Source organism: Eublepharis macularius, chromosome 18 (genome assembly GCF_028583425.1).
Source record: "Eublepharis macularius isolate TG4126 chromosome 18, MPM_Emac_v1.0, whole genome shotgun sequence".
NCBI classification, from domain to species: Eukaryota; Metazoa; Chordata; class Lepidosauria; order Squamata; family Eublepharidae; genus Eublepharis; species Eublepharis macularius.
In genome coordinates this window covers 28,853,544-28,925,632 of record NC_072807.1, presented here as the reverse complement: position 1 = coordinate 28,925,632, position 72,089 = coordinate 28,853,544, and positions in this window count along the sequence as shown.

The following is a 72,089-nucleotide window of genomic DNA, read 5'->3' as shown; positions in this document are numbered from 1 at the left end:
CACTGGGCAAACTCACATTTAAAGACAAAAAGGGGTTCCTTCCAATGATATCCAATGATAGCCAACTGAGGTGTCCCATTTTTCTCAAGGAAGTGATATATGTCCTCCAAAGGTATACTGTTTAATGCCCCTCTGAAGTATTTTGCTTGTCTTAGCTCGTAAGCTTCCTTGATGTTTTACTCAAGCAGAGCCCCTACGTGCGCACATGCATACACACACACAAAAATTGTCCCAGTTTGTGCTTGAGGTGAGTTTGGGTGGCAAGGATGTGTGAATTCTTTCCCCAGAGTAATTGCAGCAGTTTTATTATCATTTTCCTGGGAGCCCCTACATGGAAACTAGGAACGCACAATTGACAGCTCCTGTTGGCTCAACTCAGAATGAGCTCAGTATTTATGAGCTTGCTCAGAGAAGTCTGGGCTGAAATGGTCACCTTTTCTAACAATTTTCTGGAAGTTCATATTATAACACCCTGTCCTCACAGTATCCCTCAGCATTTCATCTATTTTACATCCCAATCACGAGCACTAAATATAGTTCGCACAGAGCTGTGTTAAAACCGCCAAAGGATATTTTAAAGCTCCAGTGTACAGCAGACAAGCTTAAAGAGACACCAGAGACCTAGAGAAAAAGGGAAAGAGGTAGTTTGCATGCTGGTCAAACCAAGTACAGAGAAGCTTCCCAAACCCAAACCCAAACCCAAACCCAAACCCAAACCCAAACCCAAACCCAAACCCAAACCCAAACCCAAACCCAAACCCAAACCCAAACCAAACTGTCAATTAACAAAAATGTTTTGTTTGTATTTATTAGGACAGTTTTGTCTCTCTTCTCTTGCCATCAACACTAGCCAAAGGTAGCAAACCAATAAGCCATTTCACATCAGTACCATACATCTTCCACAGACATCTAGACCCCAGAAGATCTTAAATCCCATCAATGGTCCACTCAGTTCGGGCTGGAATTGTTGCATGAATACGTGAAGCTGCATACTGGATCAACCCTCGGTCTAGCAAAATCTGTTTGGTCTGCTGTATTTTTGCTGCTATAGCTCTGTGAAGTAGATTAGGCTGAAACAGAATGACTAACTCACTGGGTGACCTCCCATGGCAGAGCTGGAATTTAAACCTGTGTTGCGTAGATCTAGTTGCAACGCTAACCATTGCACCATGCAGCCTGTCCAAAAAAACCCAAGCATGTTCCTCTCTGTAACATGTCAGTGTCATTCAAGAAATGCCAAGGAACTTTCTCAGCTAATGAAAGTGTGATCTTATACAGTACACATTTATGTGAACAAAATATGACGTCCACTGTGGAACTTCTGAGCCACTTGCCTAGATCCAGGTTGTGTAGCAAGAAACAATTGTAAGTAAATCTTGACTCAGAACGACTCCAAATTCTAATACCTGAAACACCTAACAAAACATGGAGCATATTTCTGAATCTTATATTTGTGTAAAAGGGAAAATGGGGACAACAGAGGCAAGCAGGGCTTTTTTTCAGCTGGAACGCAGTGGAACGGAGTTCCGGCACCTCTCAAAAGTGGTCACATGGCCGGTGGCCCCACCCCCTGATCTCCAGACAGAGGGGAGTTTAGACTGCCCTCCGCGCTGCTCAGCGACGTGGAGGGCAATCTAAACTCCCCTCTGTCTGGAGATCAGGGGGTGGGGCCACCGGCCATGTGATCATTTTTGCCGAGGGCGACTTAAACTTTAAAAAACTCCCCCCTTGTTCCAGCTGACCCAAAGTGACGTCACTGTGCGATCCTGAGTTCCACCACTGAGTTCCACCACCTCTTTCCCCAGAAAAAATGCCCTGGAGGCAAGTATCATAAAATAGGATCTGTCCCTAGTTATAGAGGCACTTGGGTTATATGCAGATTGGAGATGGTTACTGCCTCCCCTCGTTGCTGTAGGCAATCCCTGAATCATGGATGGCCCAGATCTATCTTTCTTTTGTGGACTATTGAGTGAACAATCTTTAAATCTCCTCTGGCCCAGCTTAGCCTCCCCTCTTCTTCCTTCAGCCGTTGGTGCCTGCTCTCTCCCCCATAAGCAGTGATGCCCTTTGGGAAGGCACAAGGTTGTTAATTAAGACTTGTTGTTTCTGAAGCTAACACTCAACCAACTTTAAATCAATTAGCAAATGTTTGCAAAGCACTTTAAATCTAGGAAGATGGGGGCTATAGAGCTACGGCATGCTGTTGTTTGAGTTTTAGGGTTTCTTTAATTAACTTTAGGAAAAACTGACAGAATCTGAAGATGCCTGGAGAATGGGAGCATCTCATTAGCACATTCTCTGTTGATCACACTTGGCAACAATAGGAATAGCAGTACTGGAAGAAACACGTTTGGGTATAAATATTATTCCATGGTGGTAAGCAGGGCGAGAGGTGTTTGGGTCTGGAGGGGCGGGGGAGAAGATTCTTCAAGATCTCAACAGTCATTTTGGTTTATGGAAAGAAGGTGGAACCCCATGGCAAGGGGGACTGGCTTACCAGTAGAGCATCTGTTTGGCATGCAGAAGGCCCCAGGTTCAATCTCTGGCATTTTCAGTAAAACAGTTAAGGTAAGGTAATCTAGTTGGACTTTAAGATGCTATTGGACCTGGATCTTTCTCTTCAATTGCAGACCAACGTGGCTACCCACCTGAAACTAAGGTTAACGTAGTAGGTGATGGGAAAGACCACTACTGGAGACCTTGGAAAGTCACTGCAGGCAAGAGTAGACAAGACTGATCTTGAGAGACCAAAGGTCTGACTCAATATTATCCATGTGTTCGAAAGGGGCTGTGGGTCAAGGGTACAGCATCTCCTTTGCAGGCAGAAGGATATGGTAGTTGATCATGTGGAAAGCCAAGGGCCGTCTGAATATACAAGACTAACCAGGTCTGACTCTGTACATGACAGCTTCAAACTTATTCTGCCTCCACCACTCTCCCTCTCAATCTCTTCTTTTATCTCCCCCCCCCCTTTTTTGTTTTTCTTTTCTTTCCCTCCTGCCTTCCCTAGCTCCAAATGTTTCCCTCCCATCTCATCTCCTCCAAGTGCCATTTTGGGGTCCCTGTAACAACCAAAATTGCCCTATGAACTCCAAAGGGTTTCTTGACATTTATGCATGTACATATATCAGCCCTTGAGGGGGATTTAAAAAAAAACCTCATTTTTTTATCACATCACATTTTTGTACAAACTAGAGGTTGCAGGCTGTCACTTATAGCTGAAGCTGGTTCTGTTTTGCAGATTATTTCATCGGCATACAGCCTGCCCTTGGCTGTAAAAAGAGTTTGTGGTCTTAATTCCAAGGCTGCTGTATTCTCTCTCTCTCTCTCTCTCACACACACACCACCAGGCCACTTGGTTCTGTAATAACCCATCAGTATTTTTCTCCTGCTTTTGTGACCAGCGTACAGAATTTGGGGGGTTTGCAATATCGCCCAATTTGAACAAAACATTCCTTTTCTGATTTGTGACTGGATTTCTGAAATGTGCAGCTGTCTTGGCTTCTTTTGAACTAGACCAGCTTCTCTTGAAACAGATAGGCGGCTCTTAAGGAAAAAGCCGAGATGCAAGAAACTGTGCTGAGAAGCTGAAAGGCTTGGCTGTGTTCTTTATTAGCCTTCCTAAATAATCAAAAGAGCTTGTTTTTATAAAATATTTATTTGTCAGGTTTCAGCCTGGGGCACCTTTTTATGGGCAAGTTTCAAAGCCCTCGTGATACAGCAACAGACTCCCTTAGCAAGACTACGCCGGAAACAGGAGTGCTGCTATTTATTAGAAAACAGTTTGAGGACAATCACAAAATGTATCACTCGCACACCCTGCGCAGGCAGAAAGAAGCAAAAAAGAAGAAAAACAGAGCACACCAATGCCTTCAGTCCACATTGAAGTATTATTCAGCTGTCTTAGACGCTCCTATCTGGGATCTTCCCTAGAGATACTTGAACACCTGCTGGTTTGGTTCACGTCTTGTTTGCTGGTTGTGAACAAGGGCCTGATTTTTTCGACAATCAGTTCAATAGTTCATTGATCTGTTTGTCATTGTTCGACAGGCTGCTTCACTATATTCCTTTACCATATTCTTTCCGGGCCGTGTAGGTCAGAGCAATCGGCTTTTCGCAAATGCACATTCTCACACAGTCCAGTTGAGCTCTCCCACCAGCACCCCGACCCCATCCACCAAGCAGGTAATTGTTTAAATAGACAATTAGATCACTCACAAAATCATAGAAACCAGTTATCAGTAAATTCTGTATTTCAATCAAATCCTGTCCTTTGGGGTTCATCTAAATAGTCCTGAGTGATTCTAATGATAATGTCCATGAATTAGCAACAGCTTTGAACATGCACATTATTGCTAAAAACCCAACGTAAACCAGCTGCGCAGGTGTTTTTGACTGCTTAGCACAAATAGAACAGATCAGGTGATCAACTTACATCTGATTGACCCAACCTTTGTACCCACTCAGATCCTGAGAAGATTGCAGTTTTATTAGCCGACTCTGATGCTAACATATCCTACAAAATGGCTTTATATGCCCTGGCTGCAAAAAAAAAAAAAGGGGGGGGCGGCTAATGCTGTGCTTAAGGAATAACATTAACATTGAAAACTGGGGATTTTTACTGTTTTTATTGTTTTAACTTGTATACTTTTATTGTCCTATATGAATTTGACAACTGGAAATGGTTTGATGGTTGTATCTAGTTTTAAGTTTTAATGCTTTGACCATGTCACATCAATTTTATTCAAGCTTGTGTTTCTGTTTTGTTTGTTGTTTGTGACTTGTAAGGGCCCATGGCAGAATACAATAAACTTTTCTACTTTCTACTTCTTTCTCCATCTGATTGACACCTTCAAACCTAAGTTTGGCAGCTGAACACATTCGTGGTGAATTCACAAGAGTCCCTGTTCTTCCCTCTTCTGGCTTCACCTCCATGCCATATAAAAGTCTCTGACTCCCCACCCTTTCTGTTCCTTACTCCTGGAACCCCCTCCTGAAAACATTTACATGCCTCCTCAAAACTCACCTTTCCCAAGAAGCGTTTGGCACAGGAACTTTGTGTTCATTCTGTATCCTGTAGGGATACTCAAAGAAGTCCTCCATGCTAAATTTCTTTACCAAATCTGATCTGTCTGCTCACTGTCATGACACACTGAATTTAATTGCTGTTTTTATTTGTTCCTTCCTCTCCCCATCGGTACAATGGTAGTGTACTTATTTACCGAACAGGCTTTGATTGTCTCACTGGATGTGGTGTCAGGATACACCCCGCAGATTGTACCGTCTGGGTAACCACAGCCAATTTCTCCATACACATGCAGAATGTGTAAATACATTTGAGAAGGAGACTGAAAGCACAACCACTCACACACACACACACAACTTCAGAGAATTATGTATCAATGCAGTGTTCATTCAGCCCATCCGCTGTCTAAAAGATCCGATTCTGAAGATAGATAGCCTGACCTTTAAAGAGGCTCCTCAGTTATGGAGGGAGAAAGTCATTCAGCAAAACACACACAGCACTTAATTTTTCCTTAAAAAATCATAAAACTGACAGTAATATGCTGGCAATACAGCTACAAAGTGTAGTTTCTGGGCAACTAAGTTCACGGACTTAGAAGGGCGTAACTCTGTTTAGGATTGGATTGTAGACATCACATTCTCTTTAGCCGCCTTTAGCATTTAAGCCCTATGAATCTCACTGCATTAGAGAATACTCATTCACATATCCTGAACAGCAACTGAGCTGAAATACATGTAACTGCCCTGAGGTTGCCCTATCAGTTCCCACCCCTGCCTTCCCTTGTAGCCATTCCATCCCCTGTGATGAATTTTATCCTGTAAGTTCCTTGGGGCAAAAGTCAGTTTAGTTCCTTTGTAAAGCATCAGTCATAATGGTGGCATACACAGGCACTAAAGGACATCTGACATTTTGCTTAGATACTTAGCCTAGACTCTTCCTCTAGTGCAATTTATAAAAGGTAGGTCCAGCTGCCATGATACTCCTTATCATCATTTTTTGCCATCCAATGGGGTTTGCTGCAACGTTGAAGCAAAGTTGAAATTCTCCAAAGGTGCAAACTAGAGGTGGGCACGAACTGAAATACAAACCAAAGTTCGTCACGAACTGGGCTGGTTTGTGGTTCGCAAACTGATGGTTGGTCAGAGCTCATTTCTAACGAACTGCCACGAACTTTAGGCTGGTTCATTTGGTTCATTTTTCAGTTCGTCACTGCAGACAGCCTGGCGCTGATCAATCAGTTTCCTAGGCAATGAGGGGGGGAGGGCTTTCTGTAGACCTTCTGCTGCCCCAGAATTGATGTTTTCATGACTGGAAGTGACGTTTTCATGAACCAAATGAACTGGTTCACAAACTGGGGCAAATTCGTGAAAATTTGTGGTTCATGAAATGCGATGAACCACAAACCATACGATTAGGAATTTTCCCGATTCATGCCCACCTTTAGCGCAAACCATTACAGAAGGATAACTAAGAGTTTCAGTGATGGTCATGAAATTCTTTGGGAGGGGTGGTGTCTGAACATTCCTTGAAGTAGATATAAAGCATTACAATAAATGCTTTATAAATGCTTTATAAATATTGACAGTCTTGATGCAGAAATCATGAAATACGAGAAGATGTTGCATATCACTTGCGGTCAAAAAAGGAGAATCCCCGCAATAAATACTTTGTAGGGAATAGAAGAGTAATTCAATAGTTACAATTTGTAATTATGGATCTGTAAGTGTTTATATAAAGTACAAGTGCAAAATATCAAATTCACAATGATCCACCATCAACTTCCTATTACAATTCATGACATCCAGTAGCAATGTAAATACATTATTATTATTTATTTTATTCAATTTATACCCCACCCTCCCCACAGATGAGCTCAGGGCGGCTAACAACATAACATCCGTTCCCAACTTCTGTTTCCAACAGAAAGGTTCCAGTCTAACAATTAACAAGATAAGTCCACGCAACGTTCAAGTCTTCTTCTAATGGATAATTGCTATGATACGCCTTTGTTTTGTACCACTTATGGCCTGCAACAGTGGACGAGTGTGTGCTTTCTAAAGCAGCGTTGAAAGTTCAGTGGGACCTGTATATTCTCTTCCAAATGGTGAGGCACAGTGGTATTTACTCTGTGGCTCACGGAGTGCCATATTTGCACTTACCATTAACCAAACATGCCACACTTACTTCCATTCCTGGCATGAGACCTGTAGCTCAGGGAACCTTGCAACTCACCTGTGCTTCTGGTGATGGCTGTTTCAAGGTGGGAATCACCTGTCAACCACAAGCCCCAAAGACCTTGCCCTTTCCTGAAACATGGGGTAGGTATTGTATTGGAGAATAGCGCTCAGAAAAGCCACAGATGGCATGTCAAAGAGCCAACCAATGAATGAGTACGACTAGCGTAGCATGTGGAGTCATAGCGGATGACCTGCTTCTGGATGTGATTGTACCTCCAGATGTTTACGCATTTCTGATCTGTACCTGGGATTTCCATAACCATTCCAACCAGAAAATCTGTGCATCCAAGTTGTATCAAATCAAAAGACTCTACTTTCAAACAAGACTTTCCACCACCCAAATCCATCGGAATGATTGTAGAAATTAATATAGACCTTTTTTCTAAAGTTTGTGTGTTGGTGTGGAGAATGGGGGGAAATGAAGCTATCTGTTTCTAGCATCGAATGGTTTCTTTTTGTCTCTTAAGTTCACTGAAGGAGTTGAGGAAGTATTTTAAAGCCCTTGCACATGTCATGCAATAGGATTGCTGCCAAGATTTGATTAAAAATATAAGCATCGTTCTGCTTGTATAGATTTCACACCAAGTTTAAATAAAAAAACCCTCAACAACTGGAAATAATTAAAGAAGAAAACGTATATTGATCATTTTTCTGCCTTTTCTTTTCAGCCTATGTAATTTGAACATTGGCGGTAGCTTACTGTGTATAATCAGCATCTCTGTTTCTCTATATAATCAACTAATTTCCTCCTTTGAAATAAGCCATACAACTACTTAGTAAACAACATAATGAATGAAAGCTGGGCTATAATATTTTCCGAAGCACTGGGCAAATCTCGAGAACAAAAAAAGCAAGACTTTTTAAGCTTTGTCATAGCAAAATCTTACATATGCAGAGGGAGAGAGTCTAGACCAGCAGCACTTTAAAGACTAACATTCATTACTGCAGAAACTTTTGTGACCGTCTGATCCTTTGCTTACGCCAGGAGTTGCTCAGGCTATCTTCTGAGTCAACAGCAAAGCTTGTCTGAGAGCCAATCTACAAGGGACGCCTGACACAGGTTGGACACTGGTCAGCTTCCCTCAAGTTTTGATGGGAAGTGTAGGCGTCCTGGTTTTACAGCTTGGCTCTCCGTTACAGCGGCAAGACCAGGATGCCTACATTTCCCATCAAAACTTGAGGGAAGCTGACCAGTGTCCAACCTGTGTCAGGCGTCCCTTGTAGCTTGGCTCTGAGAGAGAGAGAGATGGTGCGGAGCGGTAGGTAGGATTACTGCATGTTAGATGCTTCAGCCTAATTAGATGGGCAAGTTAACCAAGCAAGGGCTGATCAGACTAATTACCTGGGCCAGGAACTCTCTCAGTGTCGACGATCATCATCTAAACCCACACACCGACTGGCAAAGGAGAATGGAGATGATGAACAGTATCTCTTGACACATGTTTGACAGGCAGGCAAGGAAAAGAAAGGTGTGGCTGGAATAGTGCTCCAAGAAATGAGCCGAGATGGTTCCGCCCAAATTCTGGCAAACCCATCAAGGAACCCTTGCTGGGAAACCGAACTGTTAATAAACTGCTGTCCACCTGTTTTAAAATGAACAAATGGTTGCTAACCCCGTATTGTCGTCCGGCATCTTCATTTGAGGAGTGTGACAGAAAGCAGAATGCAGATTTATTTGGGCCTTTGTTCTGATCCACTTGGACTCTTCTTCTGTCCTCGACCCCCCTCTCCCCTTTCCAACAATTGATTCACTCCAGGGAAAAGAAAAGAGGAACAAAGATATTGGGGGTGGATCCAACCCTCCTCCAAATAGCCTTTCTCCAACTCTCTTCCTTTGGAGGAAGAGGAATTCAAGTTGGAGGAAGGCTCTTTAGATTGGAAGATGGCTTCAAAGTTGAGCCAAAAGGAAAAGTGGGGTATAAATATTTAAATACATAAGTAAGCTTTGCTGAATGGAATGGTAGGATAGGGGTAAGATCCACACCAGTCACAGTGCTATCCTAAGCAGAGTTACATGTTTCTAAATCCACTGGAGTTAATGGCCTTAGAAGGGTTTAATTCCACTTAGGGTAGCATGTAAATGAGTCTTTTTCATCCGTATCCCCCTTCAATTCCTTGCAAGTTGTCATCTGTGTTGTGGAAGTTCTAAAGTCCCTTGATGCTTTACTGTGAAATTAAACTGCATTTTTCTAAGCAATTTATATAATCTGCTCCTAATGTGTCCTTTTCTCCTGGACAATTTAGTGAGATAAAAGATCTGCATATGGGAAGACATCAGCAACATGGCACTGTTAGATGAAAGGTGATTATAACTGCAGAGGGCTGACTCAAAATAAACATGAACACACACACGAAAAGACAGTTGTGTATTTCTCTAACAGTAGCGAAGATAGATTTTTACTGTCTTCCAAGGTCAAAGGTTTATCACTAAAGTAATGTTAATGGCTGGAAAGAGTGCTTCCTCAGGAAGGCGAGGGTATTATTAACACATAAACTAACAAGGAGGAAGTTGTTTAGTTCCTGAAAAGGGTTGCAAACAAGGTCTTTGCTCCTTGTATTTCATCTTAGGAAAGGCATTAGATTAAGGGGCAGATTGGCCGCTAAGGTCACTGAGAACCAAGCTACAAGTGATGCCTTACTCAGGTTGGACACTTGTCAGCTTCCCTCAAGTTTTGATGGGAAATGTAGGCATCCTGGTTTTACAGCTTGGCTCTCCATTACAGCTGCAAGACCAGGATGCCTACATTTCCCATCAAAACTTGAGGGAAGCTGACAAGTGTCCAACCTGTGTCAGGCGTCACTTGTAGCTTGGTTCTGAGAAAAGATCTGATGGCCTAGGAAGGTACCCCCTGTCAGGCTACCAAAACTTCATGGCAGCCCCATGTGAGGAGGGTAGAAACTGCTGCTACTACCAGTTGTCAGCCCTTACTTCGTGCAAGGGGGTGGGACCCACTGCTGCCATCATAAGCCAACAACCTTCACCTCATACAAGGTGGGTGTGTGGAGGGGTGCTAGCCAGGCAGGATTGACAGTGAGTCTGCTCCTTCCCCCCTCCTTCCCTCTCTCCTCCCTCCCTCTTTCCTGTATCCATTTTGGCCTTCCAGTCTGCCCCTGCATACAGTAGTCTGTATAAAGCAGCTTTCCTAAAGCCTAAGCCACCTCTGCAGCAGGGAAGGAAAAATTCGTGTGCTGGCTCCGCCTCTTGCATTCAAGCCCCGCCCACGTGTTTGTTGTTATAATACGGACACAGTGGCGGGCTCACAGTCTGATGAATGTGTGTAGGCAGGGGTAGAGCTGTTGTGCTCCGTTGCATGCCCTGGTCCACTCATTCCTGTAGCATAGTGGTTAAGTGACTGGGGCTATGAATCAGCACTCTGCTGGTTCAACTCCCACTACTGCCATGAACTCTGCAGGTGGCCTTGGGGAGCCACTCTTCTCAGCCCCAGCTCCCAAGCTGTATTGTGGGGATAATAATAATAATACTGACTTTGTTCGCTACTCTGAGTGTTCACCACCACTCTGTGTGTGGCATTGCCCGGAAGAGCAGCATTTAAACACACTGTTGTTATTATTGTTTCTTTCTTCCCGTCTACACACATCGGCTGATTCCGCACACGTTGGATAATGCACTTTCCATGCACTTTATCAATCGTTTGAGGTGGATTTTTTGTTCCACACACGAAAAAATCCGTTCCAAAGGATCTATAAAGAGGATTGGAAGTGCATTATCCAACGTGTGCGGAACCACTCAGTAACTTATTCCCAGCTGGGTCACCTGTATATAATGTACTTAGGAAGGCAGAATATAAGTGCTTTCGGGGTGCTGCTACTTTTGGTGACCATATTAGTTTCTTTTTCTGGTTTTGTGTATTGGTGTGATCATTGGCGTACCTCCTTTTTTATCACTGCTATTGACCATTCTTTTGTTCCTTTTATGCCATTTATATTTAATGCCTGTAGACAGAAATGACTCAAAATAATGCAGAAAGAAAATGCATTGGTTTTCACGCCAGTTTCTTTTGTCTTTCTGCTGATTTTTCCCATTCTAGTGAAAGACTCTCAGATTTGTTTCAGTCAGGTGTGATGCAGATTTGAACCCAGACCCTGGAACCTTCAAGGCTGTTTTCAGGGAGAAAGCCGCCAGCCTTATCTCCTCTGTCCCACAGCGCCCTCCTGAAGATGGTCAACAGAAGAAATACACCATAATTGCTGGGATCCAATCATAATTGCCAGGAGCAGCTGACTGCAGTGTCCAATAAGATCTAGCCTGTAGGTATAAAATGGCTGCCTCTAGGATGGGCCCTTCAGTCTGAGCTGCTTGTCTGTGTTGTGGGGGTTGTGCTAATTCTTGTGTTTCTGGTTCCTGCCTGTTTAATTTCAGGCTTTGCCTTCTACCACCTTGTGCATTCCTAACTTTTGGGCCATGATGTGATAAAAACAATGTAAACCACTTTATGTCCACACTGGGGAGAGAGGTGGAGTATCAATGAAGTAAACAAACCAACAAGCTGACCTTTTGGAATTCAGTCTCCTCCATAGGAAACCCTCTTACAATATGGAGCTTGTTTGCCGTTGAGTCTTCATTGCATTCAACTTGCGGTTATTGAACCTTGCTACGGAACTTCCCTCATCTTCCTAAAGCCTGGAGCTAGGGTGGCCAGCCTGGAGAGCTCCCGGAATTACAACTGGTCTCCAGGCCACAGAGACCAGTTCACCTGGAGAAAATGGTTGCTTTGGGGGGGGGTGGACTCTATGGAATTTTACCATGCCAAGGTCCTTTCCCTCCCCGAACTCTGCTTTCTCCAGGCTTCACCCCTCAGATCTCCAGAAATTCCCCAACCTGGAGCTGGCAGCCCTACCTGGAGGCACACCCTTGCTTTCCCACTGCAGAAACGGATTAATTGCAGGCTCTAAATACCAGCCAATGCCTTCATCTCTTTCCAAAAGACGGGTGGAAATTTCCGAATCTCTAGAGTTTCATCTCCCCTTCCTGCACCAAACCCAGTGAGTTAAACGTGGCTTCTGCCGGCGTCCTCAATCTATATTTGAGTTTCTGTTTCTAATTTTCAAACAGTGACAATTTCTACTGGAAAACCATAATTCTAATCATGCCGCACAACCCCAGTGTTTGCCGACGCTGTCAAAAAGGCAGCCCGTTATAATTATTTTCTCAATCACTCTTCATGAATGAAACACTCCAGGCAACACTAAAAGTAAACTTAATCACCAGAAACAATATAAATTCAAAAAGCAGATCCTATTAGACTGCCATTTTTAAAGCTGATTTCCCAATAGTTCTATTTTCCAGCACAAATTTTCAAACCGTGCTTTTGCAGAGAGCTCTCGGAGAGCACCGGCATTTTATATGAAGCGGAAAATAAAATGATATACTTTGGGAAGGTGATTATAAGCCACTTCCAAATGAAGTTCTCATCAGTCTGTGGGACATGAATGGTTTAGAAAGGTGAGAGCGGTGCGTAAACAGGTTAGCTTAAGAAAACTTTACCCATGAAGCATACAGATGAAATATTGATAGGGTGAAAAGACATCCAGGGCAGCAGAGGAAGTCAGAGGTTTGTATCTAGGTTGCCTTAACGCACGCCAAGCTGCAAAAATAGTCTCCCTCCCCCCACTTTTCCACTTTCCAATGTCAAAATGAATCAGTGCCACTCACTCCTATAGGGAAAATGCTTTGCTCTAGAGGACCCTGGTGGTGGTAGAGTGCCCTCAAGTCATAGCTGACTTATGGCGACCCCCCCCCTTGCTGGGGTTTTCAAGGCAAGAGACTCTCAGAGGTGTTCTGCCATTGCCTGCCTCTGCAACCCTGGTCTTTGTTGGAGGTCTCCCATCCAATTACTAACCAGGGCTGACCCTTAGAGGACCCTTCTGAGATAGGAAAACTTGCCTTCATGCTCTAATCCTGGGTGAACCAATGTTTACAGACAGAAATGGTGGCGTATGGTCTTCAGTCTTTTCAGACCTGGGACTAACTTTTAAATGAGAATTTAACGGTGAAAGTTTATGACAGGCAAGCATACCATTTCTGACAGCCGCTACCTTTCGTGAGACCAAAAACATCAGTGTGTGTGTGTGTGTGTGTGTGTGCATGTTGTATTTGTTATCTTGTGTCTAACGTGCATGCGTATAAATGCCTGCTCATAATCAGTAAGGCTCCTATGCAGTACGTAGCCTGCCATTTCACACTCCGCAGCAGCAGAGGTTTATTTTGAGTTGCATTAGTATAACAGTGCAATCCAGTCTAAGCCCATTGACTTCCAGTGAAAGAGCAAACATTGCCTTGCCTTTTCATGTACATAGACTAATTTCGACAGAAATACAGCATACCGTAGGCAGAGTAAAGTCTCCAGCAAGATGGCAGCAGGAGGGAGGAGTTTGCCTTCCTCTTCCTGCAGGTACAATTGGGTGTGGCCAGAGACACGAGCCCTTGGGCAAGAGCCAAAGGGCTCCTGGCTGTTGCCAATGGTACCTGTAGATGAATCAGCAATTGATTCCTGATGTACTCAAACTGTATTTTTGTTTATTTTGGTTTTTCTATACTGTATGTGCATTATAGGCCACTTTGCACCCCCTTGGGGGTAAAGTGAGATATAAAGAAGTGGAACAACAACAACAGCAACAGCAACAACAACACAGCCTTTGATGTGAAAATACAGCCGTTACAAGCTTGTCTCTGTCCTCATCTGCAAAATGCTGGCAAATATGAAGTTGTCTTTCAAGGAAACGTAGCTACCGTTAGCTGTTCATCACACTGAGAAATTTCCGAGAACACACACACACAAATACACACACACACACACACACACACACAATAGATAGCAAGAGAGAGAGCTAGTATACTTTGATGTGGGTGGAATCCTCATGAACCCAAATTCCTTCTTTGCAAGAGGTGCTGAATAAATTCTTTCTTTGCTGTGTTCACGACCAGAAGGAATGTTAGGATGTGCAGCTTTGCAATTCATACAATTCAGAGTACATCGTGTACCCGAGTCAACAACGGCTCAGATGCTGAGTTTAGCACTCCCCCTCCCCTCTTTTCATGATTTCCTTAGGACCTTTGCCAACGCGTTGATGAATATGTCAAACAAAATATTCTGAATGAAATAGTGCCCCTTGGAGTGTGAAATGCATCAGTACAAATTACAGAGAGTAGCAGAAGTTACAGCAGAAAAAGCCCAAATTACTTGTCTTTAATGGCTTTTCTCTCTTTTGGGGGTGTCGTACTGTAAAAGCTGGAGTCGGAGCCGGTGTCCAGCGTCTCCATGTGCATTCTCAATAGAGCCAGATGCGGCTGAAGATGGGCCATCAGTCTAAGTCAGCACGGTTTCTCTAAGGTTCTTCTATGTATGTTTCAGTCCTCAGTGTTGTTACGGAGATACTCCCACCTTAAAACAGGGACGTGGAAATCAAAAGTCTCTTTGACTGTTTTAAAGCAATGCATTAACCAGTAAGCCAGTTTGGTGTAGTGGTTAAGAGCAGCAGGACTCTAATATGGAGAGCCGGGTTTGATCCCCCACTCCTCCACTTGAAGCCCGCTGGGTGACCTGGGGTCAGTCACAGCTCTCTCAGAGCTCTCTCAGCCCCACCCACCTCACAGGGTGATTATTGTTGTGGGGATAATAATGACATACTTTGTAAACCACTCTGAGTGGGTGTTAAGTCATCCTGAAGGGCGGTATATAAATCAAATGTTGTTGTTGTTGTTATCATCATCATCATCATCATCATCATCATCATCATCATCATCATTAAACTACAAGGCTGTGTGAAAAATCACCAGTGTCTCCGATGATCGTTCAGTACAGGTACCAATCTTCTGATTGGAAAGAGGTCAGAATTTATGTATTCCAGGACTTGCGGAAAACCTTGTATTCCAGCCAATGATCACTCAGTGCCATCTTTTAAGAACTGTATTTAAAATTGGTCTAGTTACTCTTGAACAGATTAAATAAACCAGAACCACAATTATACAGCAAGTATTAGCATCTGCAAATAAGTTTACAAATAAAAAACTGTACATGTCATCCCTTCTCCTACCTAGTCTTCATTTAAAAATAAAATAAAATGTAATTACAAAAATTCTTACCAACTTGGATTTGAGAGATTTGGGGGAAGGGGAGGGGAGGGGGTGGCTATCTTATATAGACATGATTGTGTGAGAAACTTAAATGACTTCCTTAAACCAGGGGTGGCGCCATGGTTTCTGGCACCTGCAGCTGCCCCTATGTGCGTCCACACAGAGTGCACGCACGTGCCCCCCGGACACTGTGTGTGATGTAATCACACAGCAAGCTGGCCCCATTGCCCGGTGGGCAGCTGGGATGGCGTGCACAGGCTGCCTGCGCTCCCAGTCGGGCATGGCGGGTGATTGGGGAGTTTCCTTATGCCGCCCTGGACACCTGCCGCACCTGGCTCACAGCTACTGCGCCCAGCTGGGGGCGTGTTTTGGCAGCGGTGGTGCGGGGCGTGGCAGGGCGTGGCAGGGCAGGGCAGGGCGGGAGGGTTGGCAGGCTGCAGCAGCTGCAGGCCAGGCACACCAGCTCTGCAGCACGTGCCCCCGCCCCTCGTGCCCCCTCCAGCACCCCCTTCGGCACCTCAGCGCTCGAGGCGGGGGCTGGACCTGCCTCAATAGGTGCTCTGGCCCTGCCTTAAACCATCTAATTCATTTTCTCTAAAGGTAAAAACCTCTGGTTGTTCTGATTTTGTCCTATTTGTTCTGGGATGTATTCTGGACATAAAGCCATTGATTCATAAGTGATCTTTCTCAAGGCTGAAGCTGTAGGTTTGCCGCAACAGTGGGAAAAAAACCAATTGGAGATTTCAACAAACCCCCCAAAAGCAAACTCTCAGGCCCACTGTGTCAAAACATCCTAAACAGTGATTTAAAGTTAAAATCCACAACAGTGCTGTGGTTTCAGCTGACATCAGATGATAGGACAGTTCTCTATGTGGTGATTGATCTGTCATGGCTCATTCTCATGTGAAGAAAACCACTTAATGGAATGGAACATGCCTGTGCGAGCCAAATCACCGGTTCTATTTCCACAAAGGAGAAGTGAAATTTTGATGGCAAGGATGAGATTATTTTTTTTAAAAAAAAAAACCACTAATGGAGCATAAGCCTGTGTCACCTTTTCATAGATGTCATTCAAGAACAGATTAAGGTGGTTGTGTTTCAGTGAATGCTGAGGTTTGGTTAATTTAATTTCTGGCTGGGCACCCATGCTGTTCTATTTGATGGCTATCTAATTGTAGGAAAAGAGGAAGACCTAAAATGAGATGGCTTGACTCAGCAAAAGAAGCCACGTCCTCCAGTTTGCAGGATCTGAGCAAGTCTGTTAATGATAGGATATTTTGGAGGCCTTTCCTTCATAGGGTCGCCATAGGTCAGAGGCAACTTGATGGCACATAGCAAACACACAGCTAATTGTTATTTTTAGATATCATTTCTTTAATTTTTGCCCTGCTCTTCTTCCAAGGTAGCATATATGTTCTTCCTCCTCTTCCATATTGTCCTACAACAACTTTGCAAGGTAGATTAGGCAGAGAGAGATTGACTGAGCCTTACAGCTAAATTGGGAATCAAACCTGGCTTTCTCCAACCCTGATCTGACCCTCTAACCTCCACACCACACCAACTTTGTATTAGACTTTGTATTCTATGGTTTTATATTATTGTAAGGAGCCTGGAGGACCTCTTAGTTCAAAGATGGCAGAATGAAAATATTTTTTAAGAAGTAAGTAAGTTTGCAGAGCCGAACTTGCCAGGCTCTTTTCATTCTTTATGTCTGGCAGGCAGTTTGGATTTAATCTTGATTGCAACTTGCACTTAAGTGTTCCATTGCTCCAGCTTAGCTTGCACAAACGTAATTGAAAAACTAACCTTGCGTCCTAACACATACATATTTGCCAACAGCTGATCGAGAATTTGGGACGTGATCTGTAATACAACCAACGTTTGGATTTCACGCTGTGATGAATGAATGGGTATCGTCAACAAAGAATTCGTTTCGAGTACTGCAGAGGAATACAGAAACCTTTCCCATGTCTTCCCTAAGGCCAAGACAGAAAGATATATATAACAACCCCCCGCCCCAAAAATTGTCTGACATTTGCACACTTAAAACGTTGCCCATGATTGTTATAGAACGAGAGAAGCTCTGCTTTATCTTTGGCTATAGTGTTGCAAGGATAGCATAATGCACAGGGTGCCAAACCAGAAGATATTTATTATGTATTATGGGGAGGGGCCATGGATCATTGGTAGAACATCTGCTTGGAATGCAGACGGTTCCAGGTTCAATCCCCAGCATCTCCCATAAGGATCAGAGAGCAGGTGATGTGAAAGACCTCAGCCTGAGACCCTGAAGAGCCATTGTCAGTCGGAGTAGACAACTGACTTTGATGGACCAGTGGTCTGATTCATTATAAGTCAGTTTCATCTATAAAATCCAAGGACCATCTATGAAATCCAAGGAAATTTAGAACATGTGAAGGACAAGCCACTGCTGCACATTCACCTGCAGCTCAGTTTGCAGCCCGCGAGGGGTGGAGGGGTGCAGGAAAAGACAGACACCGTCATGTGGGCCTGGCAGCTCATTTCCAGGCAGAGCAGACAGACACAGCTTCCGTCCAGTCTGCCGGTGGAGGGCGAGGTTGTGGAGCCAGCCGGGCCCTGCAATTGGTTCCTTAACTGGTTTCCCACCCATTCCACCCTCGTTCTAGGGACTATTGCAGAGTTTGTCTTGGCTCTGGGTTCGTGAATCTCTACTTTATTCCCATTGTCCTACCTCTGTCACAACCTTGGAAAGGCGGTTTTGTCATTGGGCACGGGTCCTTTTCTGGGGAAACAGGACCACGAGGCCAGTTTCCCCGTATTTGGAAATTCTCTTAAAGAACCTTGGGGTGAGGCATTGTAGGGATAAGCTCAGGATGGGGCTGTTGGGGCATACACACTCCGAGGTGGCAGGGAGATCCATGTAAGGGTGTGTGCCCATGTGGAATCCCACAGCCAGTCATCCCGCAATGCCCTCCTTCAGCTGGTGCCCTGAAGGAGTGTGGGGGTCATTGACCAGCAAGCGGGTCAGTCGATGCATGGATCCACACCCTATGTATGCCAAGGCTTCCTAAGCTGTAACCAATAAAGCTGTGGACTTTTTAAACCCAGCAAGTTGTCTGTGTCTTCTGTTGCCTTGCCCCTGCCCCTCCTTCTCCGTTGATGCTGGTTGCTTCCCCTCTTTAACTTGGGGCTCAGCTCCCCCTGAATACCTTGGTTGAATTGTAGCAAAACTGACCACAATCGGTGGCTGCTGAGTCATAGTATCACGACTGGAAGGAAAGTGGCACCAAGCACCAAGCAACTGTCACCAAGCCAGCATCACCAAGAAGCTCCAGAAAGACGCAACATCAGCTTCACAGCAAAGCGTCCTCCAAGCAGTAGCTGCAGATAATTAACTAAAAAGAAAAAAAAGAGTCTGCCCGAGGAGACAGAAATTTACTTTTAATGTGATATAGGGAAATATAGCAAGTTTCCCTGGAGAGCGTGAACTCAGTGTTGCAAAAGCTTCAATGCACAAACTATGTAGAAAGCATAATCATATACAGCCAGAAGGAAAATGTCTGTGTTTAACATACACAATAGGACAATATGCCTAATGAAGATACTCCAGCATATACCAGATTAAAGAGAGATCTGCTTTATGGAGTTTTTAGGTGTCACATTTATCCCTATGGCAAATGGAGTCTGCATTCCTCCTATGTTTTTAGAAAAAAAGAGAGATGCAAGTATATATTTATATGTATCCCACCCAAATCTGAGAGTTCAAATGGCTCCATAACATAAAAGGCCCCCTGTGAACCAGCAGAAAGGCAATTATTGTCCCCCCTCCCTGTCATTCCCTGCAATTGGCATTCAAAGGTACATTGCCTTTGAACAGGGAGGTTCCATAACAGGTAATAGACATAGACAGACAGAATTTCCATGAATGCATTTGGTACCCTATAAGAGTCATCTAAGCTGGCAGCTGTCATTGCATCCTATTGATCCCATTGGTGGTAGAAAGTGCTGTCAAGTCACAGCCTGCTTATGCAACCTCTGCTGAGGTTTTCAAGGCAAGAGACTAACAGCGGTGGCTTGCCATTGCCTGCTTCTACATAGCAACTCTGGTCCTATAAGGCTCTTATATATGTATTTCATAGTTTACGTTTCATCCACAGAACTCAAGGCAAAATGTCAGACTCTCAGGCAATCTTCCATCCAGGCACTGACCAGCCCCAGCTCTTATTAGCTTCAGCATGGTTGCAGGTAACCATATCAGGTGCCTTCAGCCTTTGAACCACATATTATACATCATAAAGGTACTTATGGCATGCTATGAGGGCTCTGACATGTTTTCCAAGTAATAGTTGTACACATTCCTGACAGAGGGTGGTATAATGATGGACAATTGATCAACACTCCCCCAAGATATCCCACAAGAGGTTTGTCTTCAGTAGTGTCCAAAATGCACATAAGGCACCATGATTGCATTAAAGACACTGCCACTGATACATTCACTTTCCTTTCCATCTGGCCTGTGTCCTGAAAACTTGGCTTCCAAGTACTGGTCTGTGATTGGAAACTGAACATGGAAGCAAGTTGCAAGTTATGTTGACACCAGATGGAAGTCATGTTGACTCCAGATGAAAGTCATGTTGACTCCAGATGAAAGTCACGTTGACACCAGAAGAAAGTCATGTTGATACCAGATGAAAGTTATGTTGATTAGGACTTTCTTGAGACTTGATAGGGATTGGAACTCCCATTCATTCTCATTCAGGCCACACAAACTTATGGCCTGAAGCATGTTTTGGCATCTAGGTTGCAGCTAACTATTGGCTCTACCTACTAAGAACCTTGTGGCCTTCTCTTTCCATTTTGGACCTTAGAGTCTTGCTTGATGTATAATAACGTCACAGCAGGAGACAAAAATGCCCAGATTGAATGGCTCAATTTTGTTTTATGTTGTTAATTTGGCAGAGCTAGTTTATCCTAGGAATTCAACTTTCCAAATTTGTCATTGCTTTAAAATTGCAATCTGGCATCTGGTGCATGAGAGAGCTTCTGGGAGAAGAACAGAGTGGTGTAAGCTCTGCTGCTTTTCTGGCATTCAAACCCTGGGGAGGCTTATTTGCAACGAGAGCATTTTTAAAAAATGCACAGGAACTCTCCGTTCTTACCATTAACTTCTGAAATGTTACTGCACATTAATTTTTACAGTTTCTGTACAGAAGCACTCTCTGGAGTCTTGGGTGCCAGACATTTTTGTCCATAGCTTAGTACAAGTTGCTACTGCCCAGAATCATATTAAAAGGTATGCTAGGCTGCTCCTTTGCTGACAAAATAGCCAATAGAAATGCTTTTTGGACTCCTGCAAGAGCATGAACAGCTGGGAAATGCGACCCTTTGCAAACAGAAATTGCATTTTGGCAGATGCCTTCTGGCACAGAATGCTTTAGTTTGGTTATCTATATAGATGCAGAATGTGAGAAGAACCTTCAATGCAGAAGTACATCTTAGCAACTCTTTCTCGAGCCTTGTGTTAGCTAGTTCCTCCAATGCACCCCCATAAAATTAGCACAGCAGACTCCCCCCTACCACACAATCATAGGGCCGTGCTGCGCAATTGCATTTGTACCGTGCCTTCTGCTCATTTCATCCCTCAATTTTATAGATCTCTCGGCAGACACAGAATATTTCTGTGACTTGGTGAGGATCTTATTAATCCCCAATATTCGGTGCCCTTTCAGATCAGTAAACTATGCCTGTCGAGAGCTGTCATAAACAGGAGCCTTCGTCCAAATGATTTAGAAGCTTAATATGCCATCTTCAAAGTGACGTGCTTAGCAATTTGGGAAACTTCTGAAGACAGAAATGACAAAGTGTTCAAATTCTCATTTATTTTGAAAGGATTTCAATTTGCTTCTGGAAAACTCCTTGTCTGCAGCATACAAACAGATTGTTTGTGTCCAGATATGTCCCTTTCACTATATCCCATTCCCCGGCCCAAGCTATGGTTGGAGGTGCAGACCTGCAGCACATCCTCTCTCAATGTGCTCCTCGGCAACACTTTGGTCTGATGAGAAAGGCCTTTGAAGGTGCCACTCTGCAAACACGGAAGTGCAGCCGTTGCTTGGAGCGGGGCATTCTCTGTGTTGGCCCCCACTTGATGGAATGCTTGAGTTCAGGGGTCTTCATTGTGGCACCCATGAGTGCCATGGCACCTGCCGAGACCTTTCCTGGTGCATGCCAAGTGCTTTTAGAAAGTGGGTGGGACCAGATGAGGATTTTTCCCAGCAGTGCTTCTGAATGAACACTGTAGGTAAGCTGTTTGTATGCAAGAAATATATATTTTTAAATCTATATTCATGTTAACAGGTATCCTGTTAAACAAATTCTTCTTGAAACGTTGAAGTGTTACTATTAAAGTTATTTATGACTAGAGATGGGCACGATCTGCATTATGATCGAAAAAAACCCACGATAATGGCGATCGCGCGATCGTGACCCGGCGGATCGTTATCGTCCACAGCCAATGATCCGGTGATCGGGAGGGGCCTGGATCAGGGTGATTGGGCTCGGATCGGGGATCCAGACACTCAGGTGCCAGCAATCTATTCCCCTGGCAACGGAGCCAGGGGAATGCCTGAGCTCTGTTTGCCCTCCTTCTGTCGCCCTGGAAGCCCGAATGGAAGCCCAGCTTTCCTTGATCAGCAGGGCTTCCTTCCAACCACAGAGCAGCAAAGCAGTTACCAACTGGGAGAAGACACCCAGAGGAGGGAGGGGGAAGGGGGTGTTCTGTAGCCATGGACACTCCAATCTCATCTCTGCAAACCCTGATAGGCAACTCTGACAGCCAAACACAGACGGCCAAACATAAACACAGATGCCGCTGGCATCACCCACCATTCCTGCATTGCTGGGAACAGCGGGGCGCCCCTCCACTTTTGCCTCCACGATCCACAATCCACGGATCGGGAACGGGAGATGCTCGGTGCAGGTCATTAAATCGGGATCATCGCCAGCGCCGATCCATGATCAGCTTGATTGTTAATTTTTTTGGGATCGTGCCCATCTCTATTTATGACTTCACTTCCTGACCTTTTGGGGTTGGCTCCACTTCCTGTGGCAGCCATTTTGTGGTTGTGTGTCCACCGTCCTCATTATAATTCCAAAGGTGCCTGCAGGCTCAAAAAGGTTTAGGGATCCCTGCCTTAGCTGATGAGGCCATGTTCTCATAGATTGTGGAAAACAGAACTTTTCAAAAAGCATTTTCTCTGAAGGGGGTATTATTGCTGTTTTCTGAATTTTTAACAATGGTTTTTATTATATTTAATATTACTGTTTTTTAATCTTTGTAGTCTTTGTGAGATAGGTGAAAGTTAATAACTAAAATAAAACAATGTAGTACCTTCGCCAAACCTAAGTACTTTTAAGCCTGGCCAATGCTTGAACAGATTGCTTCTGGGAAAGCTATGAGCGCTATGAAAGGGGGAAAGCAAGATATAAATGAATGCAAGGTAAGAAAACATTCAAGTGATTGCAGCAATGCCACTCTGGTGCACAGCTGTGTGAGATCTTGCAGTCCCTTTCCTAGGTTCAAGGTTAAATTCCTGTGATCCCAGTTGCTTCATCTGCTTCCTCAAAAGTAGACCCAACTTCCAGTTCCACCACTACAGTATCATAAAATCACTCCCTATATTGCATTGGATATCTGCCTGTGTAGGGCCGGGGCAGCAGATAGCCCTAGTGGGGCACAGAAATCACAGGGACAGAGTAACCTTCTACCTCTAGTGAAATCTGTAAGGATTGCACAGCAAACAGCTGCATGTTGGCTCAAGTCCTTGGCTTCCTGGAGCTGGTCACTGGGAGTTTGAAGGGAAAGCAAATGATCTCCTGCTCCTACTCACCTTCAACCTGGGCTTGAATATTTGGAGAGGAGGAAGGACACAGTTCCAGTGGCCCCAGTCCTCTCCCCACCATGCATCTGCATAGGCCTCAGTTTGTAAAGCAAATCTGAGATTTCACCAAATGTCATCAGGGACAAAACCATAAATTGCCAAGTGTGTCACAACTACAAGTGACAGCCCTTGCAGACGGCAACTTCAGTTAATAATAGATCTGTTTATTAAACCTAAATTTACAACCCGCAACTCACCCCTCCACCTCCTCTGATGAGTAATGCATCTTGCCACTGTGACACTGTCCCCACCTCCACAGCAGCTTCCGCACATGATTTTCTTTTCAAGTTTCCTTTCCTGTCTCTCAAAAGGATAGAAGAAGCCTTCTTGGCACAGGAGATCTGAACAGTAATTGCCGAAAACTATGCTTGTCCGGCTGAATCTTCTGGGTAATTTTAGGTAGGATTTGCAGAAAGGCATCTTTCGGGCGGCTGTGTAGTTCAGTTACCTTGGGGTCTTTTAAGACTAGTATCTTAGCAAATGAAAACTCCCATTTCAGATCTCCTCACCCAGCCCTTTGATTGGTTGGCTTGGCCAGCACTCTGTGGGAATGCATGTTGTCATTCTCTTTGCTGTCATGGACTTTGGATGGGCAGTTTGACTTATGAGTAGTACATTTGGACGAGAGGGGAAATGAGTTACAGCTGCCAATTGAAGGAACTCTATGACAACTGGACAGTTGCCTGAAATCAGCAGAAGGCTACACATGCCCCAACTGCTGCACAATACAGCCAGTAGACAGACCTCTGTGCCCGTTGGAGTATCTGTAAGTACATAACTCATGGACTGAGCATTGGATAAACCTAACAAAACAACTGAAGCAGCCTATTATAAGGGCACAGATGCTTCGTCTCATGGTGGTTTGAAATTTCTCATCCCTGCCCTCTCAACCTAAATCTCTCCATAGCCATCTTTCACTTTTCCCTTCTGCCAATCAAACCTGTGATTCCTTATCTTTGGGTCATTTTCTGTTTGTATGCAGCTAATTTTTTGCCATAAAACACCTGCATTTTTCAGTATTATTTGTGCATTATTTGTGCATTATTTGTGTATTGTCTGCTTTGTACACCCGTATATAAATAATGTACATTGCATACCTATACATTGGCTTGTAGCCCATAAGATTCTCTAGTGTACTGGCCATAAACCCATGGGTGAGGACACTCAAATGGGTTGCAGAAACCCTATTTCATGGGTCACAAATATCTATAAAGCCACCACATTGGGGCTACTTTTTTGGAAAGGTGTATCTGTCACGTGCATGCATAGAGTTCCTTGTCCTCTCCATATCCACCAAGCAAAGCCCTAGTTCTGCATTCCCCAACATCTGGTCTACCAGTGCTTCACACACACTTTGGAATATGAAGGCCTCCCCACACCACAGATTAGAACTCAGACTCCTCCTTTTCCTGTCAGGCTAGTGTGAGGTCACATGCTTGCCGCTTAGTGGGTCCCATGCTGTCCACAGGGGGCTAAAAGGAGTCCTGAGCTGACAAAGCTCCCGGACCACTGCACTGTGTGTATAAAGTGCCATCAAGTCACAGCCAACTTATGGCAACATCAGAGGATTTTCAAATTAAGAGATGAGCAGAGATAGTTTGCCATTGCCTGCCTATGTGTAGTGACCCCTGGACTTCCTTGGTAGCCTCCCATACACATACTAACCAGGGGTGACCCTGCTTAGCTTCTGAGATCTGATGAGGTAGAGCTAACCTGGTCAAGAAACCACAGCACGAATGGACTGGAATCCTCAGTTATGGACTCAAGGTCCAGTCTGTCTCTCTCAGATAGATTTTTGGATGTTTGCAAATATACTACAAAAGACCCACATTTCAGAGCAAAACATTTGGCATGGAATGGCAGGGATGGGGAAGCATTGCCAAGAGATTTTTGTGGAGGGGGGGCAACAGTCAATAAACTATTTATGCTTTCTGGAAGCAAGTGGAGCATCTATATATCAAGGATACTTTATTAATGGCTTCATTTCGAATAGTGCTAAGTCATGATTCACAGAGGGACCGTTTTAGTGAGCATTTTCCATCACTTTTCTTCTGCTATCCACAGGGAGATTTTTTTTGTTGTTGTTGCTTACAGCAAAAATTATCTCGCACGATGCTGTGGGCTAGCTTCATTAAAATTAAAAAAAAAATGCAAAATGTTCTCTCTCTCCCTGCTCCCAAACGACTCGCTCATTCTCTCTTCTCCTCTTTCACCAACACCACAAACAGCAAGAGATCTGTTAGACCTCGCAAATGAGCCTCTTCCACAGAAACCACATAAATATGCCATTAGATTAATATGTTTCACTGACACATTGATATGCTTCAGAAGAACGTAGCCCTGAGGAGACAGGTTTTTTTTTTTTAAATGACTGAAATGATGTATAAATTTTGCATTTATTTTAAGTAAATGGCACCAGATCTGGCAGAGGGCCTGCCATTTGAATATATTTTCTGTAGACTCAAGAGTTTCAAAGCATTAATGCTAAAATATGTTTTTGATGTTAAGGACTGGAATGCATTGAAACACTGAGGCTTCTTGGAAGAAGAGGGGTTTTTTTTGCCTTTGCACCATAAGAAGAACAAAAATTGAGGAAATAAAGGCAGGAGGAAGAAGAAAATAATAAAGCCTTTGGTTTTCTGTGTTGGGAAGCTTCCTGGAGTTTGGTTAAGCAGCTCTGGGATTGCAGAGCTTTCGTTTCCCATGAAACACTCCTTTATTTATTTACAAAATATACAACCCACCTTTCTGTCCTCATTGAGACCACCAAGGCAGCAAACAGATTAAGAAAAACATAGGTCATAAAAACACACCTTAAAAGCCATTAAAACCAAACAAAAACGCACCATTTTGACAATGAAAACGAAGTTAAAATACACATACAGTACGATCAAATATACATACGTAAAAACAACAATTAAAAACAGGTAATGCCTGTGGGAATGCCAGATGAAACGATAAAGTGGTCACCTGCTAGCGGAAGATCGCAACAGAAGGAGAAAGGCCAATTTCTCTGAGGAGCGGGTTCCAGAGTTTGGGAGCCATGACCAAGAAGGCCTTGTCCAGGGTTTGCCACTCATCTACTCTCAGAAACAGGGCCTCTGAAGAAGACCGTAGTGGTTGGGTAGGTTTGTGAGGGAGGAGGCAGTCCTTTGCTTGCACGCCTTCCTGTGGAAACTTTAGGGTTGCCAGATCCAAGTTGGGAAATTCCTGGAGATCTAGGGGGTGAAACCTAGAGACACTTGAAGAAAGTGGGGTTTGGGGAGGGAAAAAACTTTGGCATGGCATAATTCCATAGAGTCCACCCCTCAAAGCAGCCCTTGTCTCCAGGTAAACTGATCTCTGTGGCCTGGAGATCAGTCATAATTCCAGGAGCTCTCCAGCCACCATCTGGAGGTTGGAAACCCTAGAAACCTTTGAGATCACTCAGGGGATCACTTTTGGGAAAACAAAAGGTCACAGTGAACTAGTGGTCTCAAGGGGCTGCTTTTGGGAAGACCAATGGTCATAATGAGTCGGTGGTCTCAACAGACCATTTTGGGGCCACATTAAGCCATTCTGCTCCTCAAGGCTGGCACTAAGGCTGGATGCCTGACAAAGGCCGCAGCCAATCCTCGATCCGACGGTTCCCACCTGAAAATGGCATCGGAGGGCTCTCCGGGGTGATCTCCCATTTCCTGCTGGAGAAAGCAGTTAGAGGTCAGAGAAGTGACTGTTTTGTAGGAGTGTACAAAATGAAACAAACGAGCCAGAAATACACCCAGAAATCGCTTGTTTCATGAGAGCTGCTGCAGCACTCTACTAGTTCGAATCCCTCTCCTGCCATGAGCTCAGTAGGTGGCCCTGGGTAAGCTCTCAGCCCCAGCTCCCCAGCTGTATTGTGGGGATAATAATAACACTAACTTGTTCGCTGCTCTGGGTGAGGCACTAACCTGTCTAGAAGAGTGGTATATAAGCGCAGTTGTTGTTGTTGTTGTTGTTGTTGTTGTTATTTAATTAAAACAGCTTCCAGAACAGTAAACCAAATCTGGGAAACCAAATTATAGTCACACATGCCCACCAAAAAGTTTGTGTTTTGCTTTGTTTCAGTTTTTAATTTACAGTAGCGGCAACATCTTGTTTTCCTTAAAGGCATTCACCAATAATATTCCAAGGGGAGAGAGCCCTTACATTAATAAATTCTGTCAGTTGGAAGGAGGTATGTGTGTAATGCGCATGACTGCATCCCCCCCCCCGTTACAACCCAGGAAATGCCATTGACTCCCTGCCAAAAGGGTCCTTTCAAGGGGAGACACCCGCTCCCTGCCTATTGGCTTTGCAAATGCTTGGAAGGAAGCATGTACATACATCAGTCATAGGCTGTAATTCTAAAGACACCTCCCTGGGAGTAAACACTATTGAATAACATGGGACTTGCATTTGAGTAGTCTTGTTAAGGATTGCTCTCCCCCGCCCCTTCTTGTGAGCCATTCAATAACTGCCTTTTCAAAAACAATCCTGCTTGATCACAGCAAAAGGAAAACTTATGGAAAAAACACAGGTCTCTTTAGGCGGCAGGGAGGGGGGAATTCAGACAATCTTGCTGCTTCCCTGCATTTGGGCGATGCAGATTGGCAGCGATTAATGCAAGAACAACTGCTCATCATGAGAACAAAACTGCAAAGCACAAGGAAACCATCAGGCAACAGTGGGATGCAAACATCATAATTCATTTGCCCTATAGAAAAAGAAAAAAGTGAACATAAAGCAAGATTGTTTTTAGTGTCGCTGCCACCCTGCTACCCCTTTGCCAGCCAATTTCTCATCATAGTGCATGCCAGCCGACACTCCTTCAGGGTCTGTTGTTTTTTTTGTGTATGTAGTGTTGCTAAAGAAAAACTTGGTGCATCGATGGCTTAGAGGGGGGACTGTGTTCCGTGCAATTTTGGTTCTGTTAAGTGCAAAATCAGCTTGATTTTGATTTGATTTGATTTAATCAGCTTTTAGCCCGCTCTCCCAGCAAACGGACTCAGAGCGGATAACAATATATTAAAAGGTACATTAAAATTTACATTTAAATCATAAATAACATACAGTTCAATCATAAAAACTCAGATGATGGTCTCTATTTGCCCAACCCCAATAAACAGTTCTATGGGTGGGAGGTGGAGACACCAGCAGCAGTCTCACTGATGGAAACTGGAGAGGGGGGTACACTGCCCCCCCCATCAGGAGACTGGTAGGAAAGCTCACCTATAACCCAGCCTCAACCATATGGCTGGTGGAACATCTCTGTCTTACAGTCTCAACAAAAAGATAGTATATCTTGTTGGACCCGGGTTTCTGAAGACAGAGAGTTCCACCAGGTTGAAGCCAGGACTGAAAAGGCCATGGCTCTAGTTGAGGCCAAGAGAGCCTCCCTGGGGCCAGGGACCACCAGCAGATTTTTACCAGCTGATCGAAGCACCCTCTGGGGCATATATGGTGAGAGGCAGTCCCATAGAGCTGTCCCAAAGAGCCTGAAAGTCCTCATTGCAAAGAATGGGGCCCAACTCATAATAACAAAAAATCCGAGCTTCCATATCCGAGCTGGCAGCATCCTGTCCAGAAAAATCCAGCAAAAATACATAGATCCCAAACTGAAACTTAATTTTTTTTCAGTGTGCACCTCTACTGTTTTGCACTTTCAGGCCTGGTCAGCACCAGCTGAAAATAGCTCTCTGCTGCTTCCTGTGGGTGGGCATAGTATACATGTTGGTGGTTTTATGGCTACTTTATGCTGTTTTTATGCCTCTAGTTTGTCTTTTGGTGGCTGAAGCTTATTTTGATAATTGCTTGTGTGTTTTTATGGTGTTATGGCATTGTTTTTACTTATAAGCCTCCTTGAGCAGAACTCTGGAGAGGCAGTGTATAAATCCCCTAAATAAATAATAAATGCACCTAAACATACATATGTCAATGTATGCACTTAAGACAAAGGAAGTGCTGAACACTTAAGGGGGACACTGGCAGTCCCCTTGCCAGTATCCCACAATATCTGGAGCTTATTCGATTGCTCTTTCACACTTCTCATTTGTTTTAATGGGGCTCATGCAGGATAATTTACCAGCTGGCTCGTTCCCCATGAAATTGAGTGGGAAGAGGGATGCCATGCTATTTGGATGCTTTGCTCTGGGTACCAGAATGTCTTAGGCCAGCCTTCTGCATGCATTAGCTTCAATTATGAATGGCTTACAGCGGCTCCTGGTGCTGAACAGTGTTGCTAAGCAACATGTTAGCACCATGTATGCATGCTCATGTCTCTGTTGCTAGTTTGTGGCACTGCTTTTTGCTCTTGTCCTAAATTTTGTCAGTGAGATGAAAGACTTCTGGGTGGACTGATGCAGCATCAAGGTGGGCCTGGAAAATGGCACCAAGATCAGAGTCTCAACAAAATAGGCCACCACGCTCCAGTGCATACTAAATAAAACGCCGGGCCTTTAATGTCTCTCTTAATCTGAGAACATGGTAGTTCTGTTTCCTTTAAACTTTCTTCCCTGCCACAACTCCAAGGGTGTTTGCTTTCATATGGACGAGACTAAAGATGTATTTAAAGACATCAAAGGAGGACGAGTGGCATATTGGATAAAAGGTTCTCTGTGATAAAAACGGCATGTCACCTAAAGAGCTACAAAACTTGTTCACCTGCCTATTCTTTTTAATGCTAGTGCACAAATCAGTGGCCTTCTCCAAAGCTGTTATGCAGTACAGAGTATACCTTATGGTTCCTAATTTTAACATGCAGGTGTGGCCTATGGCCCTGTTGAATGAGAAGCCAGAGTGGGACCTTACCAACATTGTTGAAATTCCCACAGATGTTTCGCTGAGCAGAATCCACCCAATTTGCCTCAGGGCAGAGGACGGATATTCTACAAGAGCACTGGGATTTTGCCAGTCTCTATTTAGTTTTCAATGGTGTTTGAACTGGTGGCATTTATGTCATGTCATGTCAAACAGACACGTCTAGGATTGGTAGAGGTAATAATTAGGTTAACTCATTTGCGGCTGCCCTTGCTGCAGATTCATTAAAACTGTTTTGTTCAATTTGTCAAGTTCTAAAAATAATAAAAAGTGAAAGCTTCTCTCATGGGGACTTCCAAGGTTAAATTTTGCAGGCATGGGTTTTATGATGCATGAAAACGACACTTAAGGATGAATAGATACATGTCTATTTCACTGCTTGGAGGTTCAGGTGGAAAAGCTCCCACTACGGGTTAGCTGACCACATCTCATCAATGAAATCAATGTATGATTTAACACTTTGCTGCTCACATTTTTATCCTGACCTTCCTTCAAGGAGTGAGGGACAGGCGTACATAGTTGCTAACTCATCATATCAAGGGAATAAGTAAATGTTCCCTATTTCTATTTTCTTCGTAAGGTAAGGACTCTGCTACTGGCGTGAGTCTCCTCTAGGTGACACTACCCTTTCCCCTTACTCTCTGGGGGTTACCCAAATCAAACTGTATATCACCCAGTGCCACCAGCCTCTCTAAGAGTATCTCCTAAATGGAGATGCAGATTGAGCACTCTGAATCTGCATTACTGTTTAGATACTTTGCCTATTTGCCACACCTCCCACTTTGCTCCCACAAGCAACCACAAGGGTGGTGTGTTGTAAGGTTGCAGTTTCAAGATATCATGTTTGATGGTCGATGAGTTTATTTGCTGTTCCTGATGGCTAACTCAGTTCAGATAGCAAGACCAAATAGGTGTGGTTTGTTTCCAGAGATCAGGCTTAGATTATTCAAAATATAAGAAAGTTTAATAAATGAATTAAAAATATATACATGTGCCATTTCCACACTGCTTACCTTCCCTTGGAACAACCCGGAACATCATGAAAAAAACACAGAAGATCGCATTTTCTTGCGCAAGATTTGCATGACGTCGCGTGAATCTCTCAAGAGAAAAAACAATCTTCCGCGTTTTTTGCGTGATGTTCCGGGTCGTTCTGAGGGAAGGTAAGCAGTGTGGAAATGGCCATGATCTGTTCTACCATTTGGGGTGATCGAGGGTACAAAGAGAAATTTAAAAAATGAATTCTCCTTTCCCTAAATCCACTCTACTTCAGTGATGCCCAAATAGAACAGGCTAATATTATTTCAAGTTGCAGTAGCTGAAAGTTCAATATTACCTTAATTTTCATTGCTGGGATTTTTCCCCATTGCTCCTTGCCTTGTGGGCAAGATGAAGTCTCTAGGTAAAAGAGAAAAGCAAGATTGTAATGATGATGATGATGATGATGATGATGATGATGAAGAAGAAGAAGAAGAAGAAGAAGAATTGGATTTCTATCCCGCCCTTCCCGCAAGATGAAAGAGAGCTTCTTCTCCGTGTCCAGAGAATTTATAATCTCCCCTTCGGAAAGTCTGTCCCCTCCTGATGTCATTCAGGGTTTTGTTGTTGCACAAAAGAAGAGAAAACTTTCGAGTCATTTGACTGACTCCCTCTTGGTCTCTCCCTCCCTCCTCTTCTATTTTGGACAGAGCCATTAGCATATGTAAGTACTAAAGTACTCAGTGCTTGGCGCTTGATGGCTCATCTCCTGGACCCATTCTTAAGGCCAGGTAAAAGTTTGCAGGTGGATTCCAACTCAAAAACAGAGTGCAATCCCAGTGGCTGAAATATTGGGATGGATTCTAGAGTGGAGGGCATTTTCCACTGGCATGTACATTGTATGGTTTTTCTATGTAATGTATACAATATTTATATATGTATTGTTTATATGACTAATAGATATGTAATATATAATGCTTATTTACTGACGCAGAAATAACGTTGAAAAATTCAGTGCAAGGAAACAGAAAACAGTGCAAAAATAAAGAATCATATTTATGATATACACAAGGGATAAGCAAAATCGAAGCAGAGATTTGCAGGTTGTGATGAGAATTTTGAAACCATCCCTGTTGTGCATGGCGTGTAAAACAGAATTGCTAATAACTCCAGGGAGATAGCCATGTGTCTGTCACAACAAAACTGAGCAGGAATCTTGTTGTACCTGGAAAGATGAACAAGATTTTCTTCCAGCATAAGCTTCTGTGGACAAGATTCCACTTCGTCATTGGGCCTGCCAATGAAGTGTTAATGAAACTTCCATCAAACATGTGCTCCTAGATACAGTGTGAGATTTGACACTTTGCTTAAGAAAAACCCTTCATATTGACAAAGAGGTTAAATCACCGATCCCCTAAAGTATCGATGAATATCATTGAAACCAACACAAGGCAAGACAAATGGCTACGAGGTATGTCACTCCATTGTCGATTTTTCTTAACTATCCAAAATAATGAACATATTTTATAGCTATATAGCATCTGTCAAATGAAGATCTCATAGGAAGATTAATTTGCAAGCATTAATTAATTGCACTCCCCAAGATCATTTAAAAACAACAAAAATAATGTGTAAATAAATGTGCTTTTCAGCGAAGATCATGTCTGCCAAGTTAATTTATGCCTTGTATTCTGAAGAGAATTTTTTTTACAACTGAATATAAGTACTAGCAAAGAGGTTTGTAATTTGAAACATTGGCACATCTTTTAGTTTAGTGCAGGCTAACAAGTGCGATTATAATTTATTTACGTAAAGAAAGTTGGGAGGATGTAGTAATTTGTTTTATGTACTGCGCTGTAAGCAGAAACAGAGAAGGTATTAAACAAAAGGAAGAGAGTGTCTTCATGGTGTCTGTCTGGCTGGTTCGGAATTAGTTTCTAATGGATGATTCGTGACAGGTACAACAGGGCTAAAATTTAGGGCAAATCTGCACTGTAAAATGTGTATGTTTAGTGCTTTTGCAGAAGGTGCAATATGCTGTATATTTTAAGCATCTAAACGAATTGTCACTTTCCCGGGGAAAAGATAGTAGGAGCGTATGCATGCATTGAAAATGGATCCCCCCCCAATCTTTTAACACTCGATTATTTAACCTACAGGGAGCTATGCAAGGATTAATTTAGCAATCCTTAACACAGTTACACCCTTCTAAAACCATTGAAGTGAATGGACTTAGAATGGTGTGACTCTGTTTAGGATCACATTGTAAATATTCCTGCTTAAAAGAAAAGGTTTTCTCTCTCTGAGTGAGCATGAGAGAGAGAAGAGAGAGACAAGGATGGATGGATGGATGGACAGACAGATAAAGATCTTGATGTAGGTTTGTTACATGGCAGTAAACTTTTATTAATGCTCATGGCTTTTTTTCTGGGAAAAGAGGTGGTGGAACTCTCAAGAGGGAAATGAAGGAGAAACACACAGGCCCCCTTACGAAATGGCCATTTCCTCCAGGGGAACTGACCTCTGTCTGGAGATCAGGGGGCGGGGCCACTGGACACAAGAGGGGACGGAACTCCGTTCCACTGAGTTCCCGCTGAAAAAAAGCCCTGTTAATGCTACTTTTCACAGGTGGAATATTTGCTTTCTGTAAATCTAGTGCAGTTTGCTCTTCTTCCAAGGAGCTGCTTTAGCACACGTGGTTTGAGGTTAGCTTGAGAGTATCGGCCCAACGCCAGCCAGGGCTCTGAACCCGGCTCTCGCAGATCCCAGCCTTCTTTGTCTGCAAACCAGCATGGTGTAAGGGCTGAAGTGTTGGGCGATGGGGATGTGCTCAGATTTGTTTTTCTTTCTGGTTCATTTTCTGTTAAAATCTTGCTTCAGCCCCGTGGGCTTTGTTATTAAAGCTATTCATTCCATGTTTTCTTTCTTTCTTTCATTTCAACAGGAAGACGTTCTCTGCCCATAACTCCCCTCACCATCCAGCTGAGCTGCAATTCTCAGCAATCATATCCCTTGCCCAGGGGATCCTCCTTGCCAAATTCCAACAGATAAGGGGGGAAAGCATTTCCATGTTACAGCCAATGCAAATCCTGATCTGTAAAATAGGCATAGGAAAGCCTACAAGGGAATGGGTTGAGAGTACAAATAATGTATAATAAGACCATTTTTGCTCAGACAGGAAGATAGAGGGAGGGTGGAGATCGAGAAGCAATGGAATGGAATTGTGGCAATAAGGAAGGTGGAAGAATGGTCACAAGTGCCATATATTGATTTGGTATCACCTTTCTAATATTGCCTGCCTGCCTGCCTGCCGGCCAGCCAGCCAACCAGCCGGCCAGCCAGTCAATCGGTCGGTCAATCTGTCTATCGATCTATCCATCGGTCTGATAGTTTAATGGTGACTATATAGGAAACTGGGTATGTGTCTGTGTCTGCGTGAATATTCATATCCCACTCTTCTAGGGATGCCAACTATAGGTTGGGAAATTCCTGGAGATTAGAGGATGGAACATGGGGAGAGAGAAGTTTGGGGAGGGATGGGAACTCAGCAAGGATGAGATACCCTCTTTCCAAAGCTACCGTTTGCTCGAGAGGAACTGATCGCTGAAGTCTGGAGATCAGTTGTAATTCTGGGAGATCATCAGGCCACATCTGGAGACTGGAAACCTTACCTTCTATTTAGAATATATAAATATTTCAAGTCAGCCTACAATATTAAAACCCATTAAATCTATTATATTGGCTTGGATCCAGCCGTAATTTTCCACCAGTGGGAGTATTTCACTGATTCTTCCTCCTCTTGTGATCCCCCAAATTTGTCTCAGGCTGTGACTGAAGGGGTCCCCTATCTCCCAGAAGCATCATTTCAGGGACTCCATTAGTGAAAAATCGCCACTGAACCCAACCAGTTGAGCTCTAGTGTGAGCCGAATCTGGTCAGCAAATGAACAATGCCACCCAAGAAAAGTTCTTATGTAAGTCCCTTAGAGGAAGGGCAAAATCAGTCATTTGCCATGGATTCAAGAGTGTCACATGGCTATGGTTGCCAAATCTGGGTTGGAAAATTCCTGGAGATTTGGGGATGGAGCTTGAGGAAGGCAGGGTTTGGGGAGAGAAGGGACCCGAGTGAGATACAATGTTAGAGTCCACCCTCCAAAGCAGCCATTTTCTTCAGGTTCTCCAATTTTGCTTGGACATCTTTAGACCATAAATGAGTCCTGGATACCCAATTCACAGTGTCCCTGTTTTGCTTTCAGCTCCTGAAACACAAAGGCACTGCTGTAAATTGGGTGTCAACATTTCAACCCGAATCTACTGAGCTTTGCCTCCCTGGGAAAGTGGATAAAAATGCTCTTCCATTTTGTGTTTGTGCATTTTGCCCACTCTGTGTGCATTAGCTGCAGTGGGTTTTGAACAATCTCACCAGTCGAACTGAAAGCAAAATTAGTCTCGCTTTAGCTAAGATTGTTTCATTATCTCTGAGATCCGGTATAATTTGATGTAGCTGCATGAACCCCTCATTAACAGAACAAGATACTTGAAATAGCTTAATCGTACCACTGTCTTGTCTTCTCATTTCTGACTTTTGCAGATTAAAAAACACACCTCTCTCGTGTATTGTTTTAGTACCTGGATTGCAAAAGGGGGAGAGAAGACTACAGTGTGAGGTACTAAAGTTCTGTTTCCATACCAGACAGAACTCTGCTGTCTGCTTCCTTGCTCCAGATAATAACTTGGGCCTTAGCAGATAATCTTGAACACCTCTGGGCCATGTCACACAATAATTTTCTTTGTACACAGGGTCCATTTCAATTTTTCTGTGTGTTCTTAGGGAGTGTCTCTCTAGGGTCCCTGACCAAGCAACTCAATCCTTGTGACTCTATAGCAGCTTACCAGTAGAGGGAGCTGCTGGCCTGGTTTGTCATTGGCACTTAGGGACCGTTAATGCAACTGGCCTGAGGATGGTGTCACAGTAAGGATGGGCTGAAGTTCTGCCATGACAGGAATTCAGTTGGAACATTTCTGAGCTGAAGTGGAAACATTTCTGCTTTGGGAAAGGTATTCCCCCCATACATGGGCCAGACCACCTTCAGCTTCCATGTATATGCCAATCATTAGCATGCCAGAGATCTCCTAGCAGACAAAGTGAGACTCAGTGTGGCCCAAGGGATATCTTGGAGGCCAGCCTAGGTCACCTCTCAGTTAATTCAAGGAGACTGAAAGAGTAGTGATTTAATGTTGCCAGAGGTCTAAGAACATGTGCAGTGATACTTAATTCTGCACATGTCCTGCAATTCTTTCCACATGTCCTGAGTGGGTCCATAATGGATTTAACTGTTTATTAGTCGGTGTTTGGTAAATTGTGTTTGGTAAACTCTTTGAAACTTTGGGTCCATTCTGGAAGCCACAATCTACTTCAAAGTAGAATAGGTGCCTTTCTCCACCCCAATCTCCAAATGTTTCATGGGATCTGATTCTATAGGACATCCCTACACCGTAGCAACTTAACTCCACAATTGACAGCTGGCATTATGGGGGAAGCCCAACAGGGCCTTGTTCTTCACTCGGAGAAATTGACTACTTGGATTAAGACTGCCTACTCAGCTGAGTGGTCATTTGCTTGACCAGGAGTTGCAACATGGCCAATGGAATGAAAGAAATGAAAATGCTCTGAAGTATCCCAAACCAATTGGATAAAAGCTTAAAGCTCTTCCAAGAGGGTCAGAGTTAGGCATGGACAAACCATTGAACTGGAAGTTGTTCTAAATGTGTGTGCATTCTGGCCCGGTTAGATCCTGCAAGAAAGAAACTCCAGTGATCTGGACGCATCCTTAAAAATCCTGGCTCAGGCTTTTGGTATTACCTTGGTCACTATATTGAAAGGAAGAAACACAGATGAGAAAAAGATGTACACAGGTTATGGAAGAGGAAACGAGAGAGAGAGACCCCATTCTTCCTGAATTAATCTGTAGTCCACACCAAGTGGAAAGCACTTTAAAATATTTTAAAGTCTAATAAAGTACGGGATGGGGGGGATGATTATCTTACAGCAAATGTTTGGTTTTTTAGGTAATTACCATCAGTTCTGTGTCATTGATAAATGGGAAAGCACCGTGTTCCCACTTGCCCTAATTTAAAACAGGACAGTATAATAACTTACGGTTAAACCTTCTGGTTGTGCCACTGTCTTATTGAAGGTGATCTTTGCAGATAACTAAGCAGACAGGGGTTAGACAATGTTTGCATTTCCTCGCTTGCATTCAAAATCAGGCACTTTCTGAAAAAAAAATATAATTTCCTACCCTCACCCCAACTTCTCTAGGCTCTCTTTCTCCAGAAAAGAATCAGACCAGGAAACCTGAATTTTCAGCCCTCGGCACAATTACACAGATGTAAGCGGCCTTTTGGGAAGTAAGGATGTGTGTGTTGTTGTTCCTTTTTAATTTTTCAAGGATGGCAAAGGAGACCATTTTCATCTTGCCTTTTTTGGGAGAGCAAATGTCCTGGTTTTATTTAGATCCAGAGGAGTTAGCCGTGTTAGTCTGTAGTGGCAAAAATAGAAAAGAGTCCAGTAGCACCTTTAAGACTAAACAACTTTACTGTCGCATAAGCTTTCGAGAATCACAGTGAATCACTGTGATTCTCAAAAGCTTACATGACAGTAAATTTGGTTAGTCTTTAAGGTGCTACTGGACTCTTTTCTGGTTTTATTTGTTGTTTTTATGGCATTTTTATGGCATGCATCATGCCATTTATATACAACTGATGCCAAAACAGGAATCTTTTTTAATAGCAAGACTTCTATCTACAAGCAGGAGAAAAGATGACTTCTGTTTTTTTTCCAGACTGCCAAGAAACAATAATAAAAAAAGTCAGGTATCTCTGAGTTCTAATCCTGCCATTTCTTTACATTCATGTAACCTTTCCCATTACTTTCTTCCACTCTCTGTTGCGCCTCATCACACTGGGGGAATTTACCACCAATGCCTTGATCCTAATGTGCAGACCTTTATCACTGCCAGAGAGCCTGCAGTCGGTGGCGCTGGAGTGTTCTTGTTGCCTATAGAGTTCTATTTCTCCCTTTTCATGGCAGACCCTGTTTTATTCCTCCCAGTCCACACAGCTAGAGAACAGCTTAAAAGCATCCATGGAATGCAATGACTTTCCACAACATTAAAAAAAATGAAAATAAAAAAATGAAAATTGATTTTTACAACTTCCACAACATCTAATATTTCCAGCACTGCAAATGAACCAGATACAGCTGTTTGCAAATTGGATTGCAAATTACATAGCAAATTACTTAATACAGAATTGCAAAAGTGTGGATAGAGTTTCTGTATGCAAACGATCGAGCAGGGTTGAATTCATCTACAAGCACAGACGAAGCTCTCTTCTTCAGTAAGCATAGGAATAGCCTAATTGGATTATCCCTTTTGCCTGACTTCATAGTTAACCCTTGAGGGCTTGAGAAGGCTCCGGCTAATCAAACTGGCATAATGCTACATTGATGTATGATTCCTCTCCCTTGCCCCAATGTAATCCATCATTGCCCTCTCCATTGATTGAAAGAACCAATCACTACTGATTAAAGCATTAAGAAGGCCTTGAACTTAGGTATGGAAATTCTGAGACACATTTTCACTTTTCTTTGGCTCCGAACCAATTGTGCAGCATCCTAAGGCCAAGCTGTGGTGGTTCTCCAGGAGCCAGTCTCAGTGGGGAGACCGCTGCAGGTTTTTGCTATTGAGGTGTGCCTGACCGTAGTCAAGAGTAGACATAGGCACAATCGGGGGGGGGGATGAGCATGGTGTTCATTGTTCGTTGCCATCCATGAATAACGAACAACAAACACTGATGAACATGATCCTGTCACAAACATGTTCGTTGTTCATGGGGACCAGCAGGCTCTCCTCCAGCCATCAAGATCTCTACCACACCACTCCCAGAAACCTTACCTGAGCAGGCAGCAGGAAACATACCAGTAATAAATAATAGCTTGGCCCAGAGTCTGGCAGCAGCCCTGGAACCTAAAGGGGTAGATCCCTACCACACCACTCCTAGAAACCTTACCTGAGCAGGCAGCAGGAAAGGTACCAGTAATAAATAATAGCTTGGCCCAGAGCCTGGCAGCAGCCCTGGAAAAGGTTGATCCCTATCCCACCACACACAGAAAATTCAAGCTCCAATGCACTCTCCCTGTCTCTCTCTCAAAATGCCAACAGCAACTGTCTCTCCTTCACTGTCTGCAAAACCAGAGCTGGGAGCCCCCCTCCCCTCTGCTCTTTGCTTCCTTGTAACAAATTTGGAGCTCCACACTTGAAAGGAAGACCTGCCTATCAAGCTAAATTGGGCTTAGATTGGGGTTTCCAGGGCAACAGCAGGAGTTCAGACAGAGTTCAGGCAGTCCTTGCCTCTGGTTGCCAAGGGAATTGATTGCAGGTGCCAGACTGTCTGGCCTGACGAACAGCAACGAATAGCAACAAACGAGGCTTGCAATGACCACTTGTTCCTTCAGAATGGGGCCTCAGGAACAGCTTGTTTGCAACCAGCTGATCAGGCTATTTGTGGGGGGGGTTTAGTTCATATTGCTGTTCATGCCCATCTCTAGTCAAGAGGCTCCTTTAGGCAATGGAGTCTGGCTACCTGTAGTGCATAGTGAGATAGGGAGGAAAATCAGCGAGAGCTGGGAATCCCATCAAGGAGCTTTTTGACGAAGCTATTAGTTCCATCTGCCTAGAATACTTCAAAGATCCCGTGGCTGTTAACTGTGGGCATAATTTATATCAAACCTTCCTCATCCAGAGCTAGGAAGAGTTGGTCACAGGCACTTCCTGCCCTCACTGCAGAGAAAGCATCCTGCAAAGGGACTTCAGGCCAAACTGGCAACTGAAAAACTTTGTAGAACTTGACAAAAAACTTTTAAATGATCTAACCTGATTACTAAAAAAAACTTGCCATTTTTTTAAAAATAATCTAACCTGATTACCGAATGCATTTTTTTTGCCTTTTTCTGGAGGCTGATTATGAGTTGATTTTTCCCCCTCATGTAGAACCATAGAATCATAGGGTTGGATGGGACCTCTAGTCATCTAGTCCAACCCCCTGCATAATGCAGGAAATTCATAGTTACCTCCCTCACCCCCCCCACACACACCCAGCGACCCTTACTGCATGCCCAGAAGATGGCAAAGATGTGTAATGTTTCTTTCTGTTTTGTTTGTCCCACCAACCCCCTCCCACTTTCTAATGATTGGACGTTTATCATCGCTAACTGTTTACAATCAGGAGTGAAGATCTAGCTTTAGTTGCCTGCTGTCACCAGAATTATTTGTATTTAATTTATTTTATGATTGGACATTTATCCCCTGCCTTACTTTCCCCGCTTCCTGGTTTTGGTTTGATTTCTTTTATCATTGATTTTATATTGCTGTATTGACCTACCATTGTAATAATAGGTACAGCAGCTTCTATGAATTCCCAGTTTTCATTTTTTTTTAAAGTAAGTCTCTAACCCCTTCCCTTGCAGATATATGCCTTTTTCATTACAACTCCGCAAAGGAAGGGGCTAGAGACTGCAGGGGGGTTTAAAATGAATGCTGGGAATTCAGAGACCCTGCTGCACCTATTATTACAATGTAGGTCAATTCAACGATATTTGATGATTTTTTTTAAAAAAATTGCAAAAGCACTGGTGGCCCAGGGGAAGGAGGATGGCCTATTCTGGCACCAGAAAAAGGTTTGAAAAATGTATCACACGGCTGCTCCAGGCTCCATCCCAACAGAGGTTGATTTGCCTTGCCAGCACCGGCCTCAGCCTCCTGGCTCTCCAGTTTGGACCGTGGAGGGGGCAACATAGGTACGGGTGGCAGAGCTGTTCTCTTTTAGGCTTTCCCATACAAAGACTTCCCAACGTGTTCATTTTCAATCTTTTAAAAAATTCAGCATTTGTATCAATTTATCAATATGAGCATGAAGAAAAAAATTTAAAGGGAGGGGCTATGACATCACCTATGACGTCACTGATGATGACAGCACCCTTGATTGAAAATCTCTCTTATTTAAGGCATGTGCAGAACAATGTAAACTGACTCCACAACTGTAAAGATTCAAAGGGAGGGCAGACGTGCGGAAGAACTGTACCCCCGCCGATTCCAACGCTTGGGGATCAACTCCTAAGAAAATTAGGAATAAGCTGAGTGTGTGTGAAATCATCTATGGGTTAGGAACTATCGAAAGGAATGTTATGCACTGAACAAAAATGTGCAAGAAAAAGTGGACTTGGGTAGGATAAGCGTGCATCTGTTTGCAATAAAGCAGGTAGGAAAGGTTTAATATCTTGGACACTGGTTAACAAAGAGCAATGTGCACACTGGTGTAATTAAAGCTGTCTAAGTTTTAAAATAATGCATTTTTCTTGGAGGGCAGAAAAGGAAAGGGAGGGAATCTAGTTCAGAAACTGAGCGCAAAAGGTGACTGCAGCACCGGTCCTCCCTTGAGTCACGTTGCAATGATCTCCATTGGCTGCTCGTCTGTTTCTGAGTTCAATTAACCATTCAAGCTGAAAAGGGATCGGGCCCCGAGTATCAAAAGGACTACTTCAGCTTGTCTGGATTCTGAGATCCACGTGTTCTTTTCTCCGATGGGAACCAAGGTTAGTCTGACTGGGACCTACGCGATTCTTTCTTTGGAAACCGCCCTGGAGACGGGAATGCCTTCCCCCCTAGAGCTGCATTCGTTGTCATGGAAAACGTTTCTGGGAGGCCTTTCAGTCGAATTGCGAAAGGCACAGCACCCGTTCCTCTTTCTGGCTTATAGTTTTACTCTGAGCTGCTTTAGGGGTTTTGATCCAGTTTATAGGCCTTGGTTGAATTCATTTGGATTGTACATCATTCTGACCACCTTCACTTGAAGGAGTGGTTGATAAACACAGCTACATAAAATAAATTAAATACAAATAAATCTGGTGAGAGCAGGGGACTAAACCTAGATCTTCACTCCTGATTGTAAACAGTCAGTATACATTCCGAGATGCCCCTAAGACTGTGTGCTCACTAGATGAAGTCTACATACATCTTCTACCCTGTGCTGTGGATTTTTTTAAAATAATAAAGCTGAGTTAGAATGCAAAATTTCTTTCAAAGCTGATCGCTCCCAGGAAATATTTAACTTCCCTATCAGGGATGGAGGAGGAAGTAGAGGGACAATCATCGCTCCCAGCTTTCAGATGTTATGATTAAATTCCAATCTTATTTTGCTTCAAACAAACCTAAATCAATTCTTGCAAGGGAGGAGAGAGGCACAGTTGGAAAATACAATGTTCAGGCCAGATGGCTTGCTTTGTGGTACAGGAAGAATGTAAAAGAGATTTATTGCTCTGAGGATGGGAATTTTCAGGCCATTATGAACGAAACTTTGAGAAAAAGGAGAATATCTAGCGATGCATTCCAAGATGGTGATGAGCCTGGGTTTACCTACCCGGGTTTTTAATCGCGTAATCAACCAAATGGAAGCCTTCATATATTTCCTGCAGATTTTCAAAAGACTTCATGCACGCAGCGCTCCGTCTGAAATAAATCAGTAATAATCATAATGTTTAACATTTCTATAGTGCTTTCATTTTTCAAAACACTTCATGTGTAGTATCTTGCTGTAATCATTACACACACACACACACACACACTGGTAAGGTAGCCAAGTATTATGATACTTTTTTTTACAGATGAGATGAATGTTGAGGTTTGAAAAAGACAGTTGCCTAAGTGAGTTTGTGGCAGAAGGTGAACTTTAAAGTGGAGACCTCCCGGATTGCAGCCCATTCTCTCGCATCTTTTCAATTCCCATGGTGGACAGGAATAATTCCAGCTCCGCCTCTCCTGGGAAACAGCCAGTGAAAGCTGGCAGAATGCTGGCCCAGTGACAGTTGAAAGTCCGTTGGAAGATCACTTGAGGCAATTTTTGGGGGGAGAAGATTTTGGAAGCTGCTGAGGAGAAGCAGCGGAGAAATAGCTCCCTGTTTAACCACAATAGATCTGTGTTTTAAATTCATTCACTCCAGTATTTCTATCTTGTAAATAGAAGTTATTCATGGTTCTGGTTTACTCCTGGCTGGCCTGAAGTTATTGGTTGAAGGGAAATAATACAAACACACATGAACAGTGTATAGGGAAATCACCATGGAATTCCATTTCCCCGATAGCCCTGGGTAGTAGCTGGGTGAAGGGAAGGAAATATAGGGAATGGGCTGCCTGAACGGTGGAGCCTCTGCTAAGAAGAGAGTATGGGACCCAGTATGGATTTAGGTCTGGGCTCTCTACCTGATGGAGTTAGACTGGTGGTGTATTGTGGCTGCCCTTAACTGCCTGGGAAGCCCCAAATCGATATAGGAAGGTTTATGTGGATGACAGTGTAAAAGGAGGTCACACAGCCCCCTTTACTGCATCTACATGAAAAGCCACTTTTATATGCAACTGGAGACAGCAATGTTAAAAATTGTGTGTATTTATCAGGAAAAAATCACCATGAGGAAGCAGAAAATAAGGGCTCTCTTTTGCACAAGGGAGACCGAAAATCAAAGGGGAAGGGTTTCAAATAGAAGAGGTAGAGTAGGGGGCAATTTTTGTAGCCCCCCTATCTAGAAGGCAATGTCTTGCCACAGCTCAAAAAATGAACCAGAATAGCACATCAAACTTAAGCAAACGTTAGCAAATGCGTATGTCCTTTGGCATTGTTCTTTCAGACACGATCATAGATACAACTCTTATACTAACGGAATAGAGTGTATGACAAAATCCCACCATGCCATGTATTTAAATATCAACAATTTGTTCTTTCAGTGGCTATCTATAAATTTGACCCAGATGATTTTCTCTCTGAATAAACCATGTTGTAGGTTTCTTCTGTGTAAACTGAAACATGCTATGGTTTGTTCAATGAGTTTCCAGATCCATCAGTTATTATATCGGGCTATAGAGGTGAAGATTCGTATCCTTTGGCATATTTCTACATACATAACTTGGGGCATCCATAGTTCCTCGCGTTGTTGTTTTAATCTCCCAACACATTTATATGGCTGGAGAAAGTGACTGGTCGAGGTTCCCCCAGGGAACCCAGATCTCCTAAGGCCTAATCCAGCCTTCTAACCACTACACCATACTGAGCCTCTGTGGCCCTTTTCACACTGCTTACCTGCTGCTGCAACGACGCAAAATATCACACAAAACCCGCGGAACATCACATTTTCTCGCACGAGATTTACGCGATGTCACGTAAATCTCACGTGAGAAAACGCAAAGTTCCGCAAAGTTCCGCGTAAGCAGTGTGAAAAGGCCCTGTGTCTGTTCTTGTTTTGCTATGATATGTTGACCCCTAACTGTCCCGTACCATGAGGCACGCGGAACTTTGCGGAACTTTGCGTTTTCTCGCACGAGATTTACGCGATGTCACGTAAATCTCACGTGAGAAAACGCAAAGTTCCGCAAAGTTCCGCGTAAGCAGTGTGAAAAGGCCCTGTGTCTGTTCTTGTTTTGCTATGATATGTTTGTCCGGGGTCTGGGTCCCAGCCCCCAGACTTGGTAGGAGGGAACAGCAGGTCAGCCGGGCTGATGGGCAAACAGAGGGGGGCAGCCAGCAGACAGCAGGTCAACTGGTCAGCCAGCTGACAGCAGGTCAACTAGTCAGCCAGCTGACAGCAGGTCAACTGGTCTGACTGGCAGGCAGAGGGGGCAGCTGGGGGACAGCAGGTCAACCCCTCCCACAGGCAAATGGAGCCAGAACCTGCCGGTGCCAGGGGCAAGGGGCAAAAGCCCAGGGCCTCAGGAGGCAGGGGGAGACAGAGAGAGGCCAGCGAGTCCCACTCCCCTAGGGAGGGAAAGGAGGCTAGGCAAGGCGGAAGGGGGCAAGGGCAGAGGGATTGGAAGCTCAGCAGTCACCCACCCAAAGACCTTACCTGAGGAGGAGAAGCAGCAGCAGCCCCAACAACCCAAAGCCACGCCCCAGTTAGAAAATAGTAGCCTGGCCCAGGAGTTGCCAAAAGCCAAGCCACTCCAGGTGGGGCTATTGGAGGCACTCTGCAGGAAGCCCTGGGCAACCAGCCAAGGAGCCACAGCTGGACCCACCTTCAGCCATCAGCTCAGCCAGGGAGGCCGGGCTGCTAGCCAGGGGACTGCAGCTGGACATGCCTTCAGCAATCAGCCAAGGCAGGGAGGCTGGGCAGCCAGAGAACAAGGCACAGCTGGTGCTGGTCAGTGGGGCCAGATCAGCTACCCCAGCTGCAACTGCTTGGTGCAGCCAAAGGCCAGGCTGGAAGAGGGGTGGGGCAGTAGAAGGAAGCCCTATAAAAGCTGGCTGGGAAGAGCCCTGTGGTGGTGGGTGTGAGTGAGGAGTGATGATGTGGAGTGAGAGCAGTAAGATGCAAGGGTGGAGGCTTGGAGGAGAGTCCTGGAAGGAGAAGATGAAGGAGGGCGCAGAGGGTAAGCAGGCCAGGTTGAGCAGGCCAGCGAGTGGACTGAGAGGGAGTCTGGGTGAGGTATACCGCCCCTCCTTCCACAGAGCAGGGTCCTGCAGATTCCCTGGCCCCCCTGTGACGTCAGGAGCAGAACGCCCAGTGCCACGCCCAGCGGCAGTGACGGCAAGCCCTGACAAGTTGGTGGCCCGTACGGGGAGAGACGTTCCGACGCAGGTGCCAGTCAAGGGGCGGCCTCCCAAGGCCGCCACCCCAGCGGAGCTCGGACTGTGGCTGGAGGAACGCCAGGATAGGATGTGGGGAAAGCTGGAGGCAGCCTACCCAGCCGCTCCAGTGGAACTAGCACAGACAGCGGAGCTGCAGATGCAAGCCGGCACACTCACTGAGGCCTTGCCAAGGGTTTGCGCCCTCGTTTGGGAAAATAACCCACCGCCTGGCAAGCAGGTGCAGAGTCTATGCGCCACCGTGAAGATAGGCCGGCTGATCCTACAAGCCCTGTTGGACTCTGGGAGTGCAGTCTCAGCAATTCGGCCCCAGCTCCTCCCAGCTGCGACCCCAGTGTACCGCTGGATCCCGGTGACGGATGTGATGGGCCGCACCCAGCCGTACCCTACGGCCCTAATCACGATAGAGTACCTAGGGGTCCGCCACCAAATGGAAGTTGCCCAGTTAGCTCACCTACCCGTACCAATACTGCTGGGAAGAGATGCCCCGGGGTTCTTCAGGCTCCTCCAGCAGGCAGCGGAGAAATTGGGAAGAGACACCCCAGGGATCGCCGGGTCTCGGCTGAAGGCGGCAGGGGAATTGACAGACCCACAAGTTGCCACCGCTCTGCAAGTGGAGGAAGCCAACGACCCGGGAGAGGGTCCCTCCACCAGACCAGGGGCAGAACCATGGACTGGAGGCCCAGCTGGAACCCTGGCAGACCGCCCATTCCGTGATGCCCAAGGGGCGGATGAGTCCTTGCAGCGCTTGCGAGAGACAGCCGCTCGTGAGGAGGAGCAAGTGCGGGATGAACGGAGGTCCCACCGACTCCCTCGCATCGAGAAGCAAGGAGGGGTTTGGGTTCGCATAGCTCGTGCCCCAAATGGCCAGGGGGAGGTCCGCCAACTACTTGTGCCAGCAGCCTATCGGGCGGAAGTCCTCCGCACGGCCCATGAGCACGCTTGGGCCGGGCACCTGGGGCACCACAAGACCCTGAGGAAGGTTCTTGAGCAATTCTTCTGGCCCTCCGTGAATGCAGACGTGAAGGCCCACTGCCGCTCATGTCCCACCTGCCAGCGGGTGGCAGCCCGCCGCCCGCCGAAGGCCCCCCTCTCCCCGCTGCCCGTCATGGAGACGCCCTTCCAACGCATCGCAATGGACTTCATCGGACCGCTGCCACGCACACCCCGAGGCCATCGCTTTGCCCTGGTGATTGTGGACTATGCCACGCGGTTCCCCGAGGTCATCCCGCTGAAGACCATGCAGACCCCGGGGATGGTACGGGCCCTGTCCAAGTTTTTCGCAATGGTGGGGCTGCCAGACGAAATTTTGACGGATCGGGGGGGCCCGTTCCGTGCCACAGCCATGCGCCAGCTCTGCCAGAATTTGGGGATCCGGCAGGTGTTCACCTCAGCTTACCACCCTCAAACAGATGGGTTGGCAGAGCGGCTGAACCAGACCGTCAAGGAGGCCCTGAAGAAGATGACGCGGGACAAGCCTCACCAGTGGGACTTGTACATCGACCCGCTCATGTTCGCCCTCCGGGAGACCACGCAGGCCTCCACCGGCTTCAGCCCATTCGAGCTGCTATATGGGCGCAAGCCAAGGGGGATGCTCTCCCGGCTGACGGAACGCTGGGGGCCCCGGGCCAGCAGCCCCGCGCCCCCCATACAGGAGTACGTGAGCCGGCTCCGTGACCGGGTGCAACAGTCCCAAGCGGAGGCAAATCGCAGACTGACTCGCACCCAGTCAAAGCAAAAGGCCGCCTATGACCGGGGTGCGCGGATGAGGACTTTCCAGGCCGGAGAGAAGGTCCTCGTGCACCACTCGGTGTTCCCAAGAGAGGAAGGGGACCCTTGGAGGGGTCCCTACCAGATTCGAAGGGTGCTGGGCCCCACCACCTACGAAGTCCAGTGTGGGGTCGGCCGGCGTCGGCGGAAGACCCTGCATGTGAACCTCCTAAAGCAGTGGCACGAGCGCCCAAAAGAGGAGTGTGGCGTGGCTGAGGACCCACTAGAGCTCCCTGACAGTGTGCTGCCTTGGACCACTGATGCCCCGGAGTTCGAGGAGCCCAAGGTGGACCCTCAGCTCGACCCAGCTCAGAGGGCCCAGCTACAAGACCTCTGGGCTCGGATTCCCGGGGTCTTCTCCCGCAGGCCGGGCAGCACGAGCCTGATCCAACATGCCATTCCAACGGACCCGGGGCAGACAGCCCGGGCTACCTGGCGCCCCATCCCCAGGAAGCGGTGGGAGGCAGTGGAGAAAGAGACCGACGAGATGCTCAGGCTTGGGGTAATCGAGCCCTCGCGAAGCGCTTGGAGGAGCCCGATAGTCTTGGTGCCCAAGCCGGATGGGACCACCCGATTCTGCATCGACTATCGCGAACTGAATAAGGTGGCCCAGTTCGATGCATACCCCATGCCCCGAGCAGATGTGTTGGTAGACCACCTGGGGTCCGCCCGCTACCTGTCGGCCCTAGACTTGACGAAGGGCTACTGGCAAGTGCCCGTGCGGCCAGCAGACCGGGAGAAGACGGCCTTTGCCACCCCACGAGGCCTCTTCCAGTTCAAGAAGATGCCGTTTGGTCTACACGGGGCAGCTGCCACGTTTCAGCGGCTGGTGGACCAAGTGCTGGGAGAGTGCCGGGCGTATGCAATGGCGTACATAGATGACATCATCATCTTCAGCCCGGACTGGCCCACCCACCTCCAACACTTGGAAGCTGTCATGAGGGCCCTCCAGCGAGCCGGACTACGGGCTAACCCAAAGAAGAGCCACCTGGGGTTCCAGGAACTCCAGTACCTGGGCTTTGTGGTCGGGGGAGGCCGAGTTCGCCCACCACCAGACAAGGTGGCCTCGATAGCTGATGCCCCCCAGCCCCGGACCAAGAAGCAGGTCCGACGTTTCCTGGGACTACTGGGGTATTACGGGCGGTTCATCCCCCACTTTGCCTCCCGAGCCGCCCCCCTGACAGACTGCTTAAAGAAGGGGCTGCCCAACCAAGTCCGGTGGACCCCAGCACTAGAAGCAGCTTTCAAGGACCTGCGGTCAGCCCTCTCTAATACCACAGCCCTGTGGAACCCGGACTTTGACCGACCCTTTACGCTGGCCACAGACGCTTCTGACACCGGCCTTGGGGCAGTCTTGACTCAGGAACGTGACGGAACCGACGTCCCCATCCTCTTCCTGAGTCGGAAGCTGCAGCCCGCAGAGAGGCGCTATGCAACAGTGGAGCGGGAGGCCCTAGCGGTCAAGTGGGCAGTGGGGGCCCTGCAATACTACCTGGCCAATAATCCCTTTGTCCTACTAACGGACCATGCGCCCCTGCAGTGGCTCCACCGCATGAAGGCGCACAACCCCCGTGTGCTGCGGTGGTACCTCTCCCTCCTCCCCTTCCGGTTCACCATCAAGTACCGCAAGGAGGCGCAGCATGTGGATGCGGACTTCATGTCCCGCATGTTTGAATCTGACCCTGACCCCCACAACTCAAAGCTAAGTGGGGGTGTGTGTCCGGGGTCTGGGTCCCAGCCCCCAGACTTGGTAGGAGGGAACAGCAGGTCAGCCGGGCTGATGGGCAAACAGAGGGGGCAGCCAGCAGACAGCAGGTCAACTGGTCAGCCAGCTGACAGCAGGTCAACTAGTCAGCCAGCTGACAGCAGGTCAACTGGTCTGACTGGCAGGCAGAGGGGGCAGCTGGGGGACAGCAGGTCAACCCCTCCCACAGGCAAATGGAGCCAGAACCTGCCGGTGCCAGGGGCAAGGGGCAAAAGCCCAGGGCCTCAGGAGGCAGGGGGAGACAGAGAGAGGCCAGCGAGTCCCACTCCCCTAGGGAGGGAAAGGAGGCTAGGCAAGGCGGAAGGGGGCAAGGGCAGAGGGATTGGAAGCTCAGCAGTCACCCACCCAAAGACCTTACCTGAGGAGGAGAAGCAGCAGCAGCCCCAACAACCCAAAGCCACGCCCCAGTTAGAAAATAGTAGCCTGGCCCAGGAGTTGCCAAAAGCCAAGCCACTCCAGGTGGGGCTATTGGAGGCACTCTGCAGGAAGCCCTGGGCAACCAGCCAAGGAGCCACAGCTGGACCCACCTTCAGCCATCAGCTCAGCCAGGGAGGCCGGGCTGCTAGCCAGGGGACTGCAGCTGGACATGCCTTCAGCAATCAGCCAAGGCAGGGAGGCTGGGCAGCCAGAGAACAAGGCACAGCTGGTGCTGGTCAGTGGGGCCAGATCAGCTACCCCAGCTGCAACTGCTTGGTGCAGCCAAAGGCCAGGCTGGAAGAGGGGTGGGGCAGTAGGAGGAAGCCCTATAAAAGCTGGCTGGGAAGAGCCCTGTGGTGGTGGGTGTGAGTGAGGAGTGATGATGTGGAGTGAGAGCAGTAAGATGCAAGGGTGGAGGCTTGGAGGAGAGTCCTGGAAGGAGAAGATGAAGGAGGGCGCAGAGGGTAAGCAGGCCAGGTTGAGCAGGCCAGCGAGTGGACTGAGAGGGAGTCTGGGTGAGGTATACCGCCCCTCCTTCCACAGAGCAGGGTCCTGCAGATTCCCTGGCCCCCCTGTGACGTCAGGAGCAGAACGCCCAGTGCCACGCCCAGCGGCAGCGACGGCAAGCCCTGACAATGTTGACCCCTAACTGTCCCGTACCATGAGGCACGTACAAAGAGGATGAGAGTGAAACACCAGCTGCTTACGGAGCACCCAATCAAAATGGCTGGCCAGTGGAAGGAGCTGTGCGTTATTTAAGCCGATATGCAGAGACCTCTGATCGGGGCCTTTCTAGCCATGAATCACATGATGGGAGGGGGGAGCAACCCAGCACTGCCCAGCGCCCGTCCTCTTTAAACCCCAGTGTGATCTTTGTTGCTGGGGAATGAAGTGCAGGCCAAACTAACATGGTAAGACATTCACTACTGCTGATCGCAAAATTGCGGCTGTTCCTAGGTTTCTCTTCTCTTTAGTAATCCTCTACATCCCAGTGCTAGGAGGCAACTTTAGAAGAATGCCTAGGTCAGTCTGTCAGTCAATCAGTCAGTCAATCAATCAATCTTTATTAAAACGGTCCCAGACCAGCATAAAACATAACAGCAACCATAAATTCAGGAGCTCAAAAGTAAAAATGATTATAGTACATCAGAATAACAAAACACCATGTCGGCATTTAGACAGCCTCGGTCTTTGTGCTCTATTTATTAGAAGAGGCAATTGGGTGACCACTGTGTGATACAGAATGCTGGACAAGATGGGCCGCTGGTCTGATCCAACAGGGCTCTTCCTATGTTATATACTCCACTGGTGCGTCTCCCTGAACTGTTTCCTTCCGAGAACATTTGGTCCCTACTGACATTGAATTGAGGGCCTGCTATTCTGTTCGAGCGACTGGTCAGCCAAGAAAGCCGATCAGCTGCTCCTCCGTGTCTGTCAAACCTCCACCCACAAAGCTCTCATCTGCATCCTACATGTGCTGAAATCTGTCTCGATTGCTGCCTTATCTGGCCTTGTCTTGCTGAGCCAGACAGTCATTTGTGATTTTTGTGTTTTTTAATTCTGCGAGTCTAGCCTTCCCCTTAACTGCTTAACACCTCTGTCAGGGAAGCGCCCTCACTGAAGCAAGAGAGGGTAAGGAGGTTTCTACTGGTACACGATGGCTAACAGGCTGCTTTGTAATTTTGCATACATTTTCCTTTTGCCTTCTGCATATTAATCTCCTTTCCAGGCTCTCATGAGTGCTGCATGCAAATCTGCCTGGTTTGTTTTTTTTTATTTGCTGATTTCACAGCCAAGGCCAAGTTTAAAGCCCACTCAAAGGTTAATTGTAGTTCAGATAGTCATTTTTTGAATTTTGTGATTGTTAATTCCACACGCCTCGCCTTTCCCTTAACTGCTTAACATCTGTGTCAGGGTAGCACCATAATTACAGCTTTGCAAAAGTTTCCTCATCGCCGCCACAACTTCGTTTCCTCTCTCCCCAGACGTCCTTGATCATGCATTAAATTTAAATCATGTTTTGCTCTTTTACTAGGTGTTGGGTGGAAATGGTTTTTTGACAGATTGATTTCGGCACGATTTAGATGATCCCGAAAATAAGCTTATCCCTACCCCCCAACATACCTCCATTATTTCTTTCACATGTCTTGTTTAGGACTGGCTACAATTTGCCAAAACTTCCGAATCCACAAACTCTAGTTAATCATGTGTGTGTTAACTAGGAAACATCCTACACGAAGCTGCTTTACAGTGAACCAGACTTTTACAGTGCAATCCTAAACAGAGTTACTCCCGTTTAAGCCCATTGATTTCAATGGGCTTAGACTGGCGTAACTCTGTTTAGGATTGCATTGTTGGTCTATCTAAGTCAGCCTTGTCCACGTCAGTGATTTCCAGAATGGCATCCATGAGTGCCAGGGTACCTGCTGTAGTGTTTCCTGGTGCTCACTCCCCCCAGTCATCTCTTCCACAAACAAAGGAACAGTTCTGGCTTTCTCCTACCTCATTGGATCTGGAAGTCTTTCAGAAGAGCACAGGGGACATCACTGTTGTGTCTGCAGAAAGCTCCCATTCCATCACAGGAGGAGGCTTGGAACTTCCCAGTGGAGTTGTTATTGTTATTATTATTGGCTCTAGCTTCTGAGGCAGCCATTTTGTGCTTGGCCACACATTGCATGGCAGCCATTTTGTGGTAGACCACATATCGCATGGCAGCCATTTTGTGACGACTCCCACTACCTGTTCTCAAGATTTCAAAAGTGCCCAGAGGCTTAACAAGGTTAGAAATGCCCACTCTGATAGGCAGAGCACTCCAGGGTCAATGGTAAAGCTCTTTCATGCCCTTACCTTTTTACCAATGAGCAAGATGTGGTTTACCCTCAAAGAAGTCTACCTCATGTGGTTCTGTGCCAGTCCTCCTTCTAAGCTTCCTCCATATGCATATAATTCTGTGGGCCTTCTTGGTATCAAGTGTAGTTGAATGATTCTTTCACACTTGATGTAGACATTGGGCCAAACCGCATGCTCCTAGAGGAGAAAAGATCTGAAAGAGGCAATAGCAGAGTGCTGCATCATGCAGAGATGCAACAAGTTGTGGATAAATCAGACACATCTCTGCTTTGGAAGTGTTCGTATGACTTCAGAATGACATGTCCCTCCCAGACTGATTTGAAGCCCAGACAGAGCCATGAATTATGGAGAAGGATGCAGGAGATCTTTGCATGTCACCAGAAACTTAATATTTATAGCTAAAGTAGTTCTTGAGTCACACAAGCCATTCTTTAATGGAGCTCAAAGCAGGGAGTCTTTGGTCTCCTTGTTACACAAGTGGAGCAAGGAAAATGCATTACAGATCATCCTGAGGGTTAAAGAATCGACAATAAAATGAAATTGCGTACAAATACTTTGACATGTGGGGTGCTTTGTCAGAAGAATGAGCTTTCTCCGAATGACGATATAAAAGGCAGGACTAAGCAAGACAGAAGCAGCCCGCTTCCACAGTCCAATTACCTTCTACAGTGAAGGTTAAGACTTTCTTACCCACACTAATTACACAGCAAAGATTGAACGAGGAGGAGTTGGTCATAGGGAGTTATAGGAATGGAGGAGTGTGTTGGGAGGTGGGATCCCCAAGGAAGTATTGGTACTTTCAAGAAATGTTGATGTCCTCTTTTAGCCAAATGCAGAGCTGTAGCCAGTGTGTAGCCAAGTTTTGAGAATGGCTTTTCCTTAAAAGATGACCACGGCAAGCGGTTCACACAGAGGTTGACAACTGGCACTCCGATTTCCAACCTAAATGAGTCATGCAAAATGGCCACATCCAAACAACTCACGGGACATTCAGTGAGGTGAATGGGTGAGCTACAGAAACTGTGGAGAGGAACCAGGCAACATGTGTACGTGACACAAACAAATCTACAAAACTAATAGCAAAAAATGGAGAATCTGGAATGGTTGAGTAAAACTATAAACAAAGAGGAAGAGAAATGAAAAAGACAACATTCTCTCATTCCCTAATCCTAATGCACGTTCAAATCTCAGGATCATCCAGCTGTGAGGATCAAGAAGAATTATGCGAATACTCTATTGGGAAGATCCAATAACTTAGGTGAATACGTTTGTTATTGTTTGTTTTTTTATTATTAACAAAGCCAATCTAGCAAGAAGGAATAAAGGTAAAGGTAAAGGTTGTCCCCTGTGCAAGCACCGAGTCATTACTGACCCATGGAGGAACGTCGCATCACAACGTTTTCTTGGCAGACTTTTTGTTACGAGGTGGTTTGCCATTGCCTTCCCCAGTCGTTTACACTTTACCCTCAGGAAACTGGGTACTCATTTTACTGACCTTGGAAGGATGGAAGTCTGAGTCAACCTTGAGCTGGAATAAATAGCTGTAAACTGTGTCCAAGACAGATAGAACTCTCAGCCAAGTGACACTAGTTTTAGTTGAGCACTTTTAAGCCAGATTGTGGTGTATTCTCCCCCCCCCCAATCCTACCTGAGCAAAGTTGGAAGCCTTCCTTCAGCCTGAAGAGCCTTCCTCTAATCTGTGGTTCCCACACAGGAGGAAGAGCCACTTAAGATAGAATAAAGCTCCTTAAGGCTGGAGAAAGTCTTCCAACTTTGGTCAGTGGAGTAGTAGGACTTCCCTTTTTAAAATTGATTTACAGTCGTGCTCTCCGCCAAGGAGCCCATCACAACATACCTGACCCTAGGGTCATCTCAGTTATTCTCACAACTGGAGGTTAAACTGAGAAATGCCTGCTCGCAGTCTCCCAACGAATCTCACGACCGAGACAGAAGTTGATCCTTGGTCTGTCTCTCCATCACATTTGTATCCTATCTATTTCTCAAGGCGGTTAGAATGGTGTACGTGGTTCTCTTCTTGGGCCAATGCTTTCTAACCACTATGCTACACTCTTAAAAGGAAGCTCCTACCCATCCTTTTTGGTGTCCTAGTTTGAAGCCAGCCTTGCCACTGACTCATCTTCTGGTTTTCTTTCCCGAGTTTTCTTTTTCAGAATAGTTGACCTAACTTGAGTCCTCCGCTTGGGATATAATGTCCACGAACCAGACAGGATCATTTTCATCTGTAACACCAATGACAACATTAGCATGTCCTCAGATATCTCCTAACTAGACTGCTTGGCTTTCAAAAGAGGAGGGGGGAAAGCCCCCCAGACTCCTATAACATCTTTAGCTGAGGCTAACGTTAAAGGGGAAAAAAGTTACGACTTTATTTTATGCTGTGCAGCCATTCAGGCTGACATCTCCTTTGTCAGAAAAAGCCCACAGTATGTTAGCCCATTGAATCCAACATTAATAACTTTCAAATACCCCTCACAACTCACTGTACTGCTGGAGCTGCGGGAACAATTCTTGGGAAGGCTTACTGCCAAATCTTTCCTTTCTGTTATCCGCCTATGAAACAGTGGCAGGTTCAGCCCACAGCTCTGTTAAAAGCCGCATCCTATATATTTAAGACCCCGCAGGGAAGGGAGAGGGGAAATCAATGAAGGAAAAAGGGGGGATAAAAAGACTGGAAGCAATTCCAAACAGATTCTATCTGATTGAATAAGCGTGCAGGAGTCTGAAAGCTTAGCCAGTTTAGATGGACTTCCTAAACTCAGAAATCCCATTAAAACCCAGAGTTTTGGCAGGTACCTGGTTTCCAGCGGGTCCAGTTATAGTATGTGAATGTTCTTCTTTCACACTACATTTTGGTGCTGTAAAAAACACAGTTGCAAATTTTGCTCAGGGTGGCCACTGGCACCCACCCTACTTTACAGTCACATCCCTACTCGGTGAGCCAGATACAGACTCTGACAAGGAGCAGCTCAATTTGGACCTTGGGTTGGATCCAACCCCTGCTGGAAAAGGGAAGGAAAGGTCCACTCTGTGGTTCCAGAACAGAGATGCTGGGAATCACAGGACCAGTATGAACAAAAGCCATTTGGGTGTAGTAAAGAAAGAAATTAGGTGAGATTTAGTGGGAAAGGTAGCTGGATCCAACCCCTTTTTCCAGACAAGGAAGGGGGTACATGTAGGCTGGTGAGACAGGAACTATTTCCAGAGTAGAAAGGTCTGGAGGAATGCTTCCGGACCCGAACTCCAAAGCCAGTTGACCTGTCCCTCCAAGTGCTGAACCACCATTTCAACATCCTCAGAATCCACAATCATTCCGCCCCACTTATCAAAGAGGCCTGGAAGAACGCAAAGGTGAACATGGGATTGTTCCAAGACATTGATTGCCTTCAGGGTACGGAATCTGGCTGGATCTCTCTGGGCCATTCATCTGAGTCTGGCCCTGGTCTCTGTTGGAATCAGTGGCCACTGCTGGAGCTGTCCAAGGTCCTGCAGTCGAATCCAGCCAAGCCTGAGTCCACAAGACTGTCCATCCCGGTGCAGCCTGTTCCTGCCACTGTACAGCTCTGCCCTTCTGGCTCCCCAAACAAGGAACTTCCCAAATGGGCAAGAGCCAGGCATATGCCAAGCAGCATGACCCTCTGTCCATTTACTCAGAAGGAAATCCTGCTGAATTCCAAGGGATTTTCTGCCAAGGAAGCAGAGATCAGCTGAATTCCCCTAAGCCTTGCACAAGCACTGGCAACCTATAGTGTTCGTGTTTGCTCGTTTAGATGTGCATGTAAATTTTTGCTACAGGATCACCTCCTCATCTGCACGATTAAATGGCTCACCCCATCAATAGACACATTATGCAGAGCTTCTGGCAACATGTTTGAGCTGTTTATCAAGCTACACACCTGGATGCTGATCACGTCAGCACTCTATATTTCAAGATTAGTGGCCAGCCAGAATAGGACCACCTCCTCCGGTGGAAGAGCAAGCAGGTGGGCTTTTTCTTTTCATGTCTGTGTCTAGCCAGGGCAGTAGGTGTGCTACCATAATCCTTTTTGCTATTTCTGCAGCCGGTTCAGGGGACAAAATGCTCTTGTACCCTCAAGGCAATTTCTGCTTCTTTCAAGGTTCGGCAAAGTCCCCGTTGTTTCCAAGCATTTGAGGTTGACCCTTCTTTAATCAGAAGGTGCTCAGGAAGGCTTTTAAAAACAGACAAACTGGAGAGCATCTGGATAAGATGGAGTACCTGTCAACTCCAGGGAATAATCCAGCAGCAGCCAGACAGAGTCAATCTGTTCCTGACTGGTGACGTCATTCTGGCCACAAGCAAAAGCCATTCAATTGACGGTGACATGTGGAGTCAGCTCTGGCCATCTTGAGAAAACTGGATCACTGTCTTGGCTTTGTCTGTCATGCAAGGATTCAGCTGAAACCAGACTGGATGCTTGAGGCTGTGCTGTTATTATGACAAAAGTATACCTCTTTCCATCTGGCACAGATTCTGTGGTCTTGTATATTAAACTCTTTATAATTCGCATTTACAATGTGTAGGACTTATCATTACAAAAAGTACAACATATACTTTTTTAGAAAACACATCAGAGTCATAGCAATCCTAAACAGAGTTACACCCTTATAAATCCACTGAAGTTAATGGACTTAGAAGGGTGCAATTCTGCTTAGGACTGCAGTGTATAAAAAGCGGTCATGACTCAGGCTGCAGTACTACACTTACTTATGTGGGAGTAAGTGCCATACAACAAACCAGGACTTACTCTTGAGTAAACAGGCATCAGATTGCACTGCGTGAGCCACCAAAAATAATGCCTAGATCTTAGCTGTGATTCACGTAAGTTGTATTTATTTTCAATTGGTCACAAACCGCCCTCAAATGGATTGTATTCTTTGTGTCCTGATCAGCGAGCCACACATTGGGGGAATGGAACCCACGCAAGTTGCCTTTCAGAGGTCCCACCACTAAGCATGTCTAAGCATCTCTTGCCCTCCCCACTGCTTCCCTCATACACATAACCTACCTACTTCTCTGAGGTCAAATGAGGCCAGGCTAAGCTTGCAATCCTAAGAGCACTTCCCTGGGAATAAGCCTCACCGAACACAAAGGGACTTACTCCTGAGCAGATTACGCCCTTTGGGGAGTCAGAGAATCACCGCTGTGTTCCCACTGAAGGCTCTTGACCAGGAAATGGGAGATTGCTGCAGAGGTTTCGGTGACCTCACAGAGACTTCTGAGGCAATCTCCGGTGGGAGAGGCAGCTACCAGACAGCACAGCTCTTCTCTGCTTGTATGACTGTCTCACTGTCTTCCCCGATGCTTCCCACCAATAAGGAAATGGGAGATTGCCCCATGGGCCCCTGCAAACTCTCAACTTCTGACTTCCTGGTTAGGAGAGTCGACTGGAGGGAGCAGAGCAAAACTCTCATGCTCCACCAATGCCTTTCTTAAGTGACCTGCCCAGGGCTTTTTTTCAGCTGGAACACGGTGGAACGGAGTTCTGGCACCTCCTGAAAATGGTCACATGGCTGGTGGCCCCGCCCCCTGATCTCCAGACAGAGGGGAGTTTAGATTGCCCTCCGCGCTGAGCGGCGCAGAAGGCAATCTAAACTCCCCTCTGTCTGGAGATCAGGGGGTGGGGCCACCAGCCATGTGACCATTTTCTCCGAGGACAACCCACTGAGTTCCACCACCTCTTTTCCCAGAAAAAAAAGCCCTGGACCCTCCCATTACAAAATGAGAGTGGTTACAGGGAGGTTTCTCATTTCTTAGCACCTCTGGTCAGCCCTGACACTATACTGGGCTCAGCAGGTACCTCTTCATGCTGCTCCTAGATGAAAATCAAGAACAGGCCATTTGAGGTGATTCATCTATCATAAAAAATGGAATTATGTGGCGTACTCATGTTGCCTTTCATGTCATTCTCTCGTGCTGTTCTTTGAAATCTTACACAAAGAGAGTGTCTTTCTTCTAATAATAGCACACCTTTTCTAAAGTCTGGGTTTTTTTTCAATCAAGCCCTTGTCCCAGCGCAAGAAATTCTTTAATAGAGTAGCTTGAGAGCTTTCTTTCCTTCTTCTCTTTATTACCATCTTGCAGATAAAGAACATCTCTTTGGCACCTCAACTTCTATAATTTTTTTCCCAGGCTGCCTGTGTTCCTTCAGGTTTCCTTACCTCCAAGTAGACATCAGTTCCCCCTTCTACAGTGATTTGTAATTATGGAAGAATAAAAGGGGAAAAGGAGATGTAAAGACCTCCTCTGTTTATTAACAACAACATTCGATTTATATACAACCCTTCAGGACAACTTAACACCCACTCAGAGCAGTTTACAAAGTATGCCATTATTATCCCCACAACAACAATCACCCTGTGAGGTGGGTGGGGATGAGAGAGCTCTGAGAGAGCTGTGACTGACCCAAGGTCACCCAACTGGCTTCAAGCGGAGGAGTGGGGAATCAAACCCAGTTCTCCTGATTAGAGTCCCGCGCTCTTAACCACTACACCACTACACCAAACTTACAAAAGACAGTGTTTCAGTCCGAGCAAAACGCAGTATGTCACAAACATTTTTAATTCTGAAATCCAATTTCAGATTAAAAGACTAATCCAAATTTTGATCCGTTGGCTTATTCTGTCTCAATCATTCAGAAACAAAGGACAGTAATAGAAAAAATATATGTACCTATATGGCATAAATAGAAAACAGACTTTCTTTTCAGTGGTGGATAAAACGTTCACTGTGAGTTTAGAAACAATAAGGAGAATAGTTGAACAATGTCGGATGACAGATGGTCCCCAGTGTATGGTCTGAAGGCTTGAGATGCATCCAGTTTTCTGAAGTCAAGGATAGGAGACCTCTTAAGGACTCTGCCAGTGACCCACTTCAAGTTCTAGGACAGCAGAAAGGGGGACATGAACTGCAATAGACAATACAAGAAGATGAGAAGTGGCCTGAGGTTCTTACCACCATACATTCCACTCAAGTGGCAATGAACTAAATCCACACGTGTTTGTTCATTAAAAGGTCTGCAGCCCAACTTTTCCTTTGCAGCTTAAGGAGGCTTACCATTAATCCCATTAAAACCATAACATATCAGACAATAACCCTTCATAAAACCATACTGCAGAAAATCCCCACGTTTGCAGCACTCTAATGCCACGAAATCTGTTGCAGCAATACAGTTTCACAGCATTTTTAAAGCACCTCTGAAGAAGAGGTTGCCTTTCCCACCTCACAAGGCTATGCACTTCTGGGAACTACCAATTGGCTGTGACTCCTGCCAGGTGCGTTAACATGGGAATGGGCCTTTCCCCCTACCGTGATTTGTGAAGCAAATCCTTGGAAACGAGCAGTGGAACTGTTAACTTCTCTTTCTTTGGTAATTCATCTCTAAACCTAATTGGTTGTGACTCAAAAGTTGTTACTATTGGCATGTTGTTGAGTGGCCTAAATGGAATTAGGTTGGTGGTCCCCGTTTCCCAGTGGACAATTTTCTCTGTCATGGTTGACAGCCTCAACTAGCACATTCAAAGACACACAAAAAAAACAATGAAAAGGAGCTCAGTAGACCACGGAAAATGGACACTCTAGGTGAAAGCTAGAGATGCGCTGGCAGAACCGTATGGGGGAGATTGCATTGTAGATGCCCTGTGCTCTGTTTGTTTGGCAGAAGCTGTGCACACAGTGGTTTCCCTTGGTATCATTTACAAACACTAGTAGCAACTTTTTTTTTAACCCCAGTGCCCAAGAAATAGAGCAAGCCTTGATCATTTGCAAAGACCAAACCACACTGCTCTAAGCCTCAGCGAAAGGCACAGGAGTGGAATAAACATTTCTAAACAGCAAAAGACAAAACAGCAAATGGATTTGTTAGTGTGTTGTGCCCTTCAGACAAAGAAGGAATCAGAATTTTTTGTGTTGTTGTTCATGTAGTTTGAGGTTTGGGATTTTTTTTTAATCCAGAGAGGAGACCAATGATTAAAATATTCTGTAACAATATTTTCTACATCTGTAAATCTGCATGCATTTTTATTGAAGCCTGCTTTCTCAGAATGACCAAATGCTTCTTAGTTTATTTTATATGCATTGATAATGAGATTGATTCGCTCTTTTCAGTGACTCAATCAGTATCTCAAGAAGGGAGCTCTGACTCTCGAAAGCTTACACTCTCTTGTTAGTCTCTAAGGTGCCACCGAACTAAAAACATGCTGTTCTTTTCAGTGGCTGGTTTTGTACATTTGTTGGTGTCGTGTGCACATGTGGTACATTTTAAAAGCACTATATACCATATTTATACCTGCAGGCAGGGCTCATTTTGAGGGGGAACACACAGGAATGCAGTTCCAGTAGTTCTCCAAAGAGGTCACAAGTAAGGTGGCCCCACCCACCTGGTTTTCGGCCATTTTGGGCCCATTGCGTCCTGGATTGGGGCTGAAACAGTCAGGATAGGTAATGTCGGGGTGTGTGGCATATGCAAACCAGTTACGCTAACACACACTTCTGGTGATGTCAAGGGGTGTGGCATATGCTAATGAGGTATGCTAATGAATTGCTGCAATTTTTTTTCTACAAAATGGCCCCTGCCTGCAGGTATAAATCCAGGTACCCAGAGTTGCTGGGCCAGATTATCCAGCCATAGGCAGCCACAGCAGAGATGGAGCTGCAGGGCAGAAAGACAGCAGGGGTGGTGAGAGGGCGGAGGCATAAATGGAGCCAAGCTCTGTGCCATTGCAGGAGAGCAGGAGAAGGCCAATAGGGTCAGGGAAGAGGCAGCAGGCGGAGTGGATTCCAATCCCATTCTGCTCCCCCGCCCCCTGTGTGAGCTCCAAAAGAGCCCCTTCAAGCCACCACCATCCCCACCAGCCACCTTTTAAACTCAGGGGCTCAGCAAGCTTCACCTTCCCCCCCTTCTTGCTTCAGTAAAAGAATTCTCTATTGGATTCTCTGGTTTGACATTGAGATTCTCTGATCTGACACTGGGATTCTCTGGTTCAAGATCAGTCATCTTACAAGGGAGTTATGTTAAACCAGAGAAATAAAAATAAGTTAAAAAAGAATATGGAAAGGATTAAATCATTCCCTGCTTAGCAGCCTTGGAAGCAAAGCCATCTATATCTCAAGCCAATTTTTGAATGTTGTCATTATTGTTGTTGTTAGATATTGTTTAAATCATACTTTTCCCGGTGTACCAGAAAACACATATCTGGCAGTTCCTCCAGGTTCTCCATCTTTTCACTGAAAGTGTAAACCTCAGTGCTGAATTCTCTGCCAATGTTGCCTCCCCGACTTGTGACTTTGCGTCCTGTGTGGCTGTTTTTTGATCCAGCCAGCCCCGCAGTGCCTCTGACTCGGCAATTAAACAAGGTTATGAGCTGTAATTGCAGAGTGCCCTTGATTTCCTTCCTCGCCTAATTCGATTCAAAGTCATGCTGGTCTGCTGTTTGCGATTCCACCTTTTGATCTCATCAGCCCTGCTGCCGTCTTTGGATAACTCAGCCTTAGATATTGCCACAGCAACATCTATAAGGGAAGCGGCATGGTGCAATGGCGTTCTTCCATCTTCTACTTATCATCCAAGAGACACAGGAGGTTTTCCCAGGAGGGGCCTGTAGCTTTTAGACTTACTGCTCTAATACATTTGCATCGATAATCAACTCCCCAAACCAGTTCTTATTTGGAAGAACATAGGTGGTAATGATTGAATATGGGAGTATAAGAAATCAGAAATGTTCTGAAGAGTTTTTCTCTCTCCCCCCTCCACCCATATTTGCATACAGATTGTCTCAATTTCCTGAACAAATTTGGTGCATTCTTGATTCCTTGATGGGGCGTGGCCATGGTAGAATATCCACTTTGGATGCATGAGGCCCCAGGTTCAATCCCCAATATTCCCAATTAAAAAGGATCTAGTGGTAGGTGATGGATAATACCTTGACCCGAGACACTGGCTCAGTGGTAGAGCATCTGCTTTGGTATGCAGACCGATGCAGGTTCAATTCTCGACATCCCCAGTTAAAAAGCATCAAGCAGTCGGCGAAGCAAAAGACCTCGACCTGAGACCCTGGCTCAGTGGTAGAGCAACTGTTTTGTATGCAGAAGGTCCCAAGTTCAATTTTTTTAGTCTCCCGCTAAAACCTGATGCAGACAGTGCGGCGCATGTAGGCAGACTAGTTGCACTAGTTATAGTAAGGAATGCATGCCAATGCACTGGATCCCACCGAGGGTGATGTAGCACTGGCAGACGTCCGTACATGAATGTGCGTTCCGATGCGCACTCATCTGTTCTGCCTCCTCGTCCACTCTCCTATTTTGTGTAATAATTTGAATGTACCATTGCAATATATTGTTTTCTGGAACAAAAATAAACCTAACAGAATCAGATAGAAGCAAAATTTAAATAATTGTCTGAATCAATGGGTCAGCTACATGTGTAAAAAACGGAACTTAGAAGAATGTGTCAGCATCCCTGATGGGAATGGACAAATAGGTATATATTTGAAAATTTTTCTATAGTTTCTGCATGCAGGAAGAGTATTTTCATCCCCACCCAATTTTTCTCTGGCAAATTTCTTATTTTTGTCCATTTCTTCATTTCTTTTTTATTATGATGTTTTCCCCCCACCATTTATACCCAATTGATCCAAAACCAGGCATTATTTCTATCTGCTTCTGTTAATATTGATGACTGCCACTTTGTCCCACACGTCAGAAACAAAACTTTTGAAAAAATTTTTATTGGGTTAGAATCCGTTATTTTTACATTTACATTCAATTTACCCCAGTTTTCCATTTCTAACCCCCTCCCTTCCCCCCCCTTATTGACTTCCAACAGTTTTCCAACCCTTTGTCCCTTTTCCCTTACTTCTATTAAGTTCCTCTATCTAAAACAAATATATATTCTCCATTATTCTAAGCAGTACATCCTTAACTATTTTTAATATTATATACCCAAACTGTAAGTCTTTGTTTCCATCTTAGATAAACAATTTATCCCATTCTCCAATTTTAAATCCTTCTATATATCATGAACCATATAAATCTTACATTCATTTAAATCAAACAATTTGACTTATTCTCTATATATTGCTCATTCTATCTTTTTATAATAATTCTATATAACTATCATCACATAGTCAATCAATTTAACTCATCTATACCTTCAGACATTCAGTTTGGTGCATTGTACACATCTTATCAAAGAAAGAAAATATTATTGGTTACTCAGTCCTTATATTTAATCCTTATAGTTGATTATTTTCTATCAATATTCTGTTTATTAGCCTATATATATAGCCTATATATATCTATATATATGTTAATCTGTTAATCTAACTGCTTATAAATTCACATTTATCTCTTCTCCCCCCGGTAAAGTCACCCCCCTCTACATTTTATTATACTTCAGTAGTTCTCAAACTGCCACAGTTTTCCTCCCACCTCCCATTTCTTCTCCAGATATTTTTTCAGCTTCTCCCAGTCTGTGTTAAACTGCCCTGAGTCCAGATTTCTCAGTTTTCTTGTCATCTTGTCCATTTCGGCCATGTGCAGCAATTTATAAATCCAATCTTCGATAGTTGGCACTTCTTGTACTTTCCATTTTTGCGCATATAAAAGTCTAGCTGCTGCCGTCATGTAAAATATCAGCGTCCTATGATGGGCTGGAATTCCCTCCATTCCCAAGTTCAGTAGCAGGAGTTCTGGATTCTTATTGATTTGAAATTGTAAAATTTCACTCATTTCTCTTATTATTTCCCCCCAGTACTGCCTAGCTACCTCACACGACCACCACATATGATAGAGGGAGCCCTCGTGCTTCTTGCATTTCCAGCATTTATTAGAAGTGTTCAAATTCCCTAGCGCAATCTTCTTTGGTGTCATGTACCAACGATAGATCATTTTGTAAATGTTCTCTTTAATGCTAGTACATGTCGTTATCTTTATTGTAGTCTTCCACAAGTATTCCCATGCCTCCATTGTTATTTCTTTGTTGAAATTTATAGCCCATTTCACCATTTGTGTTTTAACCGTCTCATCCTCGGTATACCATTTCAACAGTACTTGGTATACCTTGGATATTCTTTTCTTGTCCTCTTTAAGAAGGGTCTGCTCTAGTTCCGAATTCTCTAATCGTATACCTCCCTTTACAGAGTCCGAGTTATACAAGTCTCTGATCTGTCTATACTGGAACCAATCGTAATTAGGTGATAGTTCCTCTTGCGTCTTTATTCTAAGTTTAGCTGCTTCAATTTTAGTTATTTCTTTGTAAGTTAAACATTGTCGTTCATTATCAACAGCTCTCGGGTCTATCACCTCATATGGAACCACCCACCAAGGAGTTCCTTCTTGTAGATAATTTCTGTACTTCTTCCAGATTGTGTATAGACTTCTCCGTACAAAATGGTGCAGGAACATCGAGTTGACCTTTACTTTGTCATGCCATAGGTATGCGTGCCATCCGAATATTTTTTTATATCCCTCTAGGGCTAATAATTTCTTGTTCTTTAATGTCATCCACTCTTTCAGCCAAACTAGGCAGATTGCATCGTGGTAAAGTCTCAGATTGGGCAGTTGCATTCCGCCTCTTTCCTTTGCATCTTGTAAAACTTTCATTTTCACTCGAGGCTTCTTGCCTGCCCATACAAAATCTGATATTTTCCTCTGCCATTTTTCAAATTGTTTAGAGTCTCTGATGATTGGTATTGTCTGTAGCAAAAACATCACTCTTGGTAACACATTCATTTTAACTGCTGCAATCCTACCCAACCATGACAGATTGAGCCTATTCCATTTAATCAAATCTCTCTCTGAGTCCATAGTTTTTCATAATTGTTCTTGAATAAATCTATATTCTTTGCAGTCAGTTCAATTCCCAAGTATTTCACCTTACTTGTTACTTCACAGTCCGTTGTTTCCATTAGCAATTGTTGTTTCTGCTTAGTCATATTTTTACATAATATCTTTGACTTCTTTTTGTTAATATAAAAACCTGCCAAGTCTCCAAACTCCTTGATCTTGTCTATCACTTTTGGCATGTTCTCCAATGGGTCCTCTACGATTAACATTATATCGTCCGCAAATGCTCTGACCTTGTATGAATAGTCCTTTATTTTTATTCCTCGAATTTCCTCATCTTGTCGTATTTGTATCATCAGGATCTCCAATACTAAAATGAACAACAGTGGAGACAACGGGCAACCTTGTCTTGTTCCTTTACTTATAATCAGTTTCTTAGTCAGTTCATCATTCACCACAATTGCTGCAGTCTGGTCTCTGTAAATTTCCTTGATTGCTCTGATGAATCTTTCTCCTAATTGTAGCTTTTCCATAGTGGCAAACATAAAGTCCCAGTTTAAATTGTCAAATGCCTTTTCAGCGTCAACAAAGAAGAAACCAACCTCTTTATCACAACGCTTGTCATAATATTCAATAGCATCAATCACTGTCCTTAAATTGTCTCTTATTTGTCTGTCTGGCAAAAAGCCTGCTTGCTCCTCCTCTATAACTTCCGAAAGCCACCCCTTCAGTCTCTCCGCCAGTATCTTCGCAAAAATTTTATAGTCATTGTTGAGTAACGATATAGGTCTGTAATTTTTCACATTAGTCAAATCTTGGCCCTCTTTTGGGATCAATGATATGTTCGCTTCAGACCAAGTGTCTGGAATCCTTTGATCCCTTAGAACTCCATTGATCACCTCCTTTAGGAATGGTGCCAGCTCGTTGGCCATAGTCTTATAAAATTTAGCTGTAAGTCCATCTGGCCCTGGCGCCTTTCCTAGATTTGCAGATTGTATTGCCTTACTTATTTCCTCATCCGTTACCTCACTGTTCAATTTACTTCTCCAAGCATCCGAGATTTCTGGAAATGTCATTTTCTCCAAATATGACGCTATTGAGTCTTTATTTACTTCTTTCTTGTTGTATAGTTTAGCGTAAAATTTGTAAAAGGCTCTACTAATGGTAGTCTGTTCCAAATACGTTTTGTCGTCTTCACAAATTTTATTTATTGTTTTCTTTTCCCTTCTCTTCTTCAGTTGCCATGCCAGGTACTTCCCAGGTTTATTTGCACCCTCAAACGCTTTCTGATTTAGCCTTTTGAGATTCCACTCCAATTCTTTATTACTCATTGCTGTTAGCTGTTCTTGCAATATTTTAATTTCCTGGTATAGTTTCTTTTTCCCTGGTCTCTTTTTTAACTGAATTTCCTTAGCTTTTATTTTCTCCTCAATCTCTTGTCTCTTCTCCTCTTTCTTCTTTCTTGCTCTACCATTTAAGTCCATTAGTATGCCCCTTATCACCGCCTTGTAAGCATCCCAAACTTTATCAGTTGGTACTACTTTATTCACGTTATATTGTATGAAAAACTTTGTCTCTCTTCTCAATATTTCCATATTCTCTTTTTCCTGTAGCAAGTCCTCATTTATTCTCCATGCTTTCCTTTTTCTCCTCTTCCCTAGTTTCCACATAACTGGGTTATGATCTGAGCCTACCATCGGCATTATTTCTACATCTTTAGTCCATAACGCCAAATCTTTTGAGGCCCAGATCATGTCAATTCTTGATAATGTGTAGTGTCTTGCAGAATAAAAAGTAAACTGTCTGCTTTTAGGATATTCTCTCCTCCATACATCTTCAAGAGTCTCTTGTTGAATCAACTCAAAAAAGAGCTTTGGTAATAGTCCTCTTTTCTTTTGTGCCATTGTAGTCTTTTTGTCCAGTTCCAAATCTGTCACTCCATTGAAGTCTCCAGCAAGAATTATCTGATCATATGAAAGATCGTCTAAATGCTTCTTCAAATCCTCAAAGAAGCTCTCTTTTGCACCATTAGGTGCGTAGATTCCGACTACCAACACTCTCTTTAGGTTCCAAGTACATTCCACTGCTACAAATCTGGCTTCCACATCTTTCATTATGAATTTTGGTTGTAGCTCCTCTTTTACATACAACACCACTCCTCTTTTTTTCTTACTTGAGGCCGCTACAAAGTCCTTGCCCAATTTTCCCAGTTTTAAATATTTTACATCTTGTTTTCGAATATGAGTCTCTTGCAAACAAACAATATCACATTTTTGTTTTAATAGCCAGTGAAAAATATTTTTCCTCTTATTCGGTGAGTTTAGTCCATTTACATTCCAAGATAATACTTTGCACTCCATATTCATAATCTTGTTGGTAAGTCTTTTTCATTGTCCCTTATAAATCGCTCCATCTCCCGCTCAGATCTGATACGCTTTTTGGCACCTCCAAATTCGAAGGACAAACCCTCTGGAAGCTCCCATCTGTACCTGATTTTCATGTCCTTCAACATCTGGATTAGCGCTTTATATTTTTTCCGATCTAGTAACACTGATCTGGGTAGTTCCTTCATTATAATGATTGTCTTGCCATCGATCTCCAATGGATCTTGAAACTGTTTAGTCACAATCTTCTCTTTCATGTTTCTTGTTGTAAATTGTACAATCACGTCTCTTGGTAGTTTCCTCTGGGTTGCAATTCTCGAATTCACACGATATGCCACATCTAGGATAGCCACAACATCCTCCTCCTCCTTCCCCAGGTATTCAGCTAACACCTCCGTCATCTGTTCTTGCGCTGTCTTTCCTTCCATTTCCGGCAGGCCGCGAAATCTCAGCTGCTTCTCCATATGTCTACTTTCCGCAACTGCCATCCTTCCCCTCATCAGCCTCATCTCTGTTTGTTGCGTATCTGCTAGGTTCTCCATCGCTCCTTCTACTGTTTTAACTCTCTGCTGCGTCCCTTGTAATTCACTTTGTATTGTTTCCATACCTTTCTTCACTTCTGACAGCTCCGATTTTACTTCTGACAGCTCCGATTTTACTGTCTGTTTAACCTCTTTGATCAACTCCAATTTCATGTCTTTAAATTCTTTAATCACCTCCAAAAGTTTTTTATCCAGGTTTTCTATTGCCGATTGCCACTCTTTCTTTGACATCATGGGGCTTGCTTTGGCTCGCTCCCACGAGTCCGCTCTCTTCCTTAGCTCCGTGGCGTTAACTTTAGTACCTTTTTTATTTCAAATGTCCCGGTCTTCTTGCATAAATTGATTTTAAAGGGTCCAAAATGTCGGGCGTCTTTTCTCTATGGTCTCTCTATGATTTTATAATCCAATATGGCCTACTTCCTTTTTCGCTGAGGCCGCGACCCTTCCCCTCTCAAAGATGGCGATTCCCTTCTTCCTGCCCTCCAACAAGGGCCGCTTCTCTCCAGCCGCTCTATTGTTGTTACGCACTTCCTGTCTCCCGTCTTCCCACAGCAGATCTCGCGATGGTGTCTTTTTCTCACAGCTCCAAAGCCACAGGTATTCAAAACAATAGTCCGATTTCTTTAATAACTTCTTTAAACTTAGTCTCTTTTCAAATACAACTCCTGCCGGAGCTTCCCCTCCTTTTCGCTAGTCTGTTGCAGTTTAAAAATCTACTTTTTTTCCTCTCTGTTTTTATCAATCTGTCCCGTATCGGAAGATAGTGATCTTTACCTTCCCTTCACTTTCCTCGGGTTGTAATCGCTGTTTCGATTTCAAGTTCTCCTTTCCACTACTTCCCCCAATCGAAGCTTGGGTATGTAGGTCTTATGCCAGCCGAATTGGCCCCAAAACTGCCGCAGAGATTGTAGCCGACCCATCGCAAGGTGGGACCTCAAGGATCGGGAGGGGACCCGTTATGCAGAGCCCCCCCTCGTCCGAGATCTAACTCACCCTAGGGTCTTGAGCGTTCTTTGCCTGCTCTCCGCCTGAGAGCAGTCGGCCGTGGGCTATTTTCACCCCGCCGGCCGCTTAAAACGGCAGTCCGGTCAGCTCCGCAAATGGAGCTGCGTTAGACCTCCATGGATCCCAAACCGGAAGTGTCAGAAACAAAACTTGAACTTTCAAATAGCTTTACGGGAAGGGGAATTTCTTTTTCCAAAATTCACTTTTTTTAGCTAAAGCCATTGATTCCTCTTATTCTCTTTTTCTCTTTCAAAAGAAGTTCTCGTTCCTTTCTCTTTGATTTTTCTTTGGGTGTGTGTTTTTGTGACACCTCTATTTATCCTTTCCTCACTTTAGATCTTGTAGTTTTATTTTTAGGGATGTGCACTTCAAAAATGTTCATCATAATTTCTGAGCCAGTAATCAGGTAGAGCACTGTTTTTGTTATTCTGATTCTTCAGAAGTGTTGTGACCAGTTTGGGATATTTCCAGGTGTTGGCTTTTTTTTTTGGAAAATGCAGTATTTTGATCTCCCCCCCACCCCCACCCTCTCGCAGCAGAGGAAGCCAACCCAAGACTTACTATTTTGGCATTGTCCTTGCTGGAGGACTCTCCCCGCTGCTGGAAAATGGTGGGTGGGCTCCCGGACTCCCAAGAGGGTTGGCCGTAGCTGAGATGGTTTCCTCCTCCACCACTAGGGGATTAAAAACAAAAACAGCAACTGAATAGCTTTAAGTTAATATAACAGTATAGCAATCAGTGAACCAGGTGCTTGGAATGTTCAAATTCCTAAAAAGGAGGAAACGAGGCAAATTGCTAGATTTCAGGGAGAAAATGGATTTTAAAAAATTAAGAGAATTTCTCTTAACAATGCAACTTTTTAATCAAACCAGACTTATCTTGAAAATTGAGAAGATCCTGAATCCCAAGAAGGTTTTTAAGTTTTATTTATTTGTAACCCTAATGCAGTCTGTGTATCATGTTCCACTCTATGTATTTTTATGCCAATAAAGGATTGATTGATATCAACAACAGTAATCAATGATCTCATTGCAGAATTTTGCTGCAGATTCCTGCTTTCCCCCCTCTTATACCAAATTCCAACAGGAGAGAGTGATTAGTCTTTCTCAAAAATCCACCTCCCTGAGCTCTTGTTTAATGGAACACGAGTGATTTACTGCAGTAATTTTCATTTCTATGAATTTTCAAAAATCCCAGCATTCAGAATAAAGTCTATTATGAGTACGCATAAATTATGTACCGTAATGGCTGCACTCCGAGCTTCCTAATTTATGGAAAATATCAGCCACAGACCATTCCTGTGCTATTAAATCCCTTGATGGCCTGGTACTTAAAGAACTGCCTACTCCCAAACAGACCTGAACATTCATTAAGATCTTCTTTGGGGTCTTTGCTTTATGTGTCCCATATTCTGAGTGATCAATAGGGAGGCTTTAGAAGTGCTCATTCTTGTTTTCTTGGAAGGCCTGACAATACTTTTAAAAATTTTATTTTGCTCCTCCTTTTAGTGAAATGAACCCTGTTCTTATATGGCTTTAAAAGGGGATAAGACAGATTTATGAAGGACTGGACTATCAGTGGCTATGAGCTATGGTGACTAAAGGGAACCTCCACATTCAGAGGCAGTCAACTTCTGAATATGAATGTCAGGAGTAGAGATGGGCATTGGGCACAAACCAGAATAAAACCCGAACCATACAGTTCGTGATTCGTCACGTTTCATGTTTCACGAACCATGAATTTTCACAAACCTGCCCCGGTTCACGAATCGGTTCATTTTGGTTCATAAAAATATCACTTCCAGGCTGGCAAATCACCACTTCCAGGTCAGCAGAAGGTCTGCAGGAAGTCCATCCCCTGTTGCCTAGGAAACTGATTGATTGGTGCCAGGCTGTCTGCAGTGATGAACTGAAAAACTGTGTGAATCAAGGTCTTCTGTGTGTATGCAAAAGCTTCTTTAAAACAATATGTTCATTTTAAAAGGCATTCTGTTAAACAGAGCATCTATCTGGAATGCTGAAGATTCACTATTAGAGTTAAGCATAATTTCACTCCCTGACATAATGTTACTGGCTCCGCCTCCTGTGGTAGCCATTTTGTGGTTGGCTCCACCTCCTGTGGCAGCCATTTTTGGTTGGCTCTGCCTCCTCTGGCAGCCATTTTGTGGTTGGCTCCACCTCCTATGGCAGCCATTTTGTGGTTAGGTCCACCTCCTGCAGCAGCCATTGTGCCCACCACCCTGTGGCAGAATTCCAAAGGTGCCCACAGGATCAAAAACATTTGGGATCCCTGTGGTAGTCCGTGGACTCCTCTAAGGATAAATTGCACCAGAACCTCGTTTGGTTGTAGGAATCCACTTTGTTGTCAGTTTCATTCAGCTGCAAAGTATTTGCCTGAAAAGGAGAGACAGCTAACAAGGAGACGCAAGGGCTATTGAACATCAACATTTCACAGGTGTGTGTCTGTACATATGAACACATACATTTACACACACACACATTACAAGTGCCCAGTTATGAAGTCTGGAAGACAGAGGACTGTTGCAAAGTTCGAAGGAAATATACAAATAATCCAGTAAGCAATAGAAAGGGGGGGAGGGAAACCCCTTAAAGCTTAATCATCTTTCAAAGGAAATGGCTAGAGTATTGTCTGAGCAAGGCCACCCTGTTAAAAAAAGTTCTTGGCGACCGTTGACTTCCACAATCTGCTGCGAAAGAAGGCCACAAGATATTGCATAAAGCAGGATGCTGAGACAGTCTTTCTGTTCACAGG